Below are 59,226 nucleotides of genomic sequence, written 5' to 3'. Positions count from 1 at the left end.
TAAGGGTCTGTCATAGGCTGATACTTCCAGAGGGGTGGGGAAGTCTGGCAATGACTTTCAGCTGCCTGTGGTACTGCGGCTGGAGCAAAAGGAAATGGCAAAAAAAGAGAGAATTTTTCGTGTGTGGAGTCCAGACCTCAAGTCTGGCAGAACCTGGTCTGATGCTGATGAAATGTCTCTTGCTGACCCTGCAGATACTTGCTCACAGGTGACCAAGTCACAAACCTTACGCTCTGCTCTGATCCGATCCGCCTGGAGGCTTGTCAGAGCTTCGCAGCTTTTCCTTTTTACACGCTGGGTGCGCTCTACTCAGGACCTGATCTGAGAATCAGGCTATAATGTCAGTCCTGGTTTTGTACAGGTAAAATTCAGGGACTGCAGTGTTCCTGGACCTGATTTTTTCCATAATTCTTGATCAAGAGAAAACTTAAGACTGGCTGAGAAACCCAGATGAGTAGTAGGAGCAAACAACTGAAGAGAGGAAAAACAGGCCAAACAAACGTGAGGAGGGGGATGAGGGACTTGCTGGGCAAAGGGTCTGCAAAAAGGTGAGGTGATGCTGGGAATGGGCTGAGGGAACTGGCAGAGAAACAGCTCAGCTGGAGAGCCAGGGAAAGGCAACTGAGACTTGCACGGCTTGTATCCAGTGAGATACCAACGCTGGTGTGTGCCCTTTGCGATGCTTTCCTTCACGTATCTGCGTGTGATACGTTTTCAGTTGCTCCGAAGATAAATTAGAATGCTAAAATCTTATTTCAAATTGCACATGGGGTTTAAATGAGCTGGGTTTGAATTTATGATATGCTTAAAAATTCTGCAAGGACCCAAAGGTTGAGAGAAGTGTCACACAAACATCAAAAGAAATGTTTTGGGCTGTCTTGTTTCTTGAGAGGTTATCAGCTTAGCGCACAGTGGTACTGAACAACGTTGGGCACTACGGTTAGTTCCAGTCTGGACAACAACCACGTTGCTTTTATTGAATTGCACTTCCGACTGTGCATTTCTCTTAAGTTTTGTAACCGATCAGCTATTCAACGTGGAGGCCTGAAAGGGCACAGCTTGCTGCTTCGGTACGATTTCTGACAGCCCACACTGGTGCGTAGGAGGGGGTTATTTCGTTTTTGAGACCCCACGTTGTAAACATACAAGTCGTTGTACCATTTACGTATAGATGGCAATTTTAGGGGATGTGGAAGGCAGTGGCTTATTGCTACCTGCTACACTGAAGGTTAAAAAGTCACATTAGGTTTCTCCTATGTTGCTTCTCTTCAGGGTACTTTGTGGAGGGGGAGTTTGATGTGTAGATCATAATCCTACAGCGTTCATCTCTTTGTATGTCACTGCAGTACAGTTCCATCTAACTCCTTTTTTTCCACCTAACTCCTTTTTTTCCTCCTCAAAGTCTGCTTAGAGCCCTGACCAACTAAAATAATGTCTGAAGCTCTCTGTTCACGTAATGCTCAGCATGCAGACTGCTTTCCCTAACAGCCTGAAGTACTTCTCTTGTCTAGCTGAAAGGTTTGTAACTTTGTGATTGGGGTAGCAAAGGCAAAGGAAATGGGAAATATTTTCTTCTCTAGGCTCTTATACAGCCTAGAATCTGAACTCAATGGGATTTGGGGGGTTTTGTTTCTTTTAAGCACAAGAACCTTTTTAGTAAGATCTTCCTCAAGTTCTGATGACATCCCTGTAGCAGCTGCACAGGCAAATATTTCCATAAAGGGTTGAAGTTGCTTATGACACAAGGCTGTGAAACATTAATTAAAATAAGCTTATTGTCAACAATGCTTTAATCTCAAGGAGGTATAATTAATATTCCTTCAGTAAATATTTCTCCTGTCGTCTCCTTAAAATACTTATCTCGATGTTTCCCAAAAACTCTAAAGTTCCTCTCAAAGCAGTGGAATATGATTAGAAATAATATTAACTGAAAATTCTTAGGAGTGTTTTTATGTGTGCGTGCATTTGCGCAATCCTCTGGCCCACGTTCATCCGGCCAACTTCTGCTACGTCCGAACCCGTGTCCAGAGGTGAAGAGGAATTTATTGTTGAGATGAAATGGCCGAAGTGCGTGCAGAAATACGTGCGTTGCGCTGAGCTACTGATGCTCTTAGAGCGTGATGGAGAGAGGTTTGATTGATTAAAACTGCACAGATGGAGCCTGCAGTGCTTTCTTCCCCTGGAGGCTTGGCGTCAGTCTCTGGAGCAGTGTTTTGCCACCGGACCAACCCCTGCCCCTCCAGTGCGGGTTGGGTGCCACCGCGAGCACTCTGCCCGTCCTCCAAAGGCAGCTGCATCTGTTTTGAGTTCCCAGAAAACCAGCAGCGCTGTTAGCTATGCAATTTACATTTTGTACACAAATTAAAACCCCTCGTAATGCAAATGTGAAACGCAGAAAACCCGAGGCCTGGGGAGCGAGGCGAGCCTCGCGGTGTCACGCTGAGAAACGTTCTGCCTTTCCTTTAGCAGAACAGCCCCAGCTCGCAGCTCCGTGCACCTCGCTCAGCGGGCAGAGAGCTGGCTGACTTTACAGCACTGTGTGTGGCCGGGGAAGGAAGTTTTCCCAGTACCCAGCTTTAGGAGCAAACGCTAAATTTTTCCAGATGCGGCTGCGGCAGTGCAAGTGCAGCGAAAGCGCTGCCGGGTGGCTCCAGGGCTCCTTTTTAGCTCTGCAAACACAAACCCACTGCGTGCCAGCTTTCTCCGGGATGTGATTTTAATTACGTTGAGGAATCTTTGCTAAAGGTCACAACCTGGACCGCAAACCATCGGATCTCTGCACGTGGTTCAGGTTGTCATAGTGCAACGCTCCCGGGGCCGAGGTTTCACCACCGAGACCCGAGGTCGCAGCGGAGGAAAGGGCGACCTCGTGCAACCCACACGGCTGGGGAGGAGGAAAACAACCAGAGGTAAAACTGCCCCAAGTCCAAGGTAATGCTTTTCACTGCATAACTCAACTGCATTTGAACTCTTCAGACTTCTACTCCGGTGTATGGTTAAGCTACTGACCCGGGCCGGTGGCACAGATCAGTCCTGGTGGTGGTGGTTTCGTAGGACAAATTGTAGGCTCCTGGTGCAACTACAAAGACCAGGCATGATCTGCTGGTTCCCTTCCAGATCGCTTTGGCCTTTAGTTTCAGGAGGGAGGAGAGGAGACCCCCAAAGAGCCCCAGAAACGTGGTTAAAGCCAATTCTTCTGCTGTGCATACTCTATAAAGACAGAGGATGAGATGTACCCTCCAGAGCAGTCCAGCATCAGACTAGACAAGATGTAAGCCAATCAAGAGAGGAAGTGGGATGTTACAACAGATTTATTTTTCCAAATGTTGTTTCAATTTTAGAAAGAAACCCTCTCCTCCCACCCAGTGCCGTGGGTTTTTGTTTTTTTTCAGGCATTTAATTCATGTGCATTCGCTTTTCTGGTGGTGGTTTGTAAGTGGCCGTCAGCCCAAGGGGCCCGGTTTGGTTGGGGATGTCGGGGTTATTTTTTGTTTGTCGGCTCACTTGCCTGCCCCTCTTCTATGTGCGTTTTTCTGTTTAGCTTGTGCTCGATCCAAAGCTCGCTGCTGGCAGTGGGGATCCGCAGAGCCTGTCCTGAGCCAGCCCCAACCCCAGCTCATCCCACAGCAGGCATCGCCCGGCCCCTGCATTTATTTCGAACTGGCTCAAATTCTTGCTGAAAAACATCCCACGAAACAACATTAAAGGGCACATGCTCATCTCAGAAGGTGGCTGCATGTAGCTCAGGGTCTCTTCTGTTTGCATTAATATCCAAGGGGGTGGCACCAAAAAGCCCGTGACCGAGCTGTTAAATGGATGGGCGAACCATACGAGTGAATTTAAGTCTCCTAAATACCGAGGTCGGTGGTGGGATTCTTCTCACCAGCACCGGCTGTTGAAGAGGGGGGTGTCTGGGGCAGGTTAAGCATCTAAACTGCATTGATAGGCAGTGGGTATGAAAGCATGGGATTAATATCTCAAACACCTTTCTTCTTATTTCTCTTTAAGGGAGAAAACAGCACCACGCACCCACGTGGCATGTCGTGGGGAGATATAATGCGCTTGGAAATGTAAGGCATGCCCACCTGATTTATTTAAAGAGCGTTAATTTAATTGCACCAGCACCTCTAAGCCCTCAAGGGACACCTCACTAGGGCAGAGCTCTGGTTTTACCTGAGGAGATGGGGATGTCCATGTTCAGGGTAAGAGGTTTGTCCACCACTGAGCTCCAGGGCGGGCCCTGGGGGCTGCTCTCGGCCAGGGCTGGGGCCATGGCCAAACTTTGCTCCTGATTTCTTCTGCCCCCACCAGGCAGAGGAGGGCGTGATGTATTTGGGAGCTGGGTGTTTCTGGACTGATTGCTTTCCAAGGAACTTTCCATGGAAATTTAGAGGGGAAAAAAAATAAAATAAAATTAACCTTGCTTCGGAGAAAAGTCTCCAGGACATCGTCAGGAACTTAATGTGATCAAGCAGAAACTGGAGCAATGTCAGGCATTTAAACACCACCAAGGGCTGTGCTCTTCTGTTGTGTGCAGAGCTTCAGCTGCAATTAAGTGCAATAACAATTATATATATATATTTATGAATCTGATCCATACACCCCAGGCACTGGAGGAAGTCTCAGCACTACACCTCATTCCCATCGATGCTGCCCCAAGGTTTGGTTGAACACGTGCCTAGGGTGCAGGAGCAGACAGGGAAAGAGGCGTCTTTCACAGCACCAGCTGAACACAACCCATCCAGCCCAAAATCTTCATTTTCAGCCATGGATGATACCAGGAGAGCCTCACAACCTCTCGCATACCCTCATCCCATGGCACTTGCCTCGCAGCCTTTACACTCAATACGCACAATAGTTTTCTTCCCATCTTTGCAAGAAAAGGCTGCTGATTTAATGCTTCCACTTACATTTTGTTTTTCTCAAGAAGACTTCCCTGACTATGCTGGAATAAAAATTTCAAATGTATTGAGAATGATACGGGAGCTTTTGTTAACTGAGCTGAATTTATCTCTTGGAGTCACTTTGCAAAAAAAAAACATCTCTCGTGTCCATTGACAGTTGTAACTTCAATTGTAATTGCAAAATTACTGCTACTTATTATCAAGATTATTAAGAAGGGAGAGAAGCTGAACCAATCACTATCCTCTTGCTTATAACCCCATGTCCCATTCCAAGTGAAAAAAAAATATATATTTTTTTAAATTCAATTTCTGTCTTTTTTTTCTTCCATTTTTCCTTCTCAGGTTCAACTTTGCTCAGATTTTCTTTCCGTCCTCCCTGCAGACCGAGTACATCCCCTCTGGGTCGGGATGTGCTGAGAGTGAAAACAAAGCCATTTGGAGCATTTTGGGTTGAATTCCCCAGCACCGCATTTTAACAAGGGATTGTACCAGTTTGCTTACGCCCTGCTTTTAATTGTGCCAGACCCAAAGTTGAGGCTTTTGGCTGCTGAATATTGACTCAGCTCACCCAGATAGGACGCAAAAAATAAATCTTTTCCAGCAAAGAGCACAACAGGCTGCTTTTTCTGCTGGAACAGCAGCACACATCAACAGTGCACCAAACAGCCCCAGCATGCTCTTTTTAAACCTTAAATACCTCTGGTCACCTAAAAAAAAATAAAAAAAAAAAAAATTAAAAAAAGAATGCTCCATGAGCATCCCTACAAGAAGATCTTGTGCTTATTTTGTATACAAGAAGAAAAGATATGTTATATACGTAAGATAACATATGAGCAGCTTCAGCATTTGCTGTGTTAAACTCTATCTAGAAAAAAAAAAAAAAGGAATGAATCAAGATTTTCTTTTTTAGCAACTCAAACTCTTGTTTTGGCAGCGTGGCTCTCTGTGCCCTCCCAGAGATGAGTGAATTTAGTAAAAGCCCATCCAGATTTTTATTTTTTTTCCCTCTTTTCATAACAGCTTCATTACTTATTTCTGCAGCTGTAAAGATGAGACCACAAGCCAAAGTTTTCAACCTTGACCGATTTATCTGACATTTCAGACTGTTTTAAAATAGCCTGGACATACTGCTGGCTCTAACTGGCTCCAAGCTGGAAATTCCCCTCTCCTTCTGTGCCTTTCCTTGCACCCCTCAACCCCCCCCACCCCACCAAATAAATAAATAAATAAAAGAGGAAAAAAGAAAAAGAGGAAAAAGGAGCCAAACCCTCTCCACTTGCATCAAGGAGCAACTCACCATTTCCATGGCATGTATAGCCACGTAAACCTTGCTGGTGTTGTATTTTCACTCTTAATTTTCTATTCTGCATCCCCCCTTTATGCTTCTCCCTGCTTCTCACTGAGCTTTTTTTCACCTGGATGGTGAAGCTTTTAGAAAAAAAACAAAGGAAAAAAAACCCACCCTAAAGCCTAAAAAAAAAAAAAAAGGAAAAAGATAACAGAGACCAAGATGGTTTAGCACTATTCACCTGCACACCTTGCCACATGGGATTGTTCCTGAAATGATGCTGGTTTTTGGAGTGCCCAGCATGGGAAAGAGCCAAGGAGGGACTCAAAAGTTCCCCACGCCCCACTTTGCAATATTCGTGCAGGATTCATTTTCCTTTGCTTGGGAAAATAGCGTGTGCTGCTCTGCTGGGACCAGCAGACTTTACGTCAAAGCCTTTGCAGCACCAAGCCCTATCAGCCTCGCTCGGGATGTAAGAAGGCAAGCAATGCCTCCAGCTGCAGGTACCAACGTCCCCAGAGCCACCCCGCAGGGGCAGCAGGCACTTCTGAAATGTTTGTAATGTTTTAATTACCAGAAGTGGTGACAGGGACTGGGGGCTGAGCCTCAGGCAAACTGCTGCAAATCAAAGTTGGTTTGGTGTTTTGGGAGCCCAAAACAGCATCTTAACCTAATCAAGCGCTATTGTTTTGCATGCCTATACTGACATGGAAACAAATTACGTTTCTTCCCCCCCGCAAAGGTTTTTCTTTTCCCAGCAGCTGGTGCTGGGCTCTGTGAGTCCAGCAGAAACCTGACACAGAGTTTGATTCCTGACAAACACGGATTGCCAACAGCTGAAACCTCAGCGCTGTAAAACCACCGAGCTCCGAGGCAGAGCCGAAAACCCCACGGCTGCAGGGAGGCTGCCGAAGCCGAGCAGGGGGCTTGCTCCTCACTGTGGGCAAGCCCACTTGGTGGCCCCAGTGCCTGTCCCCACTGTCACCATCGCTGTCTCCTTCCCCACCGCCCCGCAGCCAAAATCCACCCTGCGGGACGCCGGGCTGCAGATGCCTGGCAGGATGCGCTCCCTGCAGCTCCCTGCAGCTCCCTGCTCCCTCCCTGCTTGTCCCCTCTTCCCTCTTCAGCACTCTGGGCGGAATCGCTTCGCAGCACATACAAACCGGGATGTGCGAGAAAAATGCCGTATCTCTATATGAAAGTAATCATTTCGGGCATTTCAGAGGCGTTCCCATTGAACTGTCTGGCTGTGAATTTCAGGGTGCCAGCGGAGAAGGGGACAGAGGAGTTGAGGCAGCACAGCACACCCGAAACGTGGCCATGCACCCCGCGTCCTGGCCCAACCTCACCTCTGCTATCCAGGTGCCACTGGGGACGCGGTGAAATTCGGGACCCGGTGCCAGCCGGGCCAGAATCACCCAAACCCGCCCGGTGACGGAAGCCAGCCACAAAAACCCAAAGTGTCCTTGGCAGTCCCGAGTGGGGACACAAAGAGTGGAAAGAGCTCCACGGGGGGGGCCGGGGATATGCAGCATCACCCACTCCCAAAACCCAGGTTTTTGTTTTCTTTTTGTTCTGGGGGGGAGGAGAGGGTTGATGGTTAGGTGATTATAGCAACCCCCCATGTTAAATCTCACCTCCTGTGGATCCCCAAATCCCTCCTCCCCTCACATCTCCCCAACCCCACTGCCCCCCCGGGGGCTGGAGGGGGGGGGGGGGGGGGGGGGGGGGTCTCCACGCTCCCTCCTCGCCCCCCGGCCACGCAGCTCCCCAAAACCCCGTCTGTGTGCGCCCCATCGGGGCGGCTCCGCCCGTTCCCCAACCCCCCCCCCAATGCTCGGCAGCGGCCTCCCCGGGGGAGGGAAGAGGCTCGGCCCCCTCGGAGGCGGCCATAAAGCGGCGCCGAGCCCCGACCCCGCTGCAGAGCAGCTGCAGCCATGAGAGCGATGATGGGGGGCCCCGACGGGGCGGCCGCGGGGTCGCTGCTGCTGCTGCTGGTGGTCCTGCTCGGTGCCCTCCTGCTGCTGGCCGGGACCCGCCGCCGGGCAGCTCGGGGGGCTGCGGGGAGCAGGAGCCCACCAGGACCCTTCGCGTGGCCACTGGTGGGCAACGTCCTGCAGCTTGGCCGCTTGCCCCACTTGGCCTTCGCCCGCCTGGCACGCCGCTACGGGGCCGTCTTCCAGCTGCGGCTGGGCGGGCGGCGGGTGGTGGTGCTCAACGGCGAGGCGGCCATCCGGCGGGCGCTGGTGGGGATGGGGGCTCACTTCGCCGGCCGGCCTGACTTCCCTTCCTTCGGGCTGGTGTCGGGAGGGCGCAGCGTGGCCTTCGGGGCGTGCTCGCCCCAGTGGAGGGCACGCCGGCGGCTGGCCCACGCGGCCCTCCGCGCCCGCTCGACAGCAGCTGAGGTGGAGCGGCACGTGGCGGCTGAGGCGGGGGACCTGGTGCAGCTCTTCCTGAGGCGCAGCCAGGGTGGAGCCTACTTCCAGCCCTGTCCGCTCTTAGTGGTGGCCAACGCCAATGTCCTCTGCGCCCTCTGCTTCGGCCGCCGCTATGGCCATGCTGATGACGAATTTGCCGCGTTGCTGGGCCGCAACGACCGCTTTGGGCAGACAGTGGGGGCGGGCAGCCTGGTGGATGTGCTGCCCTGGCTCCTGCGCTTCCCCAACCCCGTTCGCCGTGTCTACCGCGACTTCCAGGCCCTCAACCAGGAGCTGCATGGCTTCGTGCGGGCCAAGGTGGCACAGCACCGCCAGACGTTCGACCCGCGGGCCATGCGTGACGTGAGCGATGTCATGATCGCCACCGTGGAGCGCAGCAGCGTGTCCCCCCATGGGCTGGGGCCTGAGGACGTGGACGGTGCCATGACTGACATCTTTGGCGCGGGGCAGGACACCACGTCCACTGCGCTCTCGTGGGTCCTCCTGCTGCTGCTGAAGCACCCGCAGCTCCAGCAGGACCTTCAGGCCGAGCTGGACCGGGTGGTGGGACGTGCCCGGCTGCCCACAGCTGAGGACCGGCCCCACCTGCCCTTCCTGGAGGCCTTCATCTACGAGACACTGCGCTACAGCAGCTTTGTGCCCATCACCATCCCGCACGCCACCACAGCTGATGTGGAGCTGGAGGGCTACCATATCCCCAAGGACACCGTGGTCTTCGTCAACCAATGGTCAGTCAACCACGACTGTGGCAAGTGGCCTGAGCCCCAGCGCTTCGACCCCGCGCGATTCCTGGACGAGCAGCAGCACCTAGACCGCGACCGGGCCGGCAGCGTGATGATCTTCTCGACCGGCCAGCGGCGCTGCATCGGCGACCAGCTCTCCAAGCTCCAGCTCTTCCTCTTCACCGCCATCCTCCTCCACCAGTGCTCCTTCCACGCCAACCCGGCAGAGAATCTCACCATGGACTGCATCCATGGGCTGGCACTGAAGCCACGGCCCTTCACCGTCACCGTGCGGCCGAGGCTCCCTGTGCTCATCCAGCCCTGAGCACTGCACCCGCCTGGCTTGGGGACAGGGATGGGCAGCGCCAGGGTGGCAGGGGACATCCTGCCCTGCACGCCAGTGGCTCTTGCCGCTGCAGAGGGTCAACAGCAGCGAGTCACCACATCAATAAATGCCTTCAACATGGGCTCTGTCTCTGCTCATTTTCTTTGTGGGGGTGGCTGGAAGCACCGCTTGTACCCAAGCCCCTGTCCGGCATCCCCCTGAGCTATCCAACCCTAAAACAGGTCAAAACTGCAGGGACTGCCTCCCTCCCAGTTGCCCCAGGGTACAGCAAGAAGTGATTTGCTCTGCCTATGGCAGGAGTGGGACATTTGGAGTAGATGCACTTCATAACTCAGAAAAAGCCAGATGGGAGCTAAGGGAGGCAGGGGTGGGTCTTGTCTCCAGGGCTTGAGAAGAGTTAAAGGACCAGTCACCTGGACAGAACTTGTCCTGGTGCATGGCTCCATCAGTTGGACCTCAAGAGCACATCCTGCCCCGATTTGGGTGTGCAAAGAGGTTGTGACAGGTTTCGGGGTGGGGGGGGGGGGGCTATCTCACCCCTCATCCTGAATTCCACTAGTGGTTTGAAGCATATGAACCAGTCCAACCTAAGCTAGCAGAGCTGGGTTTATAGTAGGGATGTGTATGACCCTCAAAAGGGAGGGTAGAAACTCCACACAAGCCAACACCATGCTTATCTCAGTTCCACCAGACTGTGGCCAAACCAGGAACCTTCAGAGGGTAGGACAACTCATCTCCTAATGACAATAATTTACCAATAGGGAATTCATCCTCCTTCAGAGACTTTAGCAAAGATGTGATTTTAATTATCTGGGGGGTAATTAATTAATTTTCCACTTGCCAAAATTGCAGCAAGACGGAGATGGGGAGGGTCCTCCTGCCCAGATGATTGAAGCTGTGTCCAGCCCAGGTTTGAACATCTCCAAGGATGGAGACTCTACAACCCCTCTGCGCAGCCCGTGCTGGCACTTGCAGTCCCCATGAAAATGCTATTCCCAAAACCACGTTGGGATTTCCCATAAAACCCAAGAGCCAGTTGTTGTGGTCCCAGCTGCCTTTCACCTCTAATTCATTTCCATTTGGGATACTGACACAGCAGCTTCCTGCACTACAGCGTATTTTAATACATCCTTGCCAGCTTGTCACGTATTCCTCAAGGTGCAGATGCCCCACACAAATAATCTCACCCTCCACAAGAGCACACGTAAGATTTGGAGCTCCTCCAACGCGTAACACAGAAATTAAGTCCTGGCCATGCCCTGCTGCTCATCAGCTGATGGGGGCTGGAGGGGTTCCCAGTGCTGCCGCCATGAGATACTAATTTTGGTGAACACAAAACGAGACGGTGGCCAGCAGCAGCTTCATAACACCAAGTTTTAAAAGCAAGATCAGGTTTTCTCTTGTGTTGATACATTTGTGAAAACATCTTTTGAGATGTTGTAAGATTAAAAAACCCACAATGGTTATCTCAGCATCACTTGTTGCCAGTTTTACCACAGGTGGTCATCTTCAGCTTTTATGGTCCAGATGAGGACCCTCTGCCCAGGAGCAGCATCTTCTGGAGATGCTGGCTCCTGCACCTCCTTTAGCAATACTCAGCCTTCCCTCCTGGGACTACAGGCTGAACATTTATTCATTTTATGGAAAAATTAAAAGAGATGAATGAACATGGGAACAGCCCCAGGGCTCAGCCCTCCTCTATGGCATCTCAGAGCATGAGAGCACTTCCAAGTCTGTCTCTTCCTACCACAGGTGCCACAACGGTCAGCCGAACCAACCTGCCTGCTATAACCTAGTGGGGACCAGCGTGAAGTGAAGGCATCAGTTCGTGTCACAGCCATGAGATAAGGTTTGCAACCTTATGGCTCTGCATAAACCCATCGGCATGTTGGCCGTGTCTTGCTTCCCCTTCTTGGCCCCGACACAAAGAAGGTGAGGACGTTGCTACTCATTGGAAATCCTAAAGCTGTAAGATGGAGAAGGTGGGGAGGTGCTGGTAATATTGCTATTTTTTTTCCTTGTCCCTACGTCATTCCCTATGTCTGTAGCCAACCCAGAGCCCAACACAGGAACATGGCTCTTACATCCCCATCCCCTCAATCATTAAAACTGAACATCCCTGTACTCTTTACCCAACAATGGCTGAGGAGGAGGAAAATGCTCCTGGCTGAAGCCAACAGTATCATTTCTCACCTCCACGTTTTCACAGAGCCCATTGACGCAGCAAAGGCAGAGCTACGTCAAGCCTTTGTCCTAGCTCCAGTCCCTACCCTATCCCTAAATCATTTAAAATTGGAGCTCTTCAAACCCAAATTGTGGAGATCGAGGTGTCCAGGTTTGACACGGCACAGAAATCCTCCCGGACCGCTGGCTCGCGGCAGCGCCGTGCGAAGCGTGCGGCTGGAGCTCTTCTTGCCGTGGGGGGAGGAATCTGCTTACGACACTTACTCAAAGGATTTTGCAATGCTTTGACCACCTCATTTCTCAAGCTTAGGGAGAGATTTTGCCAGGAAATATTATTTTTTTTAATGGGAGCAGGATGCTGGGAAATGCATTGTATATTTAGAGTCCCCTGCGTCCAAATCCATTCCCGCTCCCCATCCGAGATTACAGCCGTCTTTGCACGCAGGCAGGTGCTGCACAGCTTCCACTGGAGCTCTTGAGCCACTGAAATGCTGGAATATGATCTCTATTATTTAGCAAAAGACACACAAGAGACCCCATTGCAGAACTAAGCCTTTTACTAAGAAGAAATGCAATCAGTGCATTATTAATCTTTCCTTCAAAACAATTCACTGCAGGTATGTAAGCAACCCAGAGCCTCTTCTGCTTTTCATAAACAATTTGATTATTAAAACCTTATCCAAAAGGCCTTTAACTTCTTCATCAGTCAAGCTGACATCAGCCCAGTAAATAAGAAGCTGACCTTTGTTATGGGATCCATTTATAATGGCAGGGACTCTCCACAGACGGAGAACAATCCTGTGTTATCTTCTCTTCCTTTGTGGTCTTGAGCCCTTCTCGCATTTTTATTTGGGAAAAGTAAAAATTTTCTTGGAAAAGCAAAAAATAAATACATTAAGAGAACTGAATCTCTAGCTATTGACGCTGTTGAGATCACGCCTGCATGCTTAACTCAGACTGCAACACATCTGCATGTGCAAAGCCTGAAATGATATCTCATAAGCATCACAGGTCTATACCACGCAGTAATTGTGTTCAGACCTCCTCCTCCTCCACCTCAATTTTAACCTCAATTTCCCTTCACAGTGAAAACACTCCCCTACAGCTTATTCATTATAATGCCCAGGAGACTCTGGAATGAGCTTATGCTAAATGACTTGGAGTAAAATAGTGACAGCTTATTTATATCAACCCAGTGGTTTGCCATGTGGCACTAAGAATTGCTGTAAAAACAAGACGGCAAGCCTACTGCAGTCCTCCCACTTTGGTTTCTCTCTCAAACCAAGCAGGATCTCAGCAGGTCAGGTTTTGCCAGGGTATTTCCAAGGAACTACGGATGTCACTGAACCAAAGAAATCTGGATTTAGCAGAAATCTCAAAGCCAGGATGGGGGTTAGAAAGACCATCCCATTCCTACTAGGAAGCAATGCTGACATTTCTACTCCAGTACTGAGTCAGAAGATTCCCAGCACATTGGAGAGGTGGTCACAGCTCTGGTATGCTCTTTTCATTGTAAACCAGCTTCAAAACTGAACTCTTCTACTTTTAAATCCCTTTCTGAACAGGCTACCCTGCCCCAAGCCAAGGCCAATGCTGACCTCCTCTCTCTGATGTTTAAGTTGCTTAAAAACATTTTCCCAACTGCATCCTCCTGCCCATGTCCATCCACTCCCTTGATCACTAAAGTAACATCCAAGTAGCGCAAACTGTTACTTAAAAAGTCATTCAGAAACTTCTGCTGGTCCAGGAGTCAAAGAGATTTATGGTGACCAACAGGGTACCTACAAGTCCTTCCTTGACCTGGTGTCCGCAGTACCACACCTTCCTTGGGGCTAAGCCAAAGACTTGCCTGTGGCACAGGTCTCATCCTGCCCAGCCCTGTTCTCTGCTTCTGGGGGGTTTCTTCTCTCCAAAGCAGCAGATGTTGGCAGATTGCCCTCTGTTTATCAGCTCCAGATCATTTTCTTAGGCAAGCCAAAGTTCTCTGTAAGGTGGCCTAGCACACCAGAGAAAATGCCACAACTTCACCTTGAGGAGGAAATAAAAGGGAAGAGATTACAGAGAAGTTGCGCACTGAGTACAGCCCCGATTCCGCACCTCGGAGAGACAAAGCTGTCTACGTGGTGCTTGCTGGTTCTCAGAAGGGCATCTTCTGGGAAGGACTTCTTCCATGCTTGTGATTGCGGGCAGCTCCTTCCCCAAGGGATGGGCTGTGGCTAATGTGCAGGTAATTTAACACAACCAAAACCACTGTTACGTATTCCCCCAGACAACCTAAACTTTGTTTCCCACCATACTTACTCCTTTCCACAACCACCATATCTTAACTCCTCAACTAAGCACATCTTAAGGACTGCTGAAGCACAAGTTGGTGTTGTTATTTACTCCATTCCGCAAAGTAAATTGGAGCACAACGAGGCAAAAATTGTCAGGCGGTCTGAAACACCCAAAACGAACGCTAAGCACATCTTGCAAGCCCCTTGTTTATATCTCCTGTCTGGAGAAGACAGAAGATGGCCTTTCGGGTCATGAAGGCTGAGCACAGAATCCTTACACCCTGTCACAACCAATAATGTACGTTTATTTAAGAACAACTTCACTTGGAGTACATCATTTACCACAATGTGTGGTTGTATTACTTTGGTGCATTTTTAAAAACGTAAGCAGTAGTCATTGTATGTATGTACAAAATGTGCTACAGGTGTAACCCACATTATTTTATATATATATATATCTATAAACAGCAATATATAAACAATAATGTTGCATGTTACTCTCCCATAATTTCCTGCTGTATTTGGCGCACCCACCATGCATACAGATACCATGATGTTCTATAGAAGACTTCCTCATGGGTGTTGGGTTTCTTCACCTCTGTAAGTAACAACATAAAAAGCAAGACAGCAACACAGGTAACTTTACATGGGATCGTTTCCTCCTGATTTATAAATACTTTATTTCCAACAGAGCAGCACAGTGAGGATAAATTAGTTAAACAGCTTCGGTTATTCTTTAGTATTGTAATTGAACCACAGGTAGGTATATTTTGAAGGTAAGACAAGACTAGCTCCAAGAAACGTGCCCTGTGTTAAGTCTAGAATAACATCTAGAGTGTCTCTACCCAATTTGCACTAGGCAAACCTGATTGGTGGTCCCAGAATGTATTCAGTGCAGGCATCTTCAAGAAATTCACATTGTGCTCTGGGATTAGTCTGCGAAGTATGTGCAAAATTGAAAAAGCGGCGATTTCTGTGTTGTCTGAAAGCTACTGAAGTGCCTTCCCCTTGCGAACAGGAGAACAGCTTCCCTCACTGCCATCCTCGCCAATATACGACATAGCAAGAGTCTAACAGAAGACTGCAAATTCTATTGCTGAAAGAATTTTAAAAACCCCAAGCATTGCTGAGTGGGAAGCGTTTTAGTTACACGACCTTGTCTTATCCCCACATCAACCACGTTATGCTACTAGAATTAAATTACGTTAATTAGTCACATTCTTCTCGTTCATAACAAGCCAGGAAAAGGGAAAACCAAAAAGAAAAAGGTTCATTTGACTATGTCATAACTTCCTGCAGATCAGACTGAAAACAGCAAAAGGCAGCTTTTATCTGCACTTGAAAGGATCTGCAAGCTCTGTCGTTGTCTTTCATCATGGCCTTGGATGCATAAATTAGGTTCCAGCTGATGCAGCAGACTAAAAAAACATAAAACGGTACACGCTAAACTCCACCGCAGCTATTTAGGCAGGAGTCAAGCCTCCAGAGGAAATCTTTCCTGTATGAAAACCAGAACAACAGACCTCTAAACTTCAGAACCCCCAAGAAAGGGACAAGACCACACACAAAAGATAGATGGAAGCAAAATGCCAGAGCCTGTTTTTTAAGCCAAAACTTTTCAGGCCAAAAGCAGGCAATCAAATGCATGGAAAGCTTAAACAGAATGTCCAAAATAGAAGAATAAATGAGATCTGAAAGGTTGTACTCATGTAAAATCATCCAAAAATTAACACCAACTGAGAAGAATTAACATAATTTAATTACCACCTTTTCCTCTGAGGAAGCAGGTTATTTTTACTCAAAGACAGAAAAGGTTCTGGTCACAGCCCAATAAGCCCTACTCAATTACACCAAATATTTTCTCTCCCCGAGAAGAAAATTATTTCAGCTTCTATCAGTAGGAAAAACAAGCCTTTGGTATTAGTTTCTGAACGTGCTTTGTTTTGACTGTAACCCAAAGCCCTGTTTTTACAGCACTCTTTCTTGCAGGCCTTTAACAGAGGCTGCTTGGCTGAAGGTGTGCTTCCACCCAGTAAGGCACCCTGAAAACTAACTAATACCTCTCCTCATCCATGCCCTTTTTAAAGCCAAGGGGACTAATGTCATCACCTACATAAATGGGATCCATCCACATCAACCACTCAAATCTCACCCAGCGCAGGATCCTAAGCATGAAAAGAAAAAACAAATCAGCATTTCTTCCCCAAGCCTACAATTGCTTGTTGTTTGGAAACAGATATTAAAAATAAATAAATATATATATATATTTTTAAAAAGGGAGGATTTAAATCTTTGGAAACAAAGTGAAAGCTATCTCCAGAAAATACATAATTTAAAAGATGCCGCCAACAGTTAAACTCATCAAAATATAAGCAGGTGAAGGCTTGAAAGTGTTTGCAAATAAGGAAAGCTATGGACTTTTGGCATTGTAAGTATTTCCTTTTCACACTCTTCCTACTACATAAACCAAAACCATTTACTTTTAGAAGGCAGCAATGTTTAAGCAACATGCCAATTAATAAACATGTCTGATTAACATCACTCCAGAACTTGCTGGCAGGGAAAGGCAATACGAGCACACCTAATGGCATGGCTGTTTTCAGAGCTGTTGTTATTTCTCCCCAGCAAAAAAACCTACATGAAAGAAGCAAGTTGCTGATCAGCATCTTTCAGACATCACTGCTGAGTATTGCCCAGCTTGGTTTAAGCAACCAAAATGAAAACAGCTTACAAGCTCACGCAAATATTTAAGACTGGGTGTTTAGAAGGGAAAAAAATAAGGTCGTACACTGGGAAATACTCAAAACGAGACAGATTCCCATAAAATAAAAAAGGCAGCCTGATCATGCCACTGAAGAACTGAAAAGAAGAATGTACATTAATGAAAAGAACATACGTTAAGCAAAGCAAAGTCCTGTAATTAAGGCTCAAGTAGCCACCCATTGCAAGGGGAGCTCTGCACAAAGATACAGGGCTCAAATTTGGCCTGTTAGAGTTCAGTTCTCCATTTATAAGTATCAGTTCATACAGCTCCAAGCAAATAAAGCTAATTGCACCCTTGCCTGGATCTTTTAAGATGAGCTCATCCTCAAAATTTTAGAGAGTTAAATTTGGACCAAAATCGAAATAGCTAAGAAGCGTAAAGTCTATAAACTTGAGAAGTTTGTGAGCTCGTGTCTACTATGCGTTTCCCTCTCAACATTATCTTCACAAAATAAAAGAACCATCTGTTCAATACACATGTGCAAGGGACTAAAAAGGTGATGAAGAAGTGTTTTACTCACACTTTTTTTACTCTGCACTTCACAAACATTGTACAACACGACAGTGTGTAACAAACATTAAAAAAAAAAACCAGAAGTGTCCAGTTAGCTGCCAGCTGAAATTTAAAGGGACAAAGAAAGCCCTTCTAAATTCTTTGGGCAGTTTTTGAAATTGGTTTTGCTTCAGCATTTTTGTCAGCATACAGCACAGTTTACCTTCTCAGTTTGGTACTCAGCAACTGTCAGAGACAACGTCAGCTGTCAGCTTCAGTTTCTCAGTGCCAGTGCAACAGTCAACAAGAACTGGTGGAGGTACGTGACAGCAAAGTGTCATCTCTGCCACAGAATATTCCTGTTCCGATAACGAGTGTTTCATCGTTAAATAACTGCTTTTAAATAGCAGTGAAGTTGTTACATCTAAACAACAGCAGCATAGTTTAGAGGGACACACAAAGTTTTCACTCTCATGTGAGTGATGTCACTGGGAGAAAGTCCGGCAGTTTAAAATCTTGTTACTCACTCCTCTGATGAAAGCAATGCACGTGTTAAAAGTAAGCTCTTCTTGTGAAGGACATCATCTTGGTCCCTTGGCATTTACTCACTGGAATGAGCAGTGCTGATTTCTTCTCAACAGAAATCCAGTAAAGGTAGTTTAAGCATAGTTGGAAAGGACCAACAGGAATGTGTTTTGGACACGGTCAGTTTTTTCAAAGCAAGGACAAAAGGACTGACAATTCACTTATTTTAAGTCCTTTTTTTTTGTAGTGGCCTTTTCTTAAGTCGTAGCATCAGTACCCACTTGAACCAACAGGCTGCAGAAAGTGAGAACACCCCACAGCCTCCAGTGCATCAAGCTGATAAAAATCAGTGCTACGCTGCCCACTGAGCACAAGGGCTCTCGAATTTATACACACAGCACAGTGATACAAAGACGTAACCAGTTATTTAAACTGATTAAATTAAAACATTTTACAAAGCAAATGAGAAAATAGTTAATGAGAAAAAAAAAATCTGCTGAAGACTTCCCCAGGAATTGGTAGAGAGAGTTTATCAGCAAGCAGACCTGAAATTCAGGTATCTCACACACACACACATATATATATACACGTGTGTGTGTATATATACTCACACATGTATATATCTATTTTTAGGAATTTGACTTTTTTTTTTAGGAATTTTAAAATCAAACATACGCAGTGCTGTAAGTAGGAAAATCATACAAAATTTTCTCATTAAATCCCACCAAGATCTTTTCCTGGAAACGCTGATGAGACTGCTGAGTGTTTATTCCTGTAAACTCCTGTGGCTTATCCATGAAGTGCAATCAAACTTGTCAGGATCGTGAAACCCCTTTAACTTGAAATTTATTGTCTGTGCAGTATCAAGCGGCACAACCTCTTCTGTTCTTATTCTTCCCAGATTGACCGCATCTCCTCAAGTTCTCTCTCACTTTCTGCATCCTGGAAATGCAGCAAAAGAAGGGTTGATACACAGGCTAATTGATACAGTTAAAAAAGAAAACCTCCCTTTTCTTCTCCAACCCCACACCAGGTTTTAAGTATTAATCCTACACTAGCCTCACATTTTTCCTCCTAATGCTTTTCTTTTCATATTTCTCTCTTATTAAAGTTTTCCAAGTCTCAGAGTTTCTCTTATGTTTCCTTTTGAGAGAAGAGAACTGGAAGCCAGAACAGCAGAAATGAGGCCTTTGCTCCCTCACTGACTTTCCTGCTCTGGACCAATGCCTTTGTTTTTCCTTCTCAGTGTAATGGAAGTTATTTGATTGCCTCTTTGGGATGAAAAGAGCTAACATTTGCAAAGACTCGACCAGCCAAAGCCACTTCCTTACTAGACTCCCACTTTTACTTTCAGATCAGAAAAGACAGTTAACGATTCCTGACTTTTCTGCCCACGGATCTTGGCTGGTCAATCCTGAAAATCGCAGTGCTTTTCTGGTTAAATTCTTATGTCTCCAATACATAAAAAGAGAAAAAAAACGCCCTAACAGATGTACCATTCTAACTCTGTCTAGAGAGATTTTCAGGCAGCAAATGGTGAGGAAGCTCCTCGTCTGGCAGAGCTAGGATATTTCCTTCTGCAAGAAGGGGATTTTTCTGTTTGATGCCCTGGTTTCCCCAGATCCATACAGAAGCCAAGTGGCTTATGCAGTACTGGATGGTGCCCTGCAGGTGGTAGCACAGGCAAGTCAGCATTGCTGGATGGTGGGCCAAGACTTCTTGCACTTGAGTTTGAAACTCAGCAGAATACTTTTGCTACAGCAACCCAAAGAATAACGATGACCTTAAAAACAGAGTGCCTTGAAAATCCTGGCAATCTGTATAATTCTGCTTTACATCCAGAATGATTATTTCATCAGACAAAGGCCGAAGGTGTAAGATCTGGGAGACCTTGTTCACTTCGCTGCATTTTTCGTGACAATGCAAAGGACATCAGATTGATATTAAAAGCTGCTGTGCCTTTATTCAATTTCTAACTGGCAGTAATTTGATGGCACCTTCTATACAGCTTCTGCTTAACAGAAAAAGTGCAAAAGAAAAGAAAAGTGGAAAAGAGCTCCCAGATGGGAGACACTGCCACATAGCAGTTTCAAAAACAGTACGGGTCTGCTCTCAGAACTCTGTAAAATTAAGTGACACAATATCCTAGATATTAAAAAAAAAAAAAAAAAGTGCTGGGCAGCACACACAAACTCCTGAATGACTCTGCACAACGAGATCCAGTTTGGAAGAGCTTAGGAGCTAACTTGGCACCAAGAGTTCCATCTAGGCTGCTCCCAAAGCCACAGAGGTAAGTAGAAACAATACAGAGCTCCAGAGCCAGGACAACCACTCGGCTTAAGTGCCCCCATCTGAACCGAGCTGGCTAGGAGTGACAGTGCCCAAACCAATAAGCCTTCCCCAGCCCTGGTGCACTGAGAAGTGTACTGCAGTTGCTCTGCGGTTTTGCAGATATTCCAGCTGACAAGCTGCAGTTACACAGACCTGCTAAATACGTGCAGGGCATTCAAATGCGTCTGCAGCCTAATCCTGGAAGTAGCAGAGTATTTGTATGGTGTTGTGCTGGAATTCTAAGTTCCTATTGGACACACTCTCAGCTTCTTAATATTTTTCATTATGTTGCTGAATTGCTTTAGGCATTCTCATAGCAGGTCCCAACGAAAGAAAGGAATCTACGCCAAGGAGCAAACTACTATAAGGCCTGTGCTTGCAAGCTAGAACATCTTTTATAAAACAATTTTATCTCTGCAAACAGAAGCAGCTCACCATCAATGTGTGATTATTGATTTTTCCCCCCCAAAACAAATACCTTAAATTCTGGCTATAAGTCCCGTTTTTTGTTAAGCAGACTCCTAACACCCATGAATACAATGTAGCAAACTCTTTTAAGCATGCAAGAAAATTAACCATTTTCTAAGAGCAGACAGGAAGCATGTGGAGGAGAAATTTTAGCTTTCATTTAAAGTAACAGATAGGAACTACTAAACAACTGGGGTATAAAAATGTTTACAACCTTCGGTTCTTTAAATCTAATTCAGAGATAGTCTAAAATATTCTGATAAGATCTTAAACTTAAAATCGTGAAATCTTAAACTGAAATAATTCAGTTAACCTTTAGTATTTAACACATTAATGTAATTGCATCTTATATGATGTTGAATGACCTAGTGAAGACAAGCAAAATCAGATTTCCAGAGAAACCCTCAACCTTAAATTACATGACTGGGATTTTCAAAAATTTCCCAATGGTTACTTTTGCCACATAACAAATATGTAGAGGATTTTACATAATCTCATTTGATTTGATGGGTCAAACGCATACAACGTAAGATTAATTTTGGTTTCTTTCCTTTCTTGGAAAATAATCCTATCCCAGTGTCAGTAAGAAAAACAGCAGAGACTGCTACCTCTTTTGTATTAACTGGCAGTTCTGAAGCAAGATTTGTCCAGAGAAGAGCTGCAGAATTGTTCCCCAGGTCCTTGTAACACTGTGAAGAAAAAATGACAATGTGAGAAGAGATAAACAGGAAAAACAAAACAAAACAGAAAAACAAGCAGCTGTAAGTAACAGCAATTCTGCAACCTGGCAACAGATAAAAAGGACTGTTTCTCTGTCTTAAGCATTTGCACTGTCTAGTTTCAGGCTTCCAACATTTCCTGCAGTGTCCTTCATTCACAAAGGATTATAATCACCATCAGGTTATGGAATACTAGATTTTCTTTTTTGTTGTTTTGGACAAGGAGATTTTTTGTTAGAAGATTTTAAGGTGATTTTCACGATTTTCCATGGTCTAATTTATTTCCACTTACACAACCACTATTACTCACACTGCTTTCATCATAAAACCTCTGTACTGACGGCATATCATTTTATGTAGCTTTGGTTCCCCAGGCCTTTGAAAATTAGGTCCAACTGCAAGCACTGTAACATATCATATTTGCAGGTCTCTGAGGTTTTACAGGAAGTGTGAACCATTCGTCAGCATGAACTCCTCTTCAACAGCACAGAAACAGTTATCTTTTTAAGCAACACGAAGGTTTTTGGTGCCTACAGAGTCATGTAGGCATTTGGGGACTACAAAATAAGCATGCTAAAAGGAAGTGGTTGCTAAAAAAAAAAATCAGTTAATCATTGTTGCAACTGCCACCAAAAAAAAACACAAATACATTCATTTAGGATCATGACAAGAGTTAAAATTCCTGCAGGGCTATTACTTCAGACTCTTAAATGTTACTGCAGAGTATGTGCATGTGTGTATTTTGGTGATTTTCCTGTATCATGGGATAGTTCTGAAAGAGAACTCTCTGTTCTACTGTGAGCGCTGTCAAATTTCTGCGTCTGGTGAATTTGAAACAGATGGAGTCATGGACATCCTTGAAGCCTTCACAAATCCTGTGTCTCTGTATATCAGTCAAAAATATCAGTAGATGACTATAAAACGCCTTTTTTTTTTTGAGGTGTGACTCATCAGAGCACTAGTTCCTTAAAAACAATTTGTATCAAACCGAACTTTTAAAATGTTACCACAAAGGATGTGATCCAAAATGACAGAGGCTGGGATTGGGAAAAACAAAACAAACAAAAAAATAGATACAAGTACTCCTATTAACTTCCAAGTCACTTTGTGTTCGCAGAGTGTTTCTGAAGTTCAGTCACATCACAACTGCCAAACGTGGTGAAATACTACCCCGATAAAAAAAATATTGGCCCATGTAGATTACAATTTAGCCACAGTGAAACCCAAATTTTTTACATCAACTCTGAAAATTTACTCAGGTTATGACTTGCAATAATTTGCTGCTGCTTTAACTTCACAGAAAATGAGTTCCAAGTATGGAGTAAAGAATGGAAAACAAGACATTTAGGGAAAGATATTGAATTTGCATGAACGCTGGCTCTATTTACAAGCAGAGACAGAAGCAATCAAGAGCACATTCATTATGGTATATAAGCAGTCAAAACAAAAGACTAGCTGATGTACAAATACATAGTTTAATTTACTTAATAGACTCTTCACTAAGTAGATGTAATGAGCTACAATGCATCATGGACAAAATCCAGCTGGTGTGAAGGCTACCACATCTTTTGCTGAGTTTTCCACCTCTCCTTCATTTCCCTTTAACGAGACACTTACTGTGAAATAAATTCTCCACCTCAATTCCAGTAATAATGTATTTCAGACCAAACAGACACTACGACTTGAGTGCTACTCTGATAAAGCTCACAATCTTTGGGACATTGCGAATTCAGTAATTTCACAGAGAATGACTACAGCTACTCTTTGCTATGCCCACTCTGGCTGATACTTCCAAAGCTATTTGGGTTTTAAACATAGGAACTAAGCAGCAGTTTTAAGATTTAAGAGTTCAAAATCAATTATTCCCTCAAGGTAAACTCAATGTAAACTTTTTGCTCAGTCAGATAATGACAGGACAAGGGGGAATGGTCTTAAACTAAAAGAGGGGAGATTTAGGTTAGAGGTTAGGAGAAAATTCTTCACTCAGAGGGTGGTGAGGCACTGGAACAGGCTTCCCAGAGAGGCTGTGGATGCCCCATCCCTGGAGGTGTTCAAGGCCAGGCTGGATGAGGCCCTGGGCAACCTGATCTAGTGGTTGGCATCCCTGCCCATGGCAGAGGGTTGGAGTTAGCTGATCTCTGAGGTCCCTCCCAGCCCTAGCCATTCTATGATTCTATGATAAACAAAAGATTTTAGGAGCTTCAGGCATTCATGGCTTATTTAATCATTACCTTAAGACTTGCACCTGTATTAGTAAAATAGAGACACTTTATATATAGTCACCTTTTCCCTCATGATCATCTTCCTGTATACACCATAGAAATCCAAGGTGGTGGTTGAACCTCCAAACTGTGGCTTACAGGTTACCATTGCTGCCTTAGAATAGGATTTTATAGAACAGAATTGCATCTATTGTATTTATAGTATAGTTTTATCTGTTAAGAGCCAAGCAGGATGCTACACCAGATGACTCAAAAGACAAAATCCTTCCTGAATTTCAATGCCTCTGCACTAGATAATTTAGCTTAAGAAATGTTATTAACTTCTAAAATCTTGTTTCTGCATGGAGTAATTTACATGTGTTTAGTACTTTCCATCCAAAAAGGTATATGTATTTCTTAACACAAATATTTCTTATCTTAGAACATATGACTTTACTAAATAAAGCAAAGAGTGACTGGTTACCTTGGCAATGTATACTCTTACTGCTTTGGAAAATCCTGGGCTCAGCTCCTCAACCTAGAAGAGCAGAGGGGAGGATGGAACAGACAGAGAAAAGCAGACATTAGGATATGTAAAGGACACAGGTAAAACCTGTATCAAGTTTTTTACATCTCTTAAAAAATAGATGAGTAAATCCTACTTTTCAAAATATATAAAATAGTGTAAGAACTTTGACAGGCTAGCCTGGCTGTGTTAGTAAATGTCCTTGTTCTCTCATAAAATGCCTGTGACTCAGCGAGCAACATCCATACACTTGCCTACTGTGAGTGCCAACGAAGAACGGTAAGGTTGCAAAGCCGAGCAGTCAGAAGCTAAGGGAAGCCCAGAAATAGCCTGACTACCTCCTCCTGCATGTGCACACACTCTTTTTCACCTCCTTGCCTGACCAGTCTCATCCACTTGGGCTTCTCCTGAATGTGCTGGTGCCAAACCTCAGGAATCTTCCCTCAATTTGCTGTTTCCTCCTTACTGGCTGCTAAATCCCAATTTCCTTATTACTAACTTCCTTCTGCTTTCTTCCCTCCAGCTCAGTGCCAGTCATCACTCTCCAAGCATCCTTGTTCCAGGATGTTCCTACAACAAATGCCTGGATTCACCCCGCATCCCATCTGCACTCAAATTTAAATGCACTCAGTCAAGGCAGCAGAGCCCAGGTACCAGAGGAAGCTCCGAGAGCACAAGACAGACAACGTTCCTCTTGTTAATTCTGTTGTCTGGTCTTAGACCTAATTCAGCTGGTGACTAACCCAGAGCTGCAAATTTCAGGATGATTTCCATTCCCCTGAATCATGCCAACTGTGGCTGAAAGCTGAAGTGGACTCTGCTGAGCATATGGGAAGTGAATTTGTTCAGGGTATAATTAGCTTCCAGAGCGACGGTTTGGTATCCTCTCTTCATATTTGACCAAAGCAAAACCTCAGAAAAATCCAAGTTCCCATTTCAAACCACAGTGCCACTCTAACTTAACAACAAAAACAACCAGCTATTTTTTTTCCTCTAATGAAAAAAAAAGCAAAACACTTTGCTTCAAACCTCTCTCTGAAATGATATGTTCATTTTAGCTGAAATTTGGCTGAAAAGTATACTGCCTAGGGCAGACACCTATCACAAACTTACCTCTCACATAATTACCTTTTGGCAAAATTACAATAAATTGATATAAGTATGATATTCCCTGACACTTCACAGAACTGCCGTGTTCTGTGTTATAAAAGTGGTAGGGCAATTTGTTTCTGTAACGCTTCATCACAGGTGCTTAAGAGTAGTTCTCACAGGCACAGCCAAAGACAGTCTGTTTAACTCACTCAGATCATGCAGACCCTTGCAATAAGAGCTATGAACTCTAAGATGTGACTCAGGCCATGTCTTAAATTAATTTTTCATAACAGGAGGACAAAAAAAAAAAAGACATCCAGAACTCCTTAGAGTTTCTTTCTAGAAATACATAAGCAACCTGTCTCTGAAAGCTTAAGAGTTGTCCTCAAATGCCTGGAGAACCTAATCTGAGAGTGTTTTAATAAAATATTGACAAAAACTAAAATGACAGAACATTGTGAATGTCTATGCAAGTGTTCCCAGGGAGAAGCTCAAACAGGTATTACATACCATGAAAAGAATACAGTACAAACATATTTAGTATCAAACTATGAATTCACTCATTTTTGCACATATTAAAAGGAAAAACAAAACCCTTGGAAAAAATTCTGAACACCCTGGATCTAGTTCTGAGGTCTTCAAAATCCCATTTTTCTGTGGGGCTATTCTATAATACAGGTTCAAAACTTTTCGCTTTCATCAGCTTTTCTCCCACAGGCTCCAGTCAGTGGAAATATATCACAGAGCACTTGGAGAGCGATGAGCTTAAGCAGAATACAAATACTCAAATTCCACGCTCATGGCTGCATGTCAGGTTAGTGACTCCCTTGCATATCACATTTCCATACCCTTAAGAAGTTCTGCAGTGCATCCTGTACAGTGGCTGTAGGAGGGGTTTCAAACAAAGCAGAGGCAGTCTTTTTTTCAAGCCATCCCAGATGGGAAACCTGCAGAGACAGTAAGATGAAACTATCAAACCCGGTGAAGACACAGCATGTGCAAAGATATACAAAGACAATGAATTATCCAGTTTCTTGTAGCTGGCTCATGCACATAGGAGACAGCCCATAATATTGGGTGTATCTGCAGATTCTCGTCAAGAATGCAAGTCCAGCTACAGAATTGAACCTAATTTTGCTTTCCTTTGTCCCTGCCTTACACTACTAGTCACCTGCAGTTTCATCCATCAGCTGCCACATGCATAACCTTCAATACAGGATTTGTCTCTACAACTGAATATCACAGCAGGGTAACAGTGTGGGTGGTCTAAAATCCCAAACCTCCTTCTTGCAGCCACACCAGATCCTGGCAGTTCTCACCTATGCACTGGAGCAAAGGCGCAGATGTAGCCCTCCTGTCTCCTAAATTAAATCTTGTACAAGAATATGTTCTCATCATACATAAAGATCATAGATCCCTTGAGAGAGGCCAGCTAAAGCCTTCCCACCAACACACATCCACATTTTGAGATGCAGGTAGCTATTATAATCATTTCTTGAAATCTTACTTTACTGCTCCTAGCTCCTCTAATATGAAACTCCCTGAGATTTTACTGGGGGAAAGATGCATACGATTCTAACTTCTGGTAAGACCATCTTTGTTTAACATCATGTAATTCTTGTAATAATTAGCAGAAGCGCTAACTCATAGCAGCATGGCTGACTAGGAAGTCCAGAACAGAATAAAGAACTAGGAGCTGCCACTGATTTAGCTTGCTGCTCCCCTGTAATTACCTAAGGCAATTATCTCAGCTACAATCTCTGCAATGTGACTTCATTTCTGACAGCAGCAAAGCACTTTCAAGTTGCCTAAACTGAAAAGTAGATAGTTACTGCAAACTCTTATTTCTTTTTATAGGCACTAAATGTGATTTATGGCATTTGATTCTAAGCTTTTCCTTGTCAAGAAATATAAAGCAGCCGGCACACTTCTTCTAATACCTCCAATACTTTCTGTAGCAGAGGAAACACATGCAAAGGATTATACAGATATACTGTGTGCAGAAGTTCTTGCCAGCCCTGAAATGTCCTTGATTACATCCACATGTGCTTAAAGGTTTGAAGGTAGTTTGTTTTTACTGAATAAAGCAAGGGAAACAGTAAGCTAGTTTGCAGCTAGTGCTGTTCCCAGTCCATTCGTTGCCATTTCACCTCCCATGCCACCTGCAGTGACTAAAAAGCAAAGATTGGAGCCCCAAACCCTTCAGAGCTCCGATTTTTAGTAGTTTGGAGAGAATACTTTTAGCAAAGTGCTTCCATTTGGAAAGAGCCCCAAAAAAAAACCACCAGGGAAAAAATGAAGAGCAGAATAGAGGCAGTAAATAAGTGAAACAGCAAAAAAACAGTAGCTTTCATTCCATTGCACAGAGGTACAAGCACTTTTAAAGCCTTTTTTGATTGCAGGACAGAAGTAGTACAACAGCAAGAGTAAATGACATTGCCAGTTTGAAACTGCATTCTTCATGCTTTTAAAAACTCCTTCATGTTTTTAAAGTCAGTGTGTCTTCCATACCACGAACCTTTCTCTGCCTCCTTCTGGCCTTTGATCGTGAGCACTGAGCAACACATTGCAAATGTGCTCAGCCAGTTCTTGTCCTGATCACCAACTCAGCCTTTCTGTACTATTTCTCTCTCACTACTGGGGGAGCGGAATTTATATAAACTCTCAAGAAAAACCTCTACCATTTAAAATCTAAGGCTTTAAGTAGTAACTCCAGTATGAAGGTATACATTTTAGGTTTAACAGGAGGTTGATGAGGGAGAAGGACTGCCTAAGACTTTACTATTACAGTTAAAAAAACAATTTGGATGGAAAGCTCAGAAAATCTGAATGAGACACTATGTCCTGGCAGACATTTCAATAGTGCTTTTATAAAAGCACTGAGGTGCTACACGTACAAGAACATGAACGTACAACACGTTCATTTTGTTACAAGAGGTTTCTGACAGTATTTGTCAGTGATGTGCTCTTCTTGGCACTGTTTCAGGATTGAAGTGAAGAATTTCCAGACCCCATGTAAGTGCAACTTTTAAACAATTTCTTCTAGAAACTAAGATATTTCCGTATTGGTACTTTCTGATACAATATCCAGTTCAGCAACTAAATAGAATGTGCTCACTGGTTATGGCTGGTGGTTTCAACCCACCTGTCTTTCACCGAAACAAGGAATTTAATTACAAGGAAGAAAGAACAGTAATAAATATTAATAAACTATTTCACCTGGTAACACCACCTGCCCAAAAGATAGTACGACTTTGGATCCTCTGGTTTCAGTGCAATCGCTTTATCGATGTGTTCCTATGGAAAATCATCACCAACACACATTATATTCTTGTTACAAGCAAATACCACAACCACAAGAGCAGATGAACTTATGTAGAAAGAGGAAAGGAATAAGTCCACAATTTCTCAGCAATTAGTGAAATTACAGCTACAAAGATATTCCGAATTTCCTTAAAACTGCTTCAGCTGAGCACAGAACATCAGCATTTTATCAGTCTCAGGAAAAAAAATAAAAATAATAATATCACAGAATCACAGAATCGTCTAGGTTGGAAGAGACCTCCAAGATCATCTAGTCCAACCTCTGCCCTAACACTAACAAGTCCTCCACTAAACCATATCACTAAGGGCTACATCTAAAAATAAATAAATAAAAAAAAATAATTTAAAAAAATAAAAAAACAACTACATGTTAAAAAAATGAAGCTGCCCTTCACTTTATTCTACCAGCTTTTCATAACTTTGACATAATCAAATTACTGGTCATGTGAATAATCGACAAGATAATAATTTTATGTGGCCAGTTCTGTAGCAACTGGTGCATCCTCTTACCCTGCAATATAATATTCCTGTTCTGGTTGAAAGGCAAATTAAGGAATCTGAGGCAGATCAATCGCCTGTGAAAAATAACTATTTTGCACTTACTTAGGGCACAAAGAGGCTCACAGGCAGTTAGTGAAGAAAAGTTGGTATCTTATTAACACATGGTAATTTCACGCTTGAAGTTCTCAGTCTCATTGTATACATGTATTTTAATTTGCAAAACTTTTATTCTTTTATTTTCTGCCATTATAGTGTGCACAATTGCAAAGCAAAATTAGTCACCCCCATCACGTGTCGCAGGAATCGCCTTCCTCAGCTCAAACCACCCACTGAAAGCATCCCTTTGGTACCTATCACTTCTCTAATAAAAGCTGGAGCCAGTCTTAACTTACCACTACAGAAGTAAGCATTGAACAATACTCACAGAAAAACCAGCACGTCCTTTCTACTCACCTTAAAAACATACCCAGTTTGAATGCGCTTCTGAATGCTCTCATGTTCCGCTAACTGCCCGCAAAGAATAGCATACCTGCACGGAGGAGACATTTGTGGCAAATCAGATTGTCAGTTTTAAATACACATTTACATTCTGCATGCATCTTCCCTCTGAAGATATAAGTGTGTTTAAGTTGCACATCATACTGGGGAAAGCAGGGCATACTTGCCCACATACACAGCAAGTATTTATTGCACAGAAATAGCTCAAAGGATGTCAATGAGTCAACAGCAGTGGCTTGACGTGACATAAAGTTTGCTGCACTGATTGCTGAAGTCTTCCTTCTACGTAAGACTAGAGCAGCACACTTCTACACCCTAAATTTCTCCCTTCAGCAATGAAATTGCGTCAAAACACAGAGTGCTGAAGAGCAAATCCTACAGCAGTGAGAGCCAGAACTGCTAAAAGCTCTAATTAACTAGAAGGATGCACAGCCATCTCCCACGCAGATCTACAGCACACTGGATGTCTACTTCAAGGGAAAATATTGTGAAAACCTACCTATATCCTGCAGCCCCACATGGCCACTGAACTTGGAAAACAAAATAATATGTTTTGAGTGCTGCAAACTCACACCAATTCAGTTTTGTCTAGTAGAAGACTGCAAAATTTAAGACTGAGAAGCACAGTACCCAGCTAAATTAGGTAATTCACGAGCAGTGAAAGCAAGGAAGCTTGGTTACCCATGGATTTACACCCTCCCATCTCACCTCCCCATGCTGCTCTTCTCTGAAATAGGCTTACTGGCTTAAAACCCCCTGGGTAAAACAGAGGGACAAACGAACAACACAGGTCTCATTCTTTAAAACCGTAAAGCAAAAAAGAAAACAGATGCAAGTACACCTCTCTTGAACTTTCTTTTACCACATCCACAGTTCTAACACATGCTTGTGTGACTGGATACTCTGTCTCATCTCATCATATGATGTCCCAAAGAGTCCCCGGTGATGGTTAACCACAGCAGATGTTCGTGCAGGAGTCTGTCAGAAGACTCGAATCCCCAAGCACACTTTCTCCAATGTCACGAAGAAAACCCACAAAACATTTCATACCTTATTACTCTTGCCAGAACTATTTTCAGTGTGTAAGTTACAATGCAAAGAAGTTTCGTCTCCTGAATGTTTATCTCATTCTTTTAAGATGTTAATTTTCTTTTGGAAAACTCTGGTTCGATTCTAAAATTCTTGTTTTTCACGACAACGGAAAAATGATCTTATTTGAGCAAATCCCTTTCACCCAACCAAAAAAGTTCACAGCTGCATTGCCATAATCTGACACTTGCAGACGATGAAATGTTTTTACGATCTTCTGGAGCTTGTCTCACAACAAACACAGCCTGCGTAAAGTATTCCTAACCAGAACACAACTAGGGTTTAGAAATACACGCCAATAAAAAGCTTATTTTTTTTTAGACCACAAGATAAATTATTCTCATACACTTAATCTTGCAGTCTATAGCTCTGTTGGATGCACACATATAGCTCCTCCAAACACATTATTTAGGTTCCTGAATATGTGGGTAGGCATTACATACAATTAGGTCAGGTTTAAGGTCCCACAACAAAACATTAAGTCCTAGAAACACCCTTTCTTTTTAAAATGGAAGCTACCCACATAATCTTCCTTTATTCCACTCCCTCCTTCTGCAGGGGAAGTCTAACACGTCTTCAGAGGAGCAATACATCCAATGGGCCATGAAGTGAGCCCAGCCTGATCCCTCCACCAGCCACCACATCAATGTCAAGAGGCGCCATATTCAGCTGTCAGGAGAAGGTAAATATTACATTTGTTAACAGCCTAGTGAAACATTCGTAAAATAAGCAGTAAATAACAGTCCTATCTTTTTGTCATTAAACAAACTAAAAAAACGCAGCAAGAGATTCCTCAACTGTTTTTTCACCAGTCCCAGAAAGAGAAGACCCTACTGAACCCAGCTTTGCATGAACTTTCCTTTCGTATCTGTGCTTCGAGGTCCAGGTCCTGGTGGTGCTTTTAACACGAGACTCTGCGGTACTGAGACTTCTGTGGTCTTCAGATCCCAGCTTCCCTTCCTCTCCCTGTCTGCAACCCAGTGTGGTTTTCTATTTTCCTTCTGCTTGTTTAGCTTGGTTTGTCCTTCAATATTGAAGCTATTTGTTTTAATTCCTTTTGTGAAATGCCTTGGGATGAATGTCACGAGAGGCACTACTCAGTTGCAGGAAGACTAACAGTAACAGGATAGATTAAAAATAATGAGTTTGGGAAGGGGATTTTCATCTTTTGTAAACATTTTGTAACTTCTGAAACACTGTTCACATTGATGTCTCAGCAGTTACCGAAACCTGACATTACGAGATTTGCTGGACAAATTATTAACCAAAACTACTCATGAAGCTGACACTGGTCAAACCACAAGTTCCCACAGAAAGCTCGGCTCAGGAAAGATTTCCCCGTTCATTAGAAAAGCAAACTCCATGCAACAGGAGAGCAGATACTACCAGATGAGAGACTGCTGCTCTTCCTGCCCAAATCCCCAAGTTCAGAACGCACAACTTTGTTGAAACTTCATTTTCAATGCTGCACTCTGGCTGACTCCCATTTACAAGCAGAGCTGTTGGCCTCTTCACACAAAATACACAGCTCTCCACAGCCCAGTACCTCCAGCTTTGTGGTCAGGGTAGCCTGCCAACCCAAATACATCTCTTATCTTTTTTAGCTGTTTCAAAGAGACACTAGCTAAGTCTGCTGGTGCTCCTTGCTGCCTAAGACAGTAAATTAAAAAGAAATGGTGAGGCAAGACGGAATAAAAGGAGAAAGGGAAAGAAGTGGTGAGAAGCAGCTCTTTTGCAGAAAGCTGATAAAAGTGAAATGTAGTTTGGTTTATATTGCCAAAGATGAGTAAATCTGTAAGTCGGACCGCTGACAATAGCATGAAGACATGAAAATCCTTTCATTTTATTGAAATCAAATTTTGCTTCGTATCTATTCAAGTAATTTTATGTTGCAATACCCAACAAATTAATGAGCTAGATCATATTCCTATTCAATCGACACTAGCTGGGAATTGAAAATATCAAGGCTTGCCTGTAAAACCGTTCAGTGCTATTCAAAGAGCATTGCTAGTAAATCAAGAGAGCTTTCATCACACACAGACATAGAGATAAAAATCCATAGTTGGAGCTCAACTTCCAGTTACTAGAGTCAGATTAAAGGCTAGGAAGAATAAAACATTTTTAAATCAAGTAAATAATTCAAAGAAGCATAGCTTTTAAAGTATACATCTTTATAAAGAATTTAGAAGTTTGCACAATATTTTATGAATATTAACAGTTTTTCACCTTCCTGTGCACTGAGTCTCTTCACTTGTAAGGGAAGGAGACAGATAATTAGCATGTAGGTATTCAGACTGCAGTGAAACACACCAGAAATTGAAGTGATCATTTATTTAGGAATTAGTACCTTGGGAGAGACAGCAGAAGTCCCAGTGACTTAACCTGAAATTAATGACCATCTGGTCATAAAGAGCTTGGAACAAAGGGGTCAAGCTTAGGCTTTCCTGAACTCAAAACACGAGGAGACAAGATCAGAGCTAAAAATCAGGAAGGCATAAGTACTCCTCCAGGCTTGTCCAGAGAACATGGCGAGCAGGTTGAGGTGTAGATTCACATGGAACCAGTGACACCGCATTAATTCCCCATTCTGATTTACTCAGAGCACCATGCTCCGACTGGAAGTGGAATTGCACAACCAGAAGATGCCCCTTTATTAAAGCCCAAACCATGCATATGGCAGAGTTTCTGTATCCTATACATACAACCTAGTTTCTCCACCAGCTTTGCAGCATCTGCGAGCCCCAAGTCAAAGTTTGGCTTTGCTCTACCAGCAGCAGAAGTCAATGGGCTGTGTGCCGAATTGCATAATAAATGTTGGTTTACTTTGTATAAAGCCATGTCACTGCTGTGCTCACTGTGTCATACGTCTGTGCCGTACGTCTTCCTAGACAGGGGTAAGAATTCATCGAGTGCCTTGTTGGTTCAGCAAGGAAAATAAAATTCCAGTTTCAGAAAGTCAACATTTATGCTGATATAGTGAATTTATACATGTGGATGGCTTAAAAAAGGAACTTAAGATGGTGGCATACATGCTAGAAATTTAAGCACAATGAGTTGTTCTGGATTAGAGCAACACTAATTTCCTACTGTCTCAATTTCCCATGGAGATTAAAAATTTTAAGTATTTGATCACATCAAAAACCGCAGTGATGAACAATAGCTTCGTCCCTGTTCTGACTTGCAAAAATACTTATAGCTACTCTTAACTGTAAATATATATAAAATGATTATATACATACAAAAATAAAACCTTGATATATAAAACCAAGTTTGTATATAGGAACACTTTTCAGGATGCTTACCACAACTCCTTTGAAAACATTTCATTTAATAAATTCTGAAAACTGACTGCTGGCCAAAGACATGAACTCATTTCTACAGGAAATATATATTTAAAGGTTACAGCCTGCCTTAATCTCACAACTTAAAGAATATCTTATGTGAAAGATGGACTTGATTATCATCTCCACAAGCTAATAAAACAAAAGCTTGTAACTACTCCATCCAGACAATGCATGAGGTAAATGAAATGAACCTAAGCCCATGATATCCAACCCTTATCTTCCAGTACCAAAACGAGCCAGTTCAGATGAAAGGCTTAGTTTTACCTTGGGAGTCATGCCAGGCTTTGAGACATCATAACATTTTAGCCTTCAAATGATCCACACAGATCACCATGCATGGCATCCTTCAGCTCTGTGAATAGTCAGTAGGTAAGAAGTCTTTTCATGCATACGCAGATATAAGGTTTACCGCACAAGGATTTCTGTCTGCGTTAAAGCTTTTTGCTTTATCCACACAGGTTTTGCGCTGTGTCCTTTGGCTCTGTGTTTCAGAAGCTCAGTGACATTTTCTTACCAAAGGAAAGGAGCCTGCTTCCCATTTTTAGCCTATTATTAAGCAAAAGAGGTTTATACATGGTAGCTTAGTATCATTCACAGATGTGCAGGAGAGAATTTCTCAGACTTTCCAAACTCCAAGTACACAATGTCAATGGGCAGCACCCTCGCCCGTGCAGCTTTCTTCAGATCTGTGAAACATTTCTGCACAAAAATGGCATTTTCTCAAGAAGATGGCATGCGTTATTAGCCTCCAACTTTTATTTATCACAGCTGTCAGTGATAGGGTGGGCAAGGAAATTGGAATTAGTTGGTAGTTTCCTGGATCCTCTTGTTACCCTCCAAAATCTGCATTGCATTTGCCACCTTTCACTCTTCACACACTAATACAAATTTAATTCATTGTGTACCACAGGCAATATTTGTCAGTATCTCAATGTCTTTGAAAGATCTTAGTAGTGTGTTTAATTTCTTTACAGGGTTCCCTGTCACATTTTCACATGTAACTTGAAAGAGTTTCTTCCCTGCTCCACTGTACAGGACATTGAAAGACATCTTGTAGTTCCTGTAGTCTCCTCTGATGTTTAAATGGCATTTTTAAAGTACCATGATTAAAGGCTTCTTTCATTTATATTAATGAGTAACCAGTATTCATTCTGAACCTCTAAAACACTGCATTTAAACAAGCTTTGAATTATCTGCAAGCACTTTACTCCCATGGTTCTTCCTGTACTCAAGCTTCCTTGCAGTCATTCTGTTTCTTTTGAAGTTATCATTAATTACTGAAATCTTTCCCATGCTCCTACAAGGATGTTCAATCTCACTCCTTTATGGTAATGACCATAAAATAGTTTTGCAATGTTATAACACCTTGAACCCTACCCTACTAATCACTTAATGCAAAATCAAGACTTGTTTCTCTGCTTTTAACGCTCTGGGACACCGTCATATTCTTATCATGCAATTTACGATTAAAAAGAAAAAAATGCTACATTATGTTCCAACATGACACCAAGTTTTGGCAGAGAGCAAAATGAGAAGTGGTCTCCCCACATTATCTTTTAGGGCAGAAACTACAGTAATGTGAGCGCCATGATTTTCTATAGCTTGCGTGTCACTATCTAAGCCAACTAGTGTCATGTATTTTCTATTTCAGCATGGAATTTAACTCAGAGGAATACTCAGGCATCTGTTGATACAGTTAACTTCTTTATTCCATGCTCTCTTTAACATGCAACGCTCATCCCCTGGCACAATTCTGTAACAGAATTTGCATTCCAGTATTAAAACACAGCGAGTATCTGGGTTTTACCACCTAAACGAGATTATTTCTTAACTCTGTTCCTCACTATTTACTATCTGGACTTCTCTAGTTCTGTCTGTAGTTTTTAGAAAAGGTTATAATTTCAGATATATCAAAAAATCCAAAATCCCACAGACTTTCGTTATACAATCTGCTCTTGGGGGGAGGGGAATCATCCCAATCCACAACTACTATGAACTTCTTTAAGCCAGATAAATATATTTGTTTTCACTTTCTGCTGTAAAACCACAAATAATGCTGCTATAAATTCTGATTGTTTCATGTCAGACTGGTTCATAGAAACCTGCATGTCTTTTATCTAACTCAAGGGAGCAGGACTTCTCAGAATTAACTAGCATACACAACTATTTGGAAGTCCAATTTTAATTATTTTTTTTAGATTAATATTCCTCTTTTCAACCTTGACATTTCCTAGACAGATTGATTTGAGAATACTGTGGAGGCAAGACTTCTAGCTTTACATAAGAAAAATAGAGAGAATACACTTCGAACAACACCCATCAACACAGGTCTTTGAGAATGAATGTTCTAAATGACAACACTGTCAAGACTAATCATACTAAAACCAAAAATGATTATAAGGTATGGAAATATTTGACAATTGTAGGGTCTACTTTACAAACCCCCTCTGGAAACCAACAGACATTTAAATAAATGGGCTTTCAGCTGCTCACATTTACCCTGAAGGCAAGCCTAAGCAAGGAAAGCAAACCTACAGAGATGCTTTGTTACTCAGCATGACCAACTGTAAATCCTAAAGCATTTGAGACCGCATCTTCAATTTTGGGACCAGTTACAAAAGAACTAAACAGCTAGTAATTCATGGTGACTTCTGCACGAGAATATTCTTTCCTTCCTTCTCTAGCTGTTGTTCTGACCAGGTAAAACAAGGCTTAGAATAGGAACAATGCTAATTTAGTGGGAATTCACATGCTCCTCCAAGCAGCTGGGGGGCTTGCTAAAGGCAGGGAAATGAATCAGCTAAGTATAGGGTGAGAAATACAATCCAGAAAAACTTACCCCTAAGGTCCACAACTCTTCCTTCTCATAAGACAGAGGTTTTAAGAGATGTATCAATTTGCTCTGCCTCCTGCTGTCAGAGAAAGACTGCACAGTTATAGAAGAAGACGAAGGCTATAGGAATGGCACCTCAAATCCTGCAGCAAGGGTGCTGGTTTGAAGGAAAGGCTTACACTCACTCTGTAACTGGGAAGGTATTTATGAATCTCAGATCTCTTGCCTGTTTGTAAAAATGTTCACCCAGAAACAACATGCTGAACTTCACTCCTTATAGTGGGCTTCTTACTGAGCCCAAAGGTTTGACAGATGCAGATTTCCTGTTCCAGGAAAAAAAGGAGGCACAAAGGGCTACCAGCTCTAAAGATGCCACCTGCATGGAATAGCTTATAAAGTTAAAATAAGCTCTGAAGACATGAGATTTATTATGAGAATAATAAATGCTGCAGGGTTAACTGAGGATAATGGTGTTAAAAGATGACAGATTTTGAACAAGATATCCCATACTCTGATACTTGTGGTCAGTATCATGTTGTATTTCTGCAAAAATAAAGGTATTAACACCGGCAAACAAATAATACAAGAATGACCACACTATCTCAAGTTGTTTTTTCCTGGAAGTGAAAATGGCAGACGCATAGATAATGAAGTAAGAAGGCAGGCACATAACAACACTTCCTCTGAATATTCTTTGGATCAGGCATTGGACGTGCTCTTTGAAGAATACTCAGACACTTACTTTTTGAAAACACACAAGCTTTTAGTAGCCACCATGGCTTGGGGAAAGTTTTTTTGCAGCTTAACTGTAGGCATGATGTAAAGAACTTTTTTGTTTGAGCCTGATGTAAACTATTTCCTTTTGTTTGAGTCTGATGCTTAACAACTTTATTTGATCTAGTTCTTTCTCTGGAAGAAAGTGTTTCCACTCCACCAACTCCTTGTCACTCAGTGTATGGATATGTTATATTCCTCTCAGTTATCTTTCCTCCAGCCTCACAAGCCTTAAACCTATCCACTAATTCCACTTGTGTTCAGGTAAAAAAAAAAAACGTTCATCACTTTCCACCCTAAGCTTTAGGTGCAAGGACTTCGTAGGACTAAATAGCTCACCGATGTTCATCTAAACGACTTTTTAATTACTTGGACAGGATTCTGAGACTACTTCAGCACTTAATGATGCAGTCGTAGACCATCAGCTCTGGTGTAACAACTAATCTGGCAGCTTTGTGCATGTAAATTCCTCTTACCAAGGTTTAAAACTGCTTAAAGTTAAGTAAATTAACAAATGTGTTAAAGCGTTTAAGAGAGAAATGCTTTTTCCTAAGCCACAGATTTGTTTCTGCAGGTTTTGTTTTGTTTTAACTAGTAGGCTGAGAGAGATGGGGCTGTTCAGCCTGGAGAAGAGAAGGCTCCAGGGAGACCTCCTTGCAGCCTTTCAATACTTAAAGGGGGCTTATAAAAAGGATGGAGAGGGACTCTTTACTCGGGTAGATAATGATGGGATAAGGGGGAATGGTCTTAAATTAAAAGAGGGGAGATTTAGGTTAGAGGTTAGGAGAAAATTCTTCACTCAGAGGGTGGTGAGGCACTGGCACAGGTTGCCTAGGGAAGCTGTGGATGCCCCATTCCTGAAGGTGTTCAAGACCAGGCTGGATGAGGCCCTGGGCAACCTGATCTAGTGGGTGGCATCCCTGGCTACGGCAGGGGGTTGGAATTAAATATCTTTAAGGTCCCTTCCAACCCAAACCATTCTATGATTATTTTACTTGAATGTATGAACTTTTTTTCTCAATCCACCACAACTAAACTGCTATCTCCTAATATACAAACTGGCCTATTGACTTTAACTCCATGCCAAGCATGACGACACCCAAGTATACCTACGTATAACTTTGGTGTGTGTACTAAGTAAATAAGTATTTATTTTAGTTAAATAAATTATGGATTGTAACTAAACATTTATTTAAAACATAAATGACTCAGCGGAAAGCAGAACATGCTATTCTATGGCATACAAGTAAGAGCAATAAGCAATTTAGCAGGTCCTCCAGCAGTATTTTGTTAACAAGTATATCTGTACTACATGGGTATGGTGAGAAAGTGGAAAAAAAAAACCACATTAATTTCTTAAATTAGACTAGCTCCAAATCTTTTCAAGCAGCTTTCTTACGTCACACACTTGTGCAACTTGGTGGAAAAAGTAACTGCAAACCCAAGTCTTTGTGACCAAGATATATTTGGATGAAAGCAACAACCCGACACATACAAATGAATAATTCCTACATCACATTAAAGACTTGACAGAGAATATCACTTAAAATAATACCACTCTCAACTTGGAAGACAAAAAGGTGCAACCCTAGGAATCTGAGGATGAATTCGGATCGCTCAAAACCACTTCCAGTTTACAGACAGAAAATCCGCTCAGAAGCTCGGGGCTGTCTTTAATTTTGGTGCTTCACACCAATGACTATCAATGAGTTCTTCACAGTTCATATAATCTCAATGTCTTAGCAACAAGCTCTCAGAGAAAAAATAGCACACGAACACCCTCAGCCCCAACAGAACAGCCTTACTACATTTGGGATACAGAAGTGTCTAGTGGCTTGATTTCCAAGTCTTGCCAGTAAGAGACACAAGAACAAAATACCAAACTAATCTAAATTTCCTGTTTTGAGAGAATTGATTGAGGGGGAAAAAAATACAGATATATTCAATTTTAGCGTCTCCAGCATTCTTCTTGTGAAATTCTCATGGGTAAACAAAAGAAACATGGTATAGCTGCAACTCGTATAAAATTGATGTGCAATTCATTGAAGGGTGAGGTCAGGAGCTTCATCACTGGAGGTCTGCCTAATCTGTTTTGAAAATATGCATCAGGAAGAACATGACTTTTTTTTTTTTTTTTGACTAAGTTACCTGAATCTCCTTTACCCCAATTTTACATGATTAACTGATCTTTGAGATTGACTATGAACTAATGGATACTGAATGGAGTGGCAAGAAATTCCTCCAACATCAACACTGTTGTTATTAAACAACTTCATTAAGCTGGGTAATATAACATAGATTAAATTTAAATAGATGGTGGATTAACCTATGCTAGAAAGTTCATCTATTAATGGCAGGTGGCAGCAGAGAATTAAATTTAAAGGTAGATCAGAAACAGCCCAATGCTGCACTAGCAAGATTGAGCTCAAGGAGTATATACAAGTTTTGACTAATAAATTAGAAAGAAAAAAAGTATAGCTGGATAGAGTCCATGAAACAACAATAAGAACAGAACACTTGCAGAACACCACCACACTAAAAGGTTATGACAAGCGGGTCTGCTTTCTTTCAAAAAAGATTGGATAAGAAGATTGGAGTAACTATTGTATTCTCTTACAAACAGTTCCTCATGTTAAATTTTTTTCCATGTCTAGAGAGGACAGAACAAAGCTTTGGCTGATAGCAGGAACAAAAATAAAATACTCGATTGTCCATGTAATTAAATGCACTGCTTGATGAAACAGGAGAAAGGCGAGAGGACAGTACAACCTTCATCACTAGAAGATTTTTTAGAGATCAGGGACGGTCTACATATACCTGGTGTGCATCACAGACAAGAAGCTGAGCGAGATGACTTTCGGGAAGTCCCTCCCAACTCTGTGTTCTTGATTCCTTAAACAAGAGAAACCAAATGCTTCCTCTCCCTCCCCCCTGCATTTTTTTTTTAAATGAAGGTTTATGCTACACTAAAACGTTCAAATGAAAATGGAACACAAATCTGGATCAGTGCCCTCCCTCACACTCGTGATTCAGGTTCCAGGAATCCTGCACGTTATGTTAATTTGCACATCAGCTAGTAAGGAGTCTACACAGGCACCTGGCTAAAGCAGAAGTTCATTTGTAATCTAAGTAAAAATTCTGATCACTGCCTCAGAAGAGAAAGGCTGAAATACACCTTTCTTTACCCATACCTCAATCCAGCTTTCCTTAATCCTAAAAATGTTGAAGTTAAAAATCTGTATTAGCTACTAAAGTTGGGACAAAAGACGTGCCTTCAATTTTATTCAATTTCCATGTTGGTTTTATCCAGTGAATATCTCTAGTTTGCCTTAGGAGGTGGCAGAATGGACCATATGTGTTCACATAACAAAATGTATTCATCCCCAGTGAAGCCTGAAGATACAAATAGTATTTATTCTGTGGAATGTACAATTTTTACAGAGCAGCTTCATGCTGACTTAAAGCTGTTGACGTAGTCTACCTATACTTCAGCAAGGCCTTTGACACGGTCTCCCATAGTATTCTCCTGGAGAAGCTGTCAGCCCATGGCTTGGACACGTACATGCTTTGCTGGGTTAAAAACCAGCTGGATGGTCAGGCTCAGAGAGTGGTGGTGAACGGATTGAAATCCAGCTGGCGACTGGTCACCAGTGGTGTTCCCCAGGGGTTGGGGTTGAGTCCATCCTCTTTAATATCTTTATGGATGATTTGGATGAGGGAATTGAGTGCACCCTCAGTAAGTTTGTAGACAACACCAAGTTGGGGGGCAGTGTCAATCTGCCAGAGGGTAGGAAGGCTCTGCAGAGGGACCTGGACAAGACAGGTCAATGGGCAGAGTCCAATGGGATGAGGTTCACCATGGCTAAGTGCTGGGTCCTGCACTTTGGCCACAACAACCCCATGCAGTGCTACAGGCTTGAGGCAGAGTAGCTGGAAAGCTGTGCGGAGGAAAAGGATCTGGGGGCGTTGATTGATGCTCGCCTGAACACAAGCTGGCAGTGTGCCCAGGTGGCCAAGAAGGCCAACGGCATCCTGGCTTGTATCAGGAATAGTGCAGCCAGCAGGGCCAGGGAGGTGATCATCCCCGTGTGCTCTGCTCTGGTGAGGCCACACCTCGAGTACTGTGTTCTGCTTTGGGCCCCTCACTACAAGAAGGACATCGAGGCCCTGGAGTGTGTCCAGAGAAGGTCTATGAAGCTGGCGAAGGGCCTGGAGCACAAGTCCTATGAGAAGCAGCTGAGGGAACTGGGGTGTTTAGTCTGGAGAAGAGGAGGCTCAGGGAGACCTTATTGCTCTCTACAGCCACCTAAAAAGAAGTCATGGGGAGCTGGGGGTCGGCCTCTTCTCACAGGTAAGTAGTGATAGGACTAGAGGGAATGGCCCCAAGTTGTGCCAGGGGAGGTTCAGGTTGGAAATTAGAAGACATTTCTTCTCAGAAAGAGCAGTCAGGCACCGGAACAGGTTGCCCAGGGAGGTGGTGGAGTCACCGTCCCTGGGGGTGTTCAATGAAAGGTTGGATGTGGTGCTTAGGGACATGGGTTAGTGGTGACATTGGTGCTACGGGGATGGTTGGGCCAGATGATCTTGGAGGGCTTTTCCAGCCTTAATGATTCTATGATTCTATAACCTTCGTGACTATACTCCCAGCTCTTTAACTGCTCTGTTCTGACAGGTTGGATGCAAGCCCCTGTCAAAAAAGGGCAACACAGAAATCTTCCCATGAAGGAATCAAAACCATCCAGGTTCCTTCTTTCCAAAATTCCTGCTGGAAAGGTAGCAATAATGCTGGTAAAATAACGTTTTTTGGAATAGCCTACAGTATCTGAATTCCTTGATCTTCATTCTTTACTAAAGGCTGATATCTGTTAATAGACCTTCTCCCTTCTACCACAATGAAGTTAAAAGCGAGTACTAGGCTGAAGTAGAAATTACAGCTTTTATCTTTGGAATCACACATTTAAACATTTTAAAGAAAATATTGTTACTGACACATACAAAGCTGTACATCTACTGAGATTTGTGTGGTTAAACAGCTTCCATCTAAAAGACTGAGATGCAAATGTAATGGTATACAAACAATCAAGTTGGAACACTATTATTATTCCAAATCAATCTCTGTATTTCTGCAAGTTCAATATTCATCAGAACCATAACTAATACCTGAAGATTTCATCAACTTCACCTGCTCCTCTCCAACAGCAAGCCCAGATCAAATTATCATATTCTGAAGAACTACTGGTGGCTAAATTTTTCATGGGAACAGGGTACAGAATCTCAAAAAAATCATTTTCTTACAGCTTGCTTCCCTTCACACCACTTTTATTATAATCATCCCTCAGTATTTTTGTTTTTAAAGGGAATATGTTGGGGCCAATTAGTAGTTAGTAGTCCTTGATTCAGAGGTTACAGTTTAAACAAGACAACTCATTTCTTCATGTCTAACAAATAAAAAACAACCCACAGTCTGTGAACATCAAGTTACTTTGCTGTTTCCAAGAGAAGGACGGAAAGAAGGAAGGATAAGTGGTGCCTGCTGAGATTTCTTCTGTCCCTGCTCACAGTTTTCATAACTTTCGTCTTCCCTGGCTCTCCTCCAGCATCCCCACTCCCAGAGCCTCCATGGCTCAGGACACAGAGGTGCTTCAGGATGCTGCCAGCCCTGGAGAAGGGCAGGACCTTCCTGAGCCTGGGGAATGCAATCAGGTGGCTTGAGCTGAATGCTATTGTTCCTCCTGTAAGTGCTGAAATATCATGCAATGAATATTCCTATTTGCTATAGTTGCTTCTGCCCCTAATTTATTGTCAATAATTCCCCTGTTTAATCCACCTTGGGAACACAAAAAGCTCAGCTCAGAAATCCAGGCATATCTCAAAATTGGCCAATTGTAGGCAGTAATCCATGAAGAGTTAAATCCTGAAGTACTGCCAATTGTTAAAATTAAAGCTATCTTCAAGTAATATCCGGAGTGCTGTCACTTCTCAAAAAAAAAAGATATCCACCCACAGGACAGCCAGATGTACCAACTGAATTTAAAAGGGCTGGTACACCATTCAGTGACTATCGAGTGTGCAAGATGATCTTCCAAAGCAACAGACTTTTAGAAGAGGGGGCACACTTCAGAGGCTCATCCAACCCAAGAACACATCCTCTCCTGCTTCTCATCAACATATATATTACCTCCAAGATGGGCCAAAGCTCATGACTTCTGCAATGACAGCTTTCAGCAGTCAGCATTTCATTTTCAAAATGAAATATTCAATTCAGACAAAAGCTGGGAATACAGCACCTGCAAAATTTTTCCCAGATGAACCTCTGAAATCCCTTACTGCTCTGGTTGTACTTCCAATATTTCTTTTAACAACAGGAGCTGAAGCCAAGGCTAACACACTGCTCTCTGCTTTCTTGATCCTTAAAGCTGCTGTTACGTGCTTGCTGTCGCACTGAAAACACACACATCAAAATGGGCAGGGGATTCTAACAAGGGTGAAACTGTTTCTCTCGCTTCATTCGTGACAATGCCACATACGTCTAAGCAGCAAACTGCACAGGTTTGTAAAATGATGACTCCTACATCCATTCCTGAAAGCAAACAAGAACAAGCCTACAAGCTTGTGCTGTCCTCCTATTCATGAGCTGAAATCTGTTAACAAATTAAATGATTTACTTGGAAATATCTACCCAGTTAAAGCAAAAGAATTAATTTTATGTCTGCATCAAAAGTAAGAATCGGGTAGTTATTAGACAGGAGTACGTATGCATAAAGAACACTTGGTGTAGCACACTATACGGATCTATTCTGAAGGCACTAAATATGTCAGGTGCCCAAGACAACCCTTACACGTTTCTGTGTTCTGGAACAGTGCCTACAAGCAAAGCACAGCCAGAGATCAGTCCCACTATACAAAGGCTGACTTGTCTCTGCGGCACTGATGAAATCTCAGCTCTGCTTCAACCATTCTGCGGAGATGTCTCTTTTGGGACCAGCTGAGTTCCAAGAGCAAATGGCTACAATAGCAGCTTTGTACCAAACTTAATGTCAAGAAGACCCAGGAGATCCATGAAAGGACTCTCCTTCATATTTGGGCAGATCCCAAGGCTGGTCCAGACAGAGTCCCAGACACTTACTGCCGTCCCTGTCGTTCTTGAGAAACCATTCACTATCACGCTGCCAAAGCCTTCAAACGATCCAGCCACAAAACGCTCCCAAGCTGCAGCCAGTCACTCTCCACACGCTGTTGCCTTAGCCAGCACTCAGCAATCCCTTCTTGTTCACTGTTACTTTGTCTACTGCTTTAAAATATCACTCATTGCTGCAATGAGACATTGAGAGGAAACAGAAGCTTTGTTTGCAATGATGATTAGATTGTATGCAAAGTATCTCCTGTCATGCCTAACATGCATCACAATGTAAAGCCAATTAAACAGGGAATGATTTGTGCAACAGGAGCAAAGAATATAACATAGAGAGCAAGGAATAAGCACCAAAAAGCAGCAAAACTACCTTAAGCCACAAACAGTAGGTTGCAATTGAGAAAACAGAAAATAACAGCCAACATGACATAATACACACATGTAAATGCACCCAAAGATACATACACAGTCACAGGCTTCAAGTGAAGAGCTACTAAAATTGCTGGGAATGTTTCTGTTAAAACATCAATTTAATACGTTGTGGAAAAAGAAAAAGACAGCATTGATTACTGTATATGGAAGTAAGAACAAAAAGGATCATCACATTAGTATTACAGAAATCCATGCTGCTCCTATAACTCCTGTCTTTAAAAAAAAAAAAAAAAGATACAGTCAAAACAGAATACAGAGAGACAAAGGGTGATGAGGATAATAAAATGATTCCTCAAAATGATCTAATAAAAGATTAGGATTCTTCAGCAAGGAGACCAATACGAAAGAGAAACAACAGAGAGAATAAAACTGTAAATTAAGGAAGTGTGAATAATCAGGCCCTGTTCACTTCTCCATAAACCAAGAGCAATGGCATCAAATCAAAACCAAAGAAAGCTTTAAAACCTCTACTGACAAATTCAAACAGAATAAGTATGTTTTTTTTCTACATGGAGCATGTTCCAGCACCTGTACGGGAGGATGGCCTGGACAACAGAAGTACTGTGGAGGTAAAACAGGATTGCGCAGACTTGCAGAGCACAGGTCCGTCAAGGGCCATCACCTGACAGCGAATGCACCTCTGCACTCCTGCCTGCTGCCGTTAAGGATGGCAAACCGGAGGAACTGATCACTGTATACTTTCCCTTTTTCCCTCCCCTTATATTTTCCTGAACATTTTTTCCTAAGCAGACAGCATGGTGAACTAAAAGTAATTCTGAGCAATATACTCATTACTCAAATAAAGGGAAAACTATAGTATTAGTCTTTTAGGATTATACTTTATCCCACGTTTTTCAAATATATGAACAATGTATTTCAATATCTTTCAATGTACTAAGCAGTATTTCATTAGCAATAAATTTTTTCTCATGGTAAAATTAATTAGCATAAGAAGAGACTGTAATTAAAACAGCTTGCGACCATCCCATGACCCCGACAGAGCTGGAATGGGAATTAATTTCCTGTTACATTCGTGACAGCAAATAATTTCTGCAACTGATAAAGGTAGTTAGATATTCATTTTCAACAAATCCCATGCCTCCCACATACTGTTCTGCTATTTCCTTTTTCTAGCAGCCCTTTCTGCAGCTGTTCTTTATAATTAGAAGCAAGATGTTGATGTGCAGAAGCCTTACTCCTGTTTGGAAAAAGGACAGGTCTAACAGGATGAGAATTGTGCACTCTTTCACCAAAGCTGTTCTGGAATGAGTTCGGCATGGGTTTTAACATGGCAGTGTGCTCAGCTGAAAAGGCTTGACATTTTGTGTTGGAAACACGTGACTAAACGTCCCATTACAGCCACTACTCTGCACACAATCAAATTCTGTATAATAAAGCTAAGCTTTATAAGTATATATATATACTATACCCTGAATTAGAACCAAAATCCTGTCAGCTGCAGCATTTACACAAATACTGCTTGGTTAAATTGCAGATCATTTCATCTTCTATCATGAAAAAAAAAAAGGTATCTTTGGACTAAGAAAGCCACGTGCCTCTACTGCTATTGTCTCAACTCATTTCAAAGCCAGAGTGCTTTGCAGAGTGACAAGCAGCATACACGATCAGACTACAGCAGTCCCGGACAGAAGACACTCTCCAGACAACTAAAAAAAGGCTTTCTGATAAGAACGATGTTTCTCCTTCCTCCAGAATTAAGATAAATGTAGGAACACTGGCGCAGCACTAAGCCCACGCTAGCAGGCCTAGCCGACTGAGGCAAATATATCACACTCCTGACATAAAGCAAGCATCTCCGTGCAGCAGAGCGTTATTGAAATGTCAGTGACAGAGGAAAAACCAGCAATTAACCCAAGAATGTTGGAGGAACACAAAGGAAAAACTTCGTACATATTTAATGTGTAACTCCCGAGACTTTCTTTGCCCCCACAGCTGTGCAGCTGGCTGTGAGCTGGGCTTTGAAGGATATACATCTTACTCTACAGGGGGCTGAAAAGGGGCCAAAGGAAACAGAGGACTTGTGAAGGAAAATAAAGTGAGCCTCACCATACTAAGCGCTCTAGCTAGCTTTCTGCAGCTTATCTGTGAGAGACGTTCTCTGGCAGCCCATTTGCACCAGCACAGACACATTTTCCCAGGGTCTGCACAATCACAAGTGGTACCGCTGGAGTTCAGCTCGTTTCTGTGGCAAGAGGCTTGCAGCATCCTGCCCAGACACGTACACGGGCCCAAGAGTCATCTGCTGAGCAAATTGTTGTCTTCCACTTTCTACAAGGGGAATTTCACAGTTCCCAGAAAGGCTTCTAAAGGAACCTTTCCTTCATTTCACCTTTTCACAATATATGCACCTAAGCTATAAGAAGCCCAAAGAAAATGCAGTTTAGTCTGCTAAATTCACACTGATGCTAAATTTAATGGGGCTCATTGTACTCATTCATCTCAAACCCATTTTGCCAATAGCTTATTTCTCCAAGCCTCATCTAGAAGTGCATCCTTCACTACCATCAGCACAGTTTGACTTGTTAGGTGCAGATACACAAGAGCCTTATACAGCCCATTGTTGGTATCCGAAGAATTTCATGACTCCAGCTGGTTGCTTTTGTTCAAGAACTCTTCTGGCCATTTTGTCACAGAGAAATTCATAATTAAATTGGCATACGCAAAACAAAATAGTTTATTTCTATAACTGCAATGAAACCTATTGTCTGTAAAACTATTACTTACGCCAATTAACCAAAGCTATTAAGAAATGTCTTTTTATGGAAAATAGAATGAATGAAGTGTACATCAATTATGAGCATATAGGCTTTTTTTTCTTAAACAGTTTTTAAATGCAGCTCAACTCACAGCAATCTCCAGTTTTCCTATCCTTCTTAAAAACAGGACGGAGAGTTACATACCACTGATGACACTCAGCACTTTCATCCCATTTCTGAAAGGCAATCTCCAGCTCTTCTTTCCCTGCAAGTGGTCAGAGGTAAGAAATTCAGCCACTTTCAGTCCTAGCCTCCCCTAAGGAGGGAGGGACCCCACGTGGAGCAGGGGCAGAGAGTGACCGTGAAGGACAGTCAAGTGACAAAGTGGCATGGACCAACCACAACCCCCTTCCCCTGCACTGCCTGTGGGGACCAGGTACAAAAGGATGGGGGCAAAGTTTTTTTAGTTTGCTTTTAACTCTTACTGCTCTAGACTGTTAGTGATAGGCAATAAATTATTCTTCCTCATGATGAGTCTGGTTTGCCCATTTCGGTAACTGGTAAGTGATCTCCCTGTCCTTATTTCAACCTGCAAGCTTTGTTGTCATCACATTTTCTCCCCCTGTTCTGTTGAGGAGGGGGAGTGAGAGAACAACATGGCAAAGCTTAGCTTGCTACTGGTGTGAAACCACCACAGCCATATATAATTTCACACCCTTGCAGTGATATGGAGCATCCAAGATCACTCAAAGAGATCATGCGAATTTTAAGCACAGTAGCAAATTTTCTTGACCTGTCAACATGGTTTCACCCTATTTGGAAGTACATTCATCTGTAACGAAAAGTATCTTCCCCAACGTGTCAAGAAAAGTTAGCAAAAGTTTGCAATGGTTTTGTTCTGATTCATTCCACAGCCTTAGAGCTAGAATTTGCCTCACTTCCCTTCTTTCCTCTAAGAACCTGCAGCCTCAAAAAACTGAGAATTAAGCATCTATTAAAGGCAAAAAGAACTATCCAAATAGGAGGTAAATTTCACATTTTAAATGGCTACAATGGTTTCCAGAAAATAATTATATTACTTATAACATTAAAAAGTACATTTGGTTATTTGGATAATAAACAGGATAGAGATGTTTTAGAATAGAATCTTTTGTCACACATCTTTATTAAAATGAAGATGATAATTTGTGTTGTTCTGACCCACCTACAAACTTGCCAACAATTCAAATTCAAGATAGTGAAGGAGAATGAAATGAAACTAAACTGATTTCACTAACTAAACAGACACATTTAGTTTTTTTAAGTACCTGCACATGTCAGCAACACAAAAAACTAAATGGGATGAAGCAAAAACTTCTCTTACTATCACACTGGATATATATAAGATAGGTTTGAGAAAAAAACGTGTACATTTTTAAGTAGCTCTTGGTCCACTTACACTGCCCTTCAGAACACATACCACCAACCACCACAGTACAACTACATAATGCCTCCACATAGTCTGCAGTGCAAGGTTTATAACTCTGAAGTGTAGCACCAGGTTCGAACACCCCCCTCTCCTTGCCACGAACACACAATTCCTTACCATCAGATGCATATGTTTTCTTCTCATCTGTGTCTTCTGTGATTTCGTACATATCGCTATGTGCTCGGGCTAGGCGCCAAAGAAAGTCTCTCTGGTCCGCATACTGCAGTGAAAACATAAATGAGATGCATCAACCACGTAAAACATCCATTCTGCCATTGATAGAACAAGAAGGAAAAATCAAGCGAGGGCACATACTAGAAGTTGCACAGACATTTCTGAAACCTTAAAAGGTCCAAATCTATGAGAACTGAAGCAGAACCTCAAAAGAGCAAATAGAGTGGCTGAATTTATAAGCTTACAATGCTACGCTTCTGGTACTAATCTAATGATTGCTGCCCTCTAACAACACTTCCCTTCACTTCAGAGGTTATACTGGGGTCATTTTTTTGGCAGCCTCCACTAACCTGAAAACACTGGAGGAAAAAACAACAGCAACAAAAAAACAACAACCCCAAACCTCACTACTTCATTAAAATCAAAAATTGAATGTTCTTTTTCATGTTTCAGTCAGCACTCAGTTTCAATTTCTGGGTCATTCTTGAACCAGAGGTGCATTGGTAATGCTGGAGCAGTTATGTTCTGACAAATGCAAGTTTACTTAAAAAAAAAAAAAAAGAAGTAAACTTAAAAACACAACCATCTAACAATCTGGTTTATTTTGCAATAGTGCTGTAAATACAAAAAAGTGGGAGATCACAAGAAAGAAGCATACAAAAGAATTTCAGAAGCTGACAACTCCGCCATTTCTTCCTGACTGGAAGGAAAAAACTCCCTTGGAATTAGAAATGATCAGGTCCTCTTTTATATCTTTCCCTCTATAACTCATGGAAACACAGGAGTAGTACGGGCTTTGCTTTTTAAAACCTAAAAAGTTGTCTTTAATGGCTATGCAGTTCTCAGATAAACACTAACAGAGGGTGACGGTGCAACTGCAGCAAAGGCAGTCCTGAATTAGCTGCTGTAGATCACAACAGCAGCAATGCTGCATTCAGCTAGGCACATTTCAAGGCTGGGTGCACCACTGTGCATGGCCAGAGATATAAGCTAGCTCCCTGCGACAGCTGGAGTAGAACTGACCCTTGCTACGTTCTCTCACCTCAGCTGCAGCGCCAACACAAACTGAATCGGGATAGTTTTGCATCACGTGTATGATATAGTGACACATCCAGGTTATCAAAACACTAGCTGAGTTTATTGTATAGACATCCCGCTGTTACTTTGCATTTGTGCAGTGCTCACTCAGGGAAAGTGATGACACGATATAGTGGAGCTCCAGGACAGATAGGGACTGGGAACTGGCTGCTGCTGTAGCCTGAACCGTTTTGGTCTTCAGCCAGCTCGCAGGCTGCTCCTGAGAAAGAGGGCAGCTGGAAACTGGCCCAGTTGTTGTATAGAACCTGGATCCCACTAAGAAATGCAATTTCCTCTTTCCCAGCTATTTAGCTAAAAACACAAATCACTGCTGGAAGATATAAGAAGGCAACCTTTACCGCCAGTTTATTATTCAGAAGCAGCTGGAATCCCTCTCTCTTCTCTTGCTCATGTCCATTATGCAAGCGGTCAGCTTGCTGCAGTAGCTGACCCAGTCCTTCCTCCAGCAAGGAATCTAAGATTAAAGGTGTTTCATCCTCGTTGACAAGGTCCAGGGAATCCCGGCGCACTGTTCTCACTGTTTCACAGCTCACTTCGTCCTCCCCTTCTTCACTTTCTCTCTCAGACTCCCGGTCATAGTCAGACTCCGCATTGGCTGTGGTGTACCTTTCAGGGAAAAAAAAAGAAAAAAACATAATGGAAAATTAGTCTGAGGAGATGCTGTGCTATGACACGTATGGTACACAAAAATCAACTCTTCCTGATAGAGTAGTGTATCTCAGTTTATCCCAGGGAACACTGTGCGATCCAAGCCTCTCAAATGACACACCGTTCATTATTTCTCATGTAACAGACACAACCACAAAAGGTTGAAGAAAGAAAGGAAGCCCCCAAAAAGTTAAGTAGAGCTCAGTCACAAGGGTCCATGTCTTGTTCACATACTTTAAAAGCTTCCCTCAGGCCTTTTAACTGTAAGAATTAAACACTAAGAACAGAGCTAGAACAATTTAGTTAAATGCGTGAATTGTAAAAGAAAATTTCAACAAAAGATCCAACATGCTCATCCGTGTATAAAATATAATTTGAGATTTTTAACCTGTTCCAGGAAATTCAGACATAACAGCTGTTTTGGCAATACCTATTACCTCCATCATAATGTCTGAGCGCTAAACACAAAACAGCTTGTTCCCACTGAAAAGGTACAAAACAGGAGGGGAGCAATCCAAACTATTTGGCTTGAGCAAAAGTCAAGCAAGGAGATGGCAGATGAGCCACAGAAAGGCACCCCATGAACAAAAACCCAGGCAGTGATTAGCTGCTAAATTAGTCAAAAGAAACAGGATAAAGCTTAGATCAAAACTGATGAAAATGGCTAAAATTCAGCTCCCCCACATCATACACAGGCACCTAAGCTGGAAATTTAAAGCAGCATTATGTATCAACTGATAGAATTGTGGTACGGTGTCTACTTACAGAACGAGACCTGGGTGTGAGGGCATAGCTTCAAACAACTTGAAAAAGATTCTTGATCTATTTGACCCCCTCACATTCTTCTGTGAGCGCTTAACCAGAAGGAGCAGCCCAGGTTAGCCAGGAATTTAAGAAGTTGCACTTCTATATTCGGATTTCATTGGTTTATCTGGGTAGAAGGCAATCTTCCTGAAGCAGTATACTTCAAAGCCCATAAGTGTTTAATTCTAGAGGATATTTGTTGCTGTTTCCTAATTAACCTGTGCCCAAGCTAAATGCTGAACTTAAAAAGTTCTGTTAGAATTAAAAGCTGTCACAGCCTGGGGGTATTTGGTAACTACAGCTGTACTCCCTTTTGTCCTGGCAGCACTGTTCTCCAAGGCAGAATCTATCACTCTGCACAAGCTGCCTTTGTCTGGAGATACAGATACGTGACTAGTGTGCATATCTAAAGAAAGCAGTTACACTAAATTGGCCACAGACAGATAACAAAGTACATTTGGCTATCAAAACTTCAGTTTTCTAAGAACCATCAATTATGCTCAAACATTTCCCTTTCTGAGGTAAATAACCTCATTCACCACAGCCTACAACCATAAATTTTAAAAAGTACCATTTCGTAGTTTAAAAAATATATAAATAAGACAAGAAATAAAGTAACAGTCATCTGTTATCCCTGCAAAACCTGGAAACCAAACACAAGGTGATGTGCTGAAGGTTATCCATTAAATTCCGCACTGCCTACTTACAACGTGGAGTTAGGTGACACTGGCATGGCTCTCATTCAGGTCGAGCTAAAAGCTTAATTTCATGGTATTTTCTCACAGTTAATGATATTATTAGTTCCCTAGACTATTTCATTTTCAGCACTTAAACAAAAACTCCTCAAATTTCCTCTGTGGCTGAGATTTAGCCCAATTCATTATTTCCCATCCTAACCCACTAAGCAGGGTGGCTGTGGGCTCCGCAGCGGTGATACTGTTTCACTGCAACATTTCACTGGTGGCTGCAAACATTTCGGTACTTAAACCACTTTCCACGCTGAAGGATCCTGAAAGACATTAGGGCCTTTAAAAACAAGCAGCAACAGGTGGCTCCTATACACCCCTTTCTTCACCACAAAAACGTGTTTTCTCCAAGACAGCACATACAAGATGCTGCCAGCTTAAAAAGAGATGCAATACTGTATATAATTTCATAAACTCAAGAGTTTTTAGAAAGATTAAGGGATTTAGATATTATCGGCCTATTTTCCCAAGTTTATGATGATGGAAAGTCCTTAAATGCTTTGGTATGTTGAGGCCTCTGGCTAGCACACATCCTGACAGAAAATGAAAACACACTATCTGGAACTGAAAAGCACATGGAAGGAGGCGAAGAAGCCCGAAAGACCAAAGCAGTGCCAAAGCAATATGCAGAAATTAAGTTCTGTAAAAGCCCAAGACCCCCAGGCTCCTGAAAGTTTGTGAAGATTTTTGTCAATTGCATATGAAATCGGAGAAGATGCTTATGTCCATGTGGTTTATAAAATAAAGCTGAAATGTGACTTGTTTTCCCCCCCTTGTATTTCATTAAAAGAATGCAATTGCCAGAAATGAATACACGGCTGAAACGTATCTAAGGATAGTCTTATTCTTCCTCCCAGCGGCTGCTAAAAAGCTCAAATATTCTTTTTCCAAAAAGTGCATTTTCTACCCTGATTTTCTACAATACAAGTTTAGTATTTACATCTCTAGAAGAAAACACTGCATGCCAAAGGCAGCTGGTCCTGAACAGGCTAACATTACACTTATTTGCGTAGGACAAATACCAGGGTGACATGATACACCATTCAAATATCCTATACATATACATATTTACACCAAACGAGAGCTGCTTATCCACTAGTTCTTCACTCCAGTCATTAAACCTTCTTATAGATTTTAAATAAAAAGTAAAAAATCCCCCAACCATAACAAGGTTCCTGATAAAGTAACAAGGTTTTACAGTAAAATACGCCCCCACTCCACACGTCACTTGAGGTACTCCAAGGAGAGTCTGAACAAACCTTAGGATCCTTCCTGGCCTCTATCACAACTTAAAAATTTCTAATGATCAGATGCCACTCGGGGCTGGTATCTGTTAAAAAATATCACCCTTTTCAATATGCTTTATAAAATATCTGTTGGCAACCTGATGATTAAACGCATCTGTTGTTATCTGGATGGCACAGGTCCTGCCTTCAACTATATATACACACACACACACATATATATCTATAATTTATTATGTAGCCTTCTGACACATTACACCACCGTGACTCACTTACTCCCAAATTTTGCTTTCATATGAACACGCGCTTCAGATGAATGAAGCAGTTCCATCACCTGAATGACACCGTATACGCTCTTTCCTGCCTCACCAATTCCAGTTACTGAGACTGAACATTAAAATGACCTATTTTTATGGAAGTAACAAAGCCTGCTTTCCCACAGATCTGTGTCCTTTGTTCTAGGAGGCTGCTCCAGTAATTGCAGGTTTGTGTCCTGATTACAAACCCATGTTGCAAAGTGTCAGTGTGCACCAGCTGACTGGTCATTAGACCACTACCAAACAGCACCTTACGTCCAAATTCTGCCTCTCTTTCTCTTTGTGCCTTAATTAACTTCTCTCTTTAAATTGTATTTCACGTCAACTTCTTTGGGAAAACGTTTAGTACCAGCACTGCCTGTTTTAGAAAATGTCTACATACTTCAAAAGCTGTAAAATTCATCTGATTAAGGCACAGCAGAAGTCTGGTACGTGTATGCAGCAGACCTCTTGCTTTAATATCACAGTACTTGCATTTATACTGCATTCTTTGTCTGTGTTCTTCAATTATACTGTAGTTTTCACCTGGTTTTAGATTGTAAGAACCTAAGCAACAAAAGTGATCACTGTTACACACTGAGAAAAATTCACAAGAAATACCCTAACCAACAACACCTTAGTTAACAGGAATATGTTTAGATTTCTCACGCTTTCCAGACATTCTAAAATGTATTATGTATGGAAATTTTATTTCTAACCTGATAAGTCTCTCACTTGAGTTTCAGGCTGGGATCCTAATACCCTCCTTCCTGCAAGGTTCCCAAATCAAATGTTTTTGTTTTCATTTTTTTAAAATAAAGTCTCTCCTACCACCTACCCAGAAGTCATGCTTGGAATCACAGCACTTACCTCTGGCAAAAGCTCCTGATCACCCATCATACATTAAGAATGAATTCCTGATGCTCCCAATTCCCATTAACAAACACCTTCAGAGGTTTTATCATGTGTGTGTGTTTGCTTCAAATTGTGCCCTGTCGTTCAAATTCTCAGGGAGCTGTATGTGCCTTCAGCAAGCACTATCAAAATGTAATCAAAAAAAAATTATCTATATTCCAAAGTTATGATCCAGCCCAACTAGAGTATTGCTGATTTCCCTATAGTACGCTGTTAACTTTCCTACCAAGATGCATACAGTAGCAGAGACATGTCCCGTGCTGATAAGCACCGCTGGAAGGCTTCGGTTTTCTTTTTAAGGAGCAGTCTTTATTATCGGGGCCTCAGAGGGAAATAACTTTCCCTTACATAATACATCAGGTGGACTTATTGTAATAAAAGCAAATAAAACCAGGATGACAAACAGCCAGCAGGGAAAAGAAAACCAATCTTTTACTTGCATGACACTGCTCATAAGTAAGTAATTGGGCACCAAAGTCTATAAAAGCTGCCTCAGACATGGCGTTCTGCTTACCCGCCTTCGCTTTCTCCATCATCTGTGGTAGCTGTTCCCGAGTTGGCTGTGAAATAAATTGAACTGGACCCCGTGGAATCACTTCTTTCCCTATGGAACGGGAAACGCCTTCGGCGTGTCACTCTCTGTGTTTCTTCCAGATGGCACCTGTAAGAAAGGCAAAAAGAGAAACAAAACCCACTTGATGGCGAGATTCTGCTTCCGTACCTCTCTCTAGCAGATTCTATCCAATGTGCTCTATACCCAAAAAATTCACAAGGTGACTTGCTCTTGCTTACATAAACATCTCGCTACCATCAGTACCATGGTATTCTACTCTTAAAGCAAGTCTGACCACAGCAATACATATACAAAAGGATAATCATATCACACGCCTTCCTCTGATTTCCTCAGTGAGTAAAGGCAGAGGAATCCTGAAGCCCCTTGCAGAACCTAAGATATTTTATTGCGTATCAGAAGTTACCTACAGTTGGCAGCACTTAATGACAAAACAGCAGTAACAAGAGACAAAGATTTACAAAACAAATAACCTAGTCTAGAATATGTCCTAAGCAAGTGTCAATACTTAGTATTCCAGAAGAAAAAACGCAAACTTGGCTAAATATACATTTTTATATATTTTTATACTAATCTCACTGGAGGCCAAGACGCAATGCCAGTGGAAACTAAAGAGACTTTTTTTCCACTTTTTCATTCTGCACTTAACATACACTTAATTAATCATGGCTGTTTTCCTGTGCTATAGAGTACAAATGTACAACAACAGGAAAAGATGAGGAAGGGGAAGGGTCGATACTCACCTGACTTCACCAATGATTTCTCCAGCTAAGTGCTGTAGGCTGTTTCGTAGCTCCTCCACTTCTTTCCTTAGCTCTGCAATGTTTCTCAACATGAAGTCCAGGCGGTCCAGAACATCCACCTGTTCGTCCTGTGTCAGCAGAGGTGTGTACACAGCACCATCTCCTGCCTCTGCAGGAACTGGCGTTTTGTGCAGGGCTTAAAAAAAATGAGAGAAAAAGTTCATTAGGTGCAAATGGAAAAGGACTTCTCATAGGAAATCTCAGTTCAGCTTTGTTTTCAGAAAATGGAGGATATAAGGCTTAATCTTGAGTACTGCCTTCTGACCTGGCCTAGGGTTTTGGGTTCTTCCACTGGTTTACCACCCCCTTCTCTGACACCTGCACATAGCCACACCTAACACTTGTGCAACACTAACCGAGGTGAATAAAGCTCTTTTAACCACACTTCCGTAGACATCCCCTTGTGAAAAATTTAGAAAAAGAGCAAAATCCATACCGAACATCACTAAGACCACTGCAGAGAAGCAAATTACTGTTTTTGAAGAAGTCCTGACTGCAAATTAATTCAATTTCCGTTCTGCATACTTCTGTATCAACATTACACTTGAAAACTAGCCTGCTTTTCTTCTGAATTACAATCAGCTCTGGAGGCCACCAGCCAGGAGAACAACCAGCCTACAAGGTAACACGTGGCAATGAACAAGGGCAATACAGCTAACCGTGGACAGACTTTTCTGTCCACAGTGTTAAATAAATGTTAAATAAAAATTCTGTTAAATATGTTAAATAAAAATAAAAACAAACGACAAAACAAATAAACCAAACCAACCAATCAAAAAAACCAACAGCCAACCCACAACTCTATTCTTATTCAGGAAAAGAAAACGAAACAGAAACCCAAAGAGGAGACAACGGGTTTCAAATTGCAGCTGTCATCAACATACGTCATTGGCTTGGGCCAATCTACAACATTTACCAGTTTGCCTGATCTTTTAAGTCTTCTTGCAGATACAGTGAGATCAACCAGCACATAAGGACAGACGTATATTTGTGAATTTTACTTGCTTTCCTCTTGAAAGCTCACACTAAATATTATAACTTAGAGCAACACATCACCATTTAAGTCAATTATTTAGGAACACTCTTTTAATACATATATTAAAAAAAAAACACTCTCAAAAGGCAGCCAGATTTGCAGAAGCGAAGGGCCTATCTTTCTGGGCACCCTGTGTTAAAACACCTGAACTCAGAGCTAACAGAGCACTGCCATTCTGTCCTTTTGCTTCTCAAAAATGATGTTTGCTTTGCTGTTTTCTGCAGAAGGGTCTGCGGGGAAATGTCAACGTACGACTCCTCAGCATCCACCCTGGTGCCAGTTCTGGGGTGGAACCGCACAGACCTGGATAAAAGGATTCCTTCCAAGTTATGCAGTTGTTAACCAGCAGCAGAGGAACATCTATTGCAGCAGTCTGCCAAAGCCACCTGTCAAAATCGTGCAGGTGTATTAACTCTCCTGCTCCTGCTGGATGCTGCAGGTCTCCTGCAGTTTATGGCACGTGCAGTGCAGCAGGAAAACACTGAGTTAGAAACATCTAAAAGATGTTTTTGTAACAGCAAGAGGTTAAAGCTCTGTTTACAAGTTACTCAGTTACCACTCCCCCACCAACACAGAAGCAGTGACAGGTCTTTAGATAACCCAGCCAAGGTATTCAGGTGAGCACTCTTTTTCCTTTTTTTTTTTTTTTTTTTGGATGCAGGCTGCTGAGCTACAGGAGCATCTGTCCGTGCCCAGTCCCCACCACCACCGCCGTGCTCATTTTAAAACCCGAGCAATGCCACAAACAGAAGCAGCCTCATTTTCTATCCCTGCAGCTTTGCCCAAGCTTGGAAAAAAAGAGAAGAAGAAAAAAAAAAGGAATTAAAAAAAAAAAAAAAGAGAAAAAACAAACCCCACGTGCGCTAACCCCGCTCCCCGCGCCCAGCCCGGCCCTCGCCAGCCCCTACCCAGGCTCCGCCGCCCCACGGCCTCCGCGCAGCCCGGGCCGAGCCCGCCGGGCCGAGCCCGATCCCGGTCTTGATCCCGATCGTGATCCCGATCCCGATCCCGCTCCGGATCCCGCTCCGGATCCCGGCCGTCTCCCGTGCGGCGCCGCCGGAGCAGGCCGAGGCCGAGGCCCAGCCCCAGCCCCAGCCCCGCGGCGCCCAGCGCCAGCCCCAGCCCCAGCGACGGGCGGCCGGGCCCGGGCCGCGCCATGGCTGCGGGGGGACGGGACGGGACGGGACGGGACGGGAGGAACCGGGGGGAACGGGGCCGGGCCGCGCTGTGGCGTCAGGAGACGTCAGAGCCCCGCGCCTCGGCCGGAGGGAGGGGCCCGGCTGGGGCTGGGCCTGTGCGAGGGTGGGTGTGTGTGTGTGTGTGTGTGAGGGGGGTGTGTGTGTACATGTACGTGTGTGTGTACATGCATGTGTCTGTATGTTTACATGCACATGTACATGTGTGTGTGTACATGCATGTATCTGTGCACATGTACCTGTACCAATACCTGTACCTAAACTTGTACCCGTAGGGGTGTGTGTGCGTGTACCTACACCTGTAGCT

At 42.8% G+C, this 59,226-nt stretch overlaps 2 protein-coding genes across 3 annotated transcripts; one reads left to right on the top strand and one right to left on the bottom strand.

Annotated features, from left to right (window-relative positions):
- Nucleotides 1-7,934: 7,934 nt before the first annotated feature.
- Nucleotides 7,935-16,723, top strand: LOC308195997 (cytochrome P450 1B1-like). The gene has a single exon (XM_080594350.1). It carries the CDS (start codon nt 8,130-8,132, stop codon nt 9,675-9,677), a length of 1,548 nt encoding a protein of 515 aa, XP_080450476.1. The 5' UTR covers nt 7,935-8,129; the 3' UTR covers nt 9,678-16,723.
- Nucleotides 14,445-58,982, bottom strand: RMDN3 (regulator of microtubule dynamics 3). 2 transcript variants are annotated; one of them, XM_080594351.1, is made up of 12 exons: nt 58,632-58,982; nt 56,628-56,823; nt 55,828-55,974; nt 50,999-51,266; nt 49,506-49,608; nt 48,125-48,185; nt 29,555-29,630; nt 28,496-28,573; nt 26,125-26,223; nt 24,143-24,196; nt 21,347-21,427; nt 14,445-18,881 (listed from the first exon to the last, which is right to left on the bottom strand). In XM_080594351.1, the coding sequence occupies exons 1-12, from the start codon at nt 58,879-58,881 to the stop codon at nt 18,828-18,830; spliced, it is 1,467 nt and encodes a 488-aa protein (XP_080450477.1). In that variant the 5' UTR covers nt 58,882-58,982; the 3' UTR covers nt 14,445-18,827. The 2 variants fall into 2 exon arrangements, with proteins under 2 accessions (XP_080450477.1, XP_080450478.1); XM_080594352.1 differs by lacking the exon at nt 58,632-58,982 and adding an exon at nt 57,124-57,266.
- Nucleotides 58,983-59,226: the final 244 nt, after the last annotated feature.

The sequence above is a fragment of the Anser brachyrhynchus genome (assembly GCF_964034855.1).
Source record: "Anser brachyrhynchus genome assembly, chromosome: 5".
NCBI lineage: Eukaryota > Metazoa > Chordata > Aves > Anseriformes > Anatidae > Anser > Anser brachyrhynchus.
Note: the sequence above shows the minus strand (reverse complement) of the source record. Positions and strands in the feature narration are given on the sequence as shown.

Bases quoted from the DNA above. Each gene is read 5' to 3' on its own strand.
- RMDN3 (XM_080594351.1), bottom strand. From the start codon at position 58,881: ATGGCGCGGCCCGGGCCCGGCCGCCCGTCGCTGGGGCTGGGGCTGGCG. The intron at 21,428-24,142 runs GTAACCAGTCAC...TTTTCTTCACAG, and splicing joins TAAGAGTATACATTGCCAAG to TGTTACAAGGACCTGGGGAA. The intron at 18,882-21,346 runs GTAGCAGTCTCT...CTGCATTTCCAG, and splicing joins TGCCAGTTAATACAAAAGAG to GATGCAGAAAGTGAGAGAGA.
- LOC308195997 (XM_080594350.1), top strand. From the start codon at position 8,130: ATGAGAGCGATGATGGGGGGCCCCGACGGGGCGGCCGCGGGGTCGCTG.